Consider the following 72,089-nt stretch of genomic DNA (forward strand, 5'->3'; position numbering starts at 1 on the left):
GCACATCTGCTTCCTTTTGGCCCATAAAAAATCATCGTAAAGTTTCGTGCCATTTGGATTCCGTTTGATATTGATTTCCTACGGTGTAAAAAACATGGAAAAAATAGGAACTGGCACTGGGCACTATGTCAATAGGTTAGTACCAAAAAATGATATAAAATTACTATAAAATGATTATAAAACATCCAAGATTGATAATAAAACAACATGGAACAATCAAAAAATATAGATCCATTGGAGACGTATCAGCATCCCCAAGCTTAACTCCTACTCATCCTCGAGTAGGTAAGTGATAAAAACAAAATTTTTGATGTGGACTGCTGTTCATCAAGTCATATCATATTATTTTCTTTATAGCATGGACATTTGGACTTCTATGTGATTCAAAGCAACAATCTAGTTTTGACATAATAATTTAGATACTCAAGCATATCAACAAGCAACCATGTCTTTCAAAATATCAATGCTAAAACAAGTCATCCCTAGCCCATCATGCTCAAACATTGATCCATTCATGAAACACACTCGAATATTAACTACACCCAATACTTGAGCACGATCATATTGCCTCCTAGTTGGTGCTTTTTATAAGAGAAGATGGAGACTCAAATTTCAGAATAATAATTGCATAAACTAAAAGATAGTCCCTTCGCAGAGGGAAGTAGGGATTTGTAGAGGTGCCAGAGCTCAAAGCGAAAAATTTGAGATAAAAACATTTTGGGAGGTGTATCCATCCCACCAACAAAAACGACTTAGAGTTCATAATACTTTCCGTACATAGATATATCATAGGCGGTTCCCAAACAGAAAATAAAGTTTATTCCTTTTTCCACCATAACTTTCACTTTCCATGGCTAACCATATCCATGGGTGCCCTCCATACCAACATTTTCCAAGGAATTTATTATTTGACAACAAAAAATAAATTGATTTCTTTTTGCATTTCGGGACTGGGCATCCCTAATACCTTTGGCTTACTCTCGTGCAATGACAAGTGAATAAACACTCATCTTGAGAATAACACATGTAGCATGGAAAATATTAGCCACCCCTCACCGCTCCACGAGCAAAACAAACACACAAAAAGAAGTTTATTTTGAAAATTAGAGATGGCACATGAAAATTTGCTTAGAACGGCAAAAGAATACCGCATATAGGTAGATATAGTGGACTCATGTGGCAAAACTGGTTTTAAAGAATTTTAGATGCACAAGTAGAGGTCATACTTAGTACAAAATGAAGGCTAGCAAAAGATTGGGAATCGACCAACCAAGAAACGAATAATCTCATAAGCAAGCATTAAGCATAATTAACACCGAATAGTGCACCACAAATAGGATATAATTTTCATTGCATGACTATTGATTTTCGTACTTGCATAGGGAATCACAAACCTTAACACCCATATTCTTACTAGAGCACAATTACTCATCAACATAACTCACATATCACATCATCATATCTCAAAACTACTACTAAGAATCAAGTTTATTTTGTCCAATGATCTTCATGACATTTTTCTTTACTTTTTCCTTCTTGGATATTGTGATAGCCTGGCTTACTAGGGATGATAGACTACTCATATCAATAAGGAATTCCTTCTTTTCTGGAAGCCCATTCGGACAGAACTCCAAAGTTAAGCATGATCAGCTTGGAGTAATTTCAGGATGGGTGACCGAGCGGGAAGTTGCTCCCGGGTGCGCACGAGTGAGGACAAAGTGCACAAAAAGGACTAGTATTGATCTGTGGGGCTAGTTGTCGGTGTCAAAACCAGCGGATCTCGGGTAGGGGGTCCCGAACTGTGCATCAAGGATCAATGGTAACAGGAGACAAGGGACACGATGTTTACCCAGGTTCAGGCCCTCTCTATGGAGGTAATACCCTACGTCCTGCTTGATTGATATTGATGAGTATGAGTGTTACAAGAGTTGATCTACCACGAGATCGAGATGGCTAAACCCTAGAAGCCTAGCCTATATGACTATGGTAATGAGTCTCCCTTTTTCGGACTAACCCCTCCGGTTTATATAGACACCGGGAGGATCTAGTGTTTACATAGGGTCGGTTACCTAAGAAGGAATCTTCATAATCGGTTGCCAAGCTTGCCTTCCACGCCAAGGAGAGTCCAATCCGGACACAGGTACAGTCTTCGGCCTTCATATCTTCACAGCCCATCAGTCCGGCCCATGGATAACAGGCCGGACACCTGAGGACCCCTTAGTCCAGGACTCCCTCAGTAGCCCCTGAACCTGGCTTCAATGACGAGGAGTCCGGCGCACAGATTTTCTTCAGCATTGCAAGGCGGTTTCCCTTCTATCCAAACTTTAAGTTAGTCTTAGGATGCGACGATAGTATCCGGACCTGTCATACACACCATACATAACCGTAGAGAGAATATATATATTTTTACACGAGTCTAATCACTACAAAAAAAGACACATCCGTGACATTTTGGGCTGAACGAAATTTTTTTTCTGTCATACATATGACACTTCTATGACGATAATTGTGACAAAACCTGGTACCATCATAGATGTGGTGGGCTCCTACTTCTATGACAGAAAATGGGCTTTTCATCCTGGGCGGGCCGGAGACGCAACTGCATGACATTCTTTGGGCCGTCCATGACAGAAAAAACCGTGGTAGAAGCGAGGGGGAGGAAAATTTAGGGGAGTTCCCGGTTACGGTGGGAGGTTGGGGGCCGAGCGATGCGCGCTTCTCTCGTACACGTACGCGCGTGTGTGCGAGGCGTTGGCTCTAACTGAACCCGAGCGATTACACTGCAGGCTACGCATTACTGAACCCGAGCGATCGATCGATGGCTGTTAACTGAACCCGATCGAGCGATGCCTTCCCTACTACTGTTAACTGAAGCCGATCGATGTTGCCTCTGTATGAACAGTGAGCGTTGCGGGAGGGGGGGTTGGATGAACAGTTCCCGGTGGGGGTGGATGAACAGGACCCCGTGGTGTTGCCTCTGGATGAACAGGACCCCGATCGATCGAGCCGGTTGGGGCTGGATGAACAGGACCCCATGGAGGGCTGGATGAACAGGACCACCCCGTGGAGGGCAGGATGAACAGTAGATGGTGGAGGGCAGGATGAACAGTAGCCCGTGGAGGGGTGTTTGAACAGGAGCCCGTGGAGAGGGTTGGTTGAACAGTAGCCGGTGGAGTAGCGTGCGGTGGAGGCTGGATGAACAGGAGCTCGTGGATGAACAGTGCAGGTGGAGGCTGGAGGAGGTCGACGGTGGATGAACAGTAGCTCGTGGAGGCTGGAGGGGGTCAACGGTGGAGATGAACAGTATCCCGTGGAGTCCCGTTTTGTGGTACGCCACACCCCTCCCGATGAACAGGACCCCCGTTTCGACCGTAGCGCTCCAACACAAGTCCGTTTCGTCCGTTTTGCGGTATGCCACACCCCTCCTGATCAACAGGACCCCCGTTTCGACCGTAGGAGGTCCGTTTCCTCCGTTTTGCGGTATGCCAGACCCCTCCCGATGAACAGGATCCCGTTTCGAATGTGGCCGGTCGAACACAAGGCCGTTTCCTCCGTTATGCGGTATGCCAGGCCTCGTTTCCATCGCCTGTTCCGTCCAAGCCCTCCCGATGAACACGACCACGCATTCCATTCCGACCCAGTCGGTTGGCTCCCAGGCGTTCCGTTGCCTCCCCATGAAGATGACGCATTCCGTTGCCTCCCCATGAACACGACGCATTCTGTTGCCTCCCCATGAACACGACGACGATGTTGTTTCTCCGTTCCGACTCAGCCATGTACACGAGCCCTGGCTGTACATATACGCGAGTAGGCGTTCGAGACCCCGCCTTTATGTACACATACGTGGCCGTATTTTTTTTCTTGCACCCTGGCCGCTGTACGTACGTGTACATGCTACGTGCGTGCCTCTACTACGACACGTGCGCGCCTCTACATCGACCAGTATGTACGTACACGTTCGCGACCAGAATGACAACGCTACGTACGCTTCGACCAGGTGGGTCCCGACTGTCAGGCACTTCCTTGCTTGCGAAGATGTAGCTGGTGGGTCCCAGCAGTCAGGGGCAAACATTTTTTCGCGAAATACGGTGGTCCGTCCGGTGGGTCCCTGTTGTGAGGTGGAGGAATAATTATTTTGCACGTAATAAGGAGGCACTTCCTTGCTGCGGCCGTGGACCCAGCTGTCAGCCTCTCCACGTACAGTCCACGTCTGATGGAAGCCGTTCCTTGACCACGTTGACCACGCCGCGCCGAGAGCACCAGGGTGGTGGACGACGGCGAGGCCTAGGAGGGGGACAAAGCGGAGCCGGGGAAGACGCGGCAGTGGATGCCCACGCGTAGAGGAGTACGAGGGTTCACTGGTTCGCTGCGGTGTGAGGCTGCCGTCACCGCAGAATAACAAGGAGTGTGGGTGAGTAGAGGGATGGCCTGGCCAGCGGTGGGAGTAGTAGGGGGCGGTGAGGCCTCCGCCGCATCGCAGCCGGCCACGGGAGGTAGGAGCACGAGGCACGACCGGCGCTGGTTTGGGCGGCTGGAGCAAGAAGACTAGAGGTTGAAGAAGCACTACGGCCGTTGGAGGGACATCGTAAAGTCACTGGAGCTAGAATCGTGCATATTGACTAAGTTGACAAAGCCCTCAGTCCCCATCAACTTAGTAGGCCCACAAGTCAGCCTCCCGCCAAGGTGGGTCCCAACTAGCAGGAGGTATTCATTTTTTTGTGCGTAATAAGGAGGCACTTCCGGTGGGTCCGAGATGACAGCAGGGGAACGTTTTTTCGTGAAATATGGTGGCCCATCGGGTGGGTCCCAGCAGTCAAGGGCAAACGTTTTTTCGCGATATACTGGTGGGCGTCCGATGGGTCCTTGCTGTCAGGCGGAGGAATAATTATTTTCCGCGTAATAAGGAGGCACTTCCTTGCGGCTGCCGTGGACCCAGCTGTCAGCCTCTCCACGTATAGTATTCTTTTGATGGAATTCGGTCGTTGACCACATTGACCGCGTCGTGCCGACAGCACCACGGCGATGGACGACGGCGAGGCGTAGGAAGGGGACGACGTGGAGCCAGGGAAGACGCGGCAGTGGATGCCCACGCGGAGAGGAGTACGAGGGTTCACTAATTCGGCTGCGCTGTCGTCGCCGCAGAATAACAGGGGGTGTGGGTGAGTAGAGTGGAGGGATGGCCTGGCCAGCGGTGGGAGTAGTATGGGGGGTGAGGCCTCCGCGGCAGCACAGCCGGCCATGGGAGGCAGGAGGAGGCGGCACGACTGGCGCTGCTTTGGGCGGCTGGACCAAGAAGACCAGATGTTGAAGAAGCACTACAGCCGTTGGATGGACATCGTACGATCAGTCGAGCTAGAATCGTGCATATTGACTAAGTTGACAAAGCCCTTCGTCCCCGTCAACTTAGTAGGCCCACTATACTGGGTCCTAGCTAGCAGGGGGAGTATTCATTTTTTTCTACGCGTAATAAGGAGGCACTTCCTTCATGCAAAGATATAGCTGGTGGGTCCGAGCTGTCAGTGGCGGTAACATTTTTTTCGCGAAATACAGAGGCCGTTTCGGTGGGTCCCAAATGTCAGGTGGAGGAAATCATTATTTTGCGCATAATAAGGAGGCATTTCCTTGCGTGCGGCCATGGACCCAGCTGTCAGCCTCTCCACGTACAATCCAGTTCAGATGCATGTCGGTCGTTGACCATGCGGACCACACCACGCCGAGAGCACCAGGGCGGTGGACGATGACGAGGCTTAGGAAGGGGATGACACGGAGGCAGGGAAGACTCGGCTGTTGTTTTTGTTTCCCATGCGGAGGGGAGTATGACTGTGCGAGGGTTTACTGGTTCGTCTGCCGTCACCGGAGAATAACAGCAGGTGTGGGTGAGTAGAGGGATGGCTAGGCCAGTGATGGTAGTATGGTGGGTCGGTGAGGCCTGCGCGGCAGCACAGCCGGCCGCGGGGAGGAGGGAGCAGGCAGTCCCACCAGCGCTTGTTTGAGCGGCTGGAGCAGGAAGAGCAGAGATTGAAGAAGCACGTCGGCCATTGGATGGATATCCAACAGTATACAGGCCATCTGTGGAAAGCCTCAAATCTGTGGAAAACAGCATATAGCCCATCTGCCATTATTTCAAATAATTTACAACGCATTTGCTAATTCTTACGGGTTTTTTTGGAGCCCATATTCTTTATGTTAGCATTACAGCCCATATTGTGGCCACGGTTAAAAAATTATACGAAACTTTGCATATGTCGGTGCGGTCTGAACCGTTTTTAATCCCGAAATTTCGAGTCACATTCAGACTGATTTGAAAAATAAATGTATATCAATATAAAATCCAATAAATTGTCCACGCATAAAAATCAATGCAATTTAAAATCTCGAAATGAAAAAAAAGATATTTGAAAATAATTGCCGATTTGATGTGTTTTAAAAAATGTACATCCCATTTCTCATTACTGATAGGCCATTTTCTCGGCCAGCCGAATGAAGCTCTCCTCGTCTTGAAAGATTTGCAGCCCAACAGGCCTGATAAAGCGACTTACTTAACAAATCACAAAAGAACTGGGCTAGCCATTTTCAGAAAGAAAAAAAAACTACTGGGCTGGTCTGTGGTAAACATAAAAGAAAAGGCTGTCTAGACAGGCCAGAGTATCCCGCACAGCCCAGTTGACACCCTGCTTCCGTCTCAAAAACAAATTAGATAAATGCCACTCCAATTATGGAGATTCATAAAAATGCCACTACAATTTCCAAACTTTGAAAAATGCCACTGCAATTTTTGCAAACTTTGAAAAACGCCACTGCAGTTTGCAAACTTTGAAAAATGCCACTCCAGACTTCAAAAAATGCCACTAGAAATGGCATGAAATGGCATTTTTCAAAGTTTGGAAATTGCAGTGGAATTTCTCGGATACACCAGATTTGGAGTGGCATTTTTCAAATTAACCCAAAACAAAAATAACTAGGCGAGCTGTTGGGTCCCTGGTGTCAGCCGCTCGTTGTGCAATTCTCTCGTTTATTGACTATGTTGACAATGGCATGGGACCTAGATGTCAGAAATCCAGTAGGAGGAGCCATTTTTTTATTGGCTTGAAATAAGGAGGCACTTGCTTGCGTACTGCCATGACCTTGGCTGGTCCCTACTGTCATGCTCTCCATGTACAATGATCTCCTGATTGTGTATGCGTCAAGTTGCTAGGCCCACAAGTCAGCCTCTAAACCGTGGAGGACAAATACAACCCATTTAAAAAAATAACAGCCCATTCCATACGTTCAAACGGAAAGTTCAACATTCAGAGCAAAGTAACAGGTCTGATCCACATATAGAGTACTGAACTTCCACGTTGACAACCATCATAGCCAAGTTAACTATCTACTTCCACTAACACTCTAGTAGCGTACAAGTACTAACTTACTCTTAGCTAACTAGACGATGCCGGCCGCCATCTGTTGTCCATGCTAAACGCCGACACCGGCGTCCTCCGCCTCGCCTCGGACTTGCCAGAGGTGCGATAGGGCGCGTTGTTCGCGCGCGTTGGCCCTTTCCATGCCGGCATGGTCCACCGAAGCATCGACTTCCAAGCGGGAAACCCACTTGACAAGCTGGTAGTAAAAATTGGCGTCGCGAACGCGTGCGCGCCCGACAGCCTCCAGGGCTATTTGCCGGGCACCGGCCTCCACATAGTCGGCCCAGTTGCGGGCGCTCTGCTCGCGACTCAGAGCGTCGGTGCGCTGCTGCTCCATGTCCCGCTGGCGGCGCAAATCGGCGATACGCTGCTCCTCCGCCAGGCGGTCGTGCTCCAACAACTCCTGCTCCTCCGCCATGCGGTCGCGCTCCAACAACTCCTCGATCTCCGCATTGCCATCTAAAGACAGATAGAATGCCTCCTTCCTCCGTCTGCCTTCCGGTGAAAACCCGAACACTAGTTTCGGCGGTGACCGCCTCCGGCGTCGCCTACCGCGGACGGGCAGGGGCATGGCGGATGTGGCGAGCGACGTCGGGCCGGTGGGGGCTTATGAGGATATGGCGAGTTGGGTCACGGTGGCACCTGAGAAGGCCAGGAAATAGTACTTATAGGCGGAAGGTAGCGCGACGGTCATCAGAATTCAATGCATAATGGCTTAGTGCGCCAGCTTGCCGTGGAAAACTAGAGAAACTGAAATTATGACTGTGTCGTCCTGTCCCGTCTGGGTCGCACGCCGGCATGGCGGTCAAACGAGTGCACTCGAATCATCTCCCTCCTTGTCAATAATGATTCCATGGATTTAAAGCGTATCTTTTTTCGCATCAGTTAGCTGCCTTAATTACGGCCGGCTGCATGCAGGCACTCAGAATTGCTCGCAGGCAATACGCAAAGCAGCATGCAACGAGTCACAGCCGAGGGCACGCATGCAACCACTTAAATCGCTGGAATTAACTAGGCTTAAACTTCTGCATGCCGTTAATTATTGCCATGCCTTGGTCTTGCTGCATTGCTCACGGGACTAATAAATCCCGGACGGAGGGAGTACCTTGGTTGGTGAGAGGTTTGAATTAAGCCCTGCAAACCAGAAAGGAGGTACTAGTACGTGCATGATCCGCTATTTATTCGTGTAGGATCGAGTAGGTCGTTTCTTGAATTGAGCCCTACAAACCGGAAAGGAGGTAGTATGTGCGTGATCCGCTATTTATCCGTGTAGGATCGATAGTGTAGCTTGTCAGTTTCTTCAGAGGTAGGCATTTTTATTCAAAAAACTGCCACTTCGCATCTTGCGTCGCAAATAAAACTACCAGGAGCGCATTTGTAGGCTAGCTAGTGATCGATCAGTAACTTGTAAACACTGAGTGAACAAAAATAAGTAACTATTAATGCATCTCAATGATTCACAGATCATATACAAATATGTAGCTCCAAAAGCAGAGATCAGCCACTTTGGATCTTGTGTCGCAACTAAAACTAACTAGTACGATTCCCATACATAAGATCAACATGTTAATGCATCTCAATGATTCACAGATCATATACAAATATGTAGCTCCAAAGCAAAGATCTAGAAAAAACATTTGTTCTTCCTACTAACATGGATGCTTCTCTTGGCCAACATTCAGTACAGACTGAAAGACGAATTTGTTTGTGAAGTCTACAATTCCTCTTGCAAACGTAAGTGGTTTCACCAACAGCTGGAACCATGAGAATGAACCACACATGATGGAGGAACATCCACTGCAATATGATTTGGTCTACTCTCGATCACACGGCGAGACTATTTTCGGAATACAAACTTTAACTTAGGCAAAATGATGCCCATTGTATAATGAGACCAAAGCAATGAAGCACCTAGTGTTGGCTAATAAATAGTACAGTACTACTTTTCTGTAGTCCATGAAGTGACTATCCAATCTTTCTATGTCTATTTTCAAATGGCACTGCATGCAGTGACTATACTATTCTCTTGTGCAGTTCAACCAAAATTGCGAGCACTTTGTTTGTTTGCCAAATAGCAACGGGCAGACATCTCTGTCTGCACAAATATCAAGCAGCTAGTAAACATATACCACACCTTGTATTTTCGGTTTAAACATGTCTCTTCCGCTTAGCATCTGTCATGTTCTGCACTGGACAATTTGATACAGTTATGTTTTGCCCTGGACAATTTCATACTGAATTGATTTCCTGGTTCAGAGCAGAAATATAGCGTCTATTCTTCATCAGACCAAGGATATCCATGTTCGCAGTGATGGAAGAGGTGAAATTGATACAACCGAAATTGAGCATCCAATCATTGAATCCTGTCCTGCACCTCCAATGTAGGTCCACCTTGCCAATAAATTCACATGCAAACCACTAGTATTACTATCTAATGACAGTACAAAAAGAGTAGCAAGATAGTAGCAAACCATGTACCTTCGTAATGAATAGCTTATAGTGCCACCAATTGGATATAAAGGTTTGTAAAAAAACATGCTCCTAATGTTGAACCAGTTGGACTTTTTGTGCAGTTCCACTAAAATCGAGCATCCCTGTTTGCATAGATATTGAAAGTGTGATTACTCTAAAAGTGGCACTAGTTGAAGCATAGACTCACAAATATAAGCATTCCAATTTCTTAATGGGAAAAGGTAGCAAGACTGATTCTAACCACCTGTTTGAAGGAATAAATAAAGCAACAGCGGCTGATGTCAGGAAGGCATACATAGTTTTTTCCTGGAAAAATGAGCCATTCCTGACCTTTCCTCTTCTTTTAAGCAAATTTTGTGCAGTTCTACTAAAATAAAATGCCAGCACCGCCTTGACAATTCAGTGACACTGTACAAAAGGAAATGACTTAACATTACATCATGATGTCAGGTATGTAGTCGACAGGCATTAGAGACAAACATACAGACCTCCTCAAGAGAACAGCCAGAGGAGGTGCCCACTCTTGACCTTTCCTCTTGTCTTCATAATTGTCTGTGCAGTTTAACCAAAATAAAATGACATCAGCGCCTTGGCATTTTGGTGACACTGTACAAAAAATTTAACTTATCTCATGAAAGTGAGGTATGTAATCTATAAGCATTAACACTGCAAAAATCTGAAGGTAGTAACAAGTTTCATCGTTGGTATACTGGCTGTGCAACAGCATTAGAATGCCTTAGCTGAAAAATCTTTAATACATCCACAATCAACAGCTAACCCTGAAATAATCCAGTGACATTAAATGGCATTGCTTAAATTTATGGGTGGCATTAGACTGAGAGCGGCATTAGTTAAATGTGGCATCACTTTAGCGGTAGCATTGCTTGACTTGACTGCTGGCGTTATACTAACAGCAAAAAAGTGGCAATAAGAGCATGGGAGGCCCATTCGGACAGTGGGCGCACTAGTACGATGTACCTCCACGGATGTAGAGTGGTGAGGGAGGTATGGTTTCCCAGAGCAACAAATATCCAGGCAGCATATGTGGATTACGTCCCATTTTTGTTCTCTTTAGCCTCCTTTTTCCTATGCGAGGACAACAAACCGATCGACCTGGTCATTCTCTATTGCGTTGTCATGCCTTTCTACCCTTCTTCAACCAAGAGACACGAGACTCGTTCCTTAGCTACTGATTTTCCCCTTTTCAACCTAGATGCGGGTTCGATGCCTACTCTCTTGGACAGTACATTCTCCCTTCCTTTCCTTATTCAACACAGACATGGATTAGTCTGCATGAAGTAGGGTTTCCTTTGATAGTGCAAATTATGGTTTTCGTCTGCGTGGCCAGCAGAGCAGAGGATAGCAAATTGGGAAGATGGTGGAGTGGAAAAAGATCCACATGCAACGACGTGGCAGATGGGGCAATAGAACAACGTTATGGTTCGAAAAGAGGTAGCATACCCGAGGGTCGACGGGAAGTGGCTTCGGTCGTGGTCATCGTCCTCCGCACACACTACGACAACAAGCTTGGGGACGGAGGCCATCCCGCGCGGGCGCTAGGTCTGAGAGGACGGCCTTGTCGTCAGTGCGTGACCTCGCTCGCCGATGACGAGTGCGTCAACTCTGCACGTCCTTTTCTTCCCCGGCGGATCTGTGACCACCGGTGAGGAGGGAGAGAGGGGCCGTCTTTTTTAGATCTAGAGAGAGGGTGATAGTGTGAGAAGAAAGTGGGCAGCCCTTAGCAAGAAAGCGCTCAAGCTCCAGCCTATATATATTTTTTATACTACTAGTACTGGAGGTGGAGTAGTGGTAGAGTAGTTTATATTTTCTCTGCGTACAGTACCAGTTAGTCGTGCTTCAAAACTGATCGGCACACCATTAAAAAAATAAAGGTCGATAACTAATGCGGCACCTCGGGCCAACGCGGCCAGATCGCATTTTGCACGAGAAATTACACACCATGTTTCGTTGACATGTGGTCCCGTTCCAACATATCAGTGAGATGACGGCGAGTAGTAGGAGTATTTCCGAACGGATGTGTAGGCCGGGGCGCCTCTTCATGAACTGTGGCAAACTCGCAACTGTCCACCGACTCTTCGCCTTTCCCTCTCGATTTGGAACTGCTGTCGCACGCTCTTCCTCTCCCTCCTCCATTTTCCTTCAGCCCTTCACCCTTTCTTCTGCCATTGTTCGATCGTTTTCTCCATGGAGGGAACAGGCCAGAAACGATCCCGTTATTCTTGCCCCGATCTAAAAGATGACGTGGTGGAGGAACTCATTGATCGGTGCGACGTCATCACCTCGGCTAGCATGGCAGGTTCGTTCAAGCTCATTCTCGACTCAACTAATAAAATCATTACAAAGAACCCAAGAGTCAAGGAGCGGTTTGATCTCCCCTATCTTCTTCGTCGTGGACCTGATGACTGGCGCTGGCACGACGGAGGCCTCGCCCTGTGCCAGTTGATGCTGCTTGATAATGATACGTATGATGTTAAGATGCCATCGCTCGAGGGCAAGGCTTGGGCGGGCGCAAATGGAGATTGGGTTGTTTACATTGGGTCCAACTGCGAGTGGGAACTTGTGAATGTGTACACTCGTGACCGGGTTCCACTTCCAAAAATCTTAGCAGACTGCCCAGAGGTTGAGCACACCGGTATTGTATGCACGTTCAAATACGATCGTGGTGACTGTCTTCTACGGAAGATAGCAATTTGTCGAGTTCCCAACCGCTCTTGGAATTACAACAACTATCAAGTTGTTGCTATCTTCGACAAGCTTGTTGCCATCCTTCGTGGTTCGACTCGATGGATATTGCTCAAAAATCAGTTTCTGTACACGGATGAGTACTGTGATGCAATTCAATACGAGGGCCTTGTGTTTGCTGCCACCACTCGTGGCACTGTTTTTGCATGGGATGCTCGTAGTTTCGGTACGTTTGTCTTCCACCGTAATTATAATTGTTTCATCCACATGCATGCGGGTTAGCAAGTTTCCCTTTACTAATTAACCTTCTTCTTGTGTTTCAAAGGTCCTGTGAACATCCCACCACCTATACTTGAAAATTTTTATAACCAAGGGGGAGATGACGATGGTGATGATCACGAGCATGAGGACGAGCAGAACCCATATACTCAGTGGCGCCTGGCAACTAATTCCGATGGATCACCTCTTCTTGTGTGTATACAGCCCACTGATGATGTTACTACTAAGGAAGCAGGTGTAGTCTCCCATGGTCACACTCTTCGGACCTATTACAACACCCGTTGCATGGTATTCGGGATGGATATAGTGTGCTAGCGCCAACTCCTTCTCCCTGGTACAGAATTGATAGTCTTGGAGAAAACTCGCTCTTCCTTGGATAAAACTATCTGATGATGGTGAAAGGCGATCCAACTGTTGTAGACACAACATTAACAGTACCATTTATGAGAAGCAACTGTGTCTATACCTCGGACATTTGGGTGGTTCCCTACCCTGGTACTGATATAGTAGGCCGCTTCAGCCTGGATGATCAGTCCTGCGTTGGTTTCCAGATCGACAATCGATGGCCCGTCCCAGAGAATCACTTGTGGTTCAAAGCAAGCATTTCCAACGCCGAGGAATGGTTGAGTTGAAGTTCATTTCATTGCTTGTTATTTGTTGTGTGGTGAAAACTTTAGTATTTATAATGTATCCTCGCTGTTGATGTGGGTTGATGACCTGTTGTATGTAATAAAATGATATGCGTGTGATAAACTTACTAAATTTATGAATGGCTTTCGAATCGCTTCTATAAATTTGTACTAGCTTCACATTCTTCGCACGTTGGGTGGGTGTTTTTACTGTAGACATATGTTAATGTGTTCGCTGTACGTAACCAGCACCTCAAATCCTCGATACTAGTACTATATAGTAGGAGTAAGTAGCAGGAGCAGTCGGGTGGCATGGGCCAGAACAAGCATTCACGTCCAGGAGTACGGCACACGCCACCACCACGACATCCATCTGACACCATATTATTTCTTGGAGTTCGTGCTAGAGAAATCTCTTCAACCTCGTCGTTTCTCTAACTTCAGCCATCGCACGGCGGGCGAGGTGGGGGTTTGCCGATAGTCGGTTTCCTTAACTGCGGTCCCACTTGTAAGGCCAACTCCAACGCACGACCCCAAATGCACCTCCGTTTTGCATGAACTCCAATGGTAATTTTGACTAGAAAAGCAAGACCAAAGAAAACAAGAACCACAAGAATACATTTTACTACTCCTGTAAGTTGGATTAGTGCCTTCTCGATGCATTCATTGTTGATCTGTGGAGGCTCGATCTTGCGTCTGTGCTAGCTAAAAGTGATAGAACATCTACTAAATTGCGCTCTATCAATATATGGATGTACTCTTCTTCCCAATACAAAAACTTGCATCCATTCTACTCCCTCCGTTGCACAATACATGCCTTCTATTTGTCAAAATATATATGTATCTAGACACGTCTTAGTATATAGGTACATCCATTTTTGGACAAATGGAAGTCAAGTATTTTGGAACGGAGGGAGTACACAATAAATTTTTTAAGTTAGCACAACTAGTATAATCTGAGAGCAGAACCGAAGATTTGGTCGGGTTCTTCCTCCTTTTGCCGACACGTGGGACATCCAGCATCCAGGTCGTGTCATGAAAGAAACTAGAGTGGTAGTTGAAGCCACGAGATGTGCATCTTGGGTTAAACTGTAAATAGAATCTTACTACTCTTGAGTAACGCCAAAAGCGGCCACCGAAGATCCTTATTGGATTTGTTTTTCATCACCAGCACGTCGAGGTGAAAGATGTGCAGGTTCAGTGGGTCCTCTTGCGTTTTCACTGACATGTGGGGCCGCATGTGAGCAAATAGACGATGGGCTCCGTGCGTCCGCTGGCTGGCTGAGAAGAGAGATAGAGGAGGGCTGAGCACAGACTACAGGAAATTTGTTCTACGTACCTCGATATAGGCTCGATATAGTGGGGTGGCATGGGCCATAACTAGCATTCACGTCTAGCAGTACGGCACACGCCACCCAAACGAGTCCCATCCGACACCAATTTTCTTGGAGTCCGTGCTACAGCCATCTCTTCTCCCTCCTGTTTTCTCAGCCATCGCGCGGTGGGCGGGGTGGGGGGTTGTCAATGGTCGGTTTGCTCAACTGCGGTCCCACTTGTAAGTGAAAATGCAACACCGCACGCATTCCTGCTTGAGCGGCGTGCTGGACCAACCGTGTGGGCGTGCGACGTGAACACGACAGGCTTTTCCTTTTGAACTCATAACTTGTAAAATTTGGTTCTGCTCCATGGCGCGACCGATAGATAAAAAATAACGATTTTGCCTAGAGTAATGAGAAGTTTGGTTCTGGCGCCGTTCATGCATGGAGTACGTACGAAAATTCTGAAGTTGATGCAAAAGGTAAGATAATTACTGTAGTATCATATACTACTACATGGATTTGACAGAAAGATAAAAATACATACAGATCCATCAACGTTCAACGACATCCTCACGCCCTAGTGCGCCGGGTCACCAACCGACGTGTGAGGAGCAGCGGCGTTGGCGGCGAGCTCAACGTGCTTCTGAACAGTGCCGTCCAAGGTTGCCCTGCGCTCCAAGAAGGCCAGCGTCCTATCGTCCTCATCTTGCATGTAGTAGTCCTTGTGGACGATTTGCGCGTAGACCTGGGTGATTATGTCGATGGTGTCTTGCTGCGCCAGGCGCTGCGTGGCGAGCGCGACCTCGAGGTGGACATTCTCCGGCGCGAGGCGGGCAGTCGCAGGGCCACCAATGCATCGAAGAGGTTGTTACCATAGTGGCCATTGAGGGTGGCGGGCATCGCAGAGCCTGGGCGCGTCGGCTGGAGGCTTACGTCAAAGTCGTCCGCAAGCTTCTTGACGACGGTGAACTTGTCGAGGAAACCGACGAGGACCTCGTCGAACAAGGAGACGAAGCTGTCGTCCAAGTGGCCCCTCACCCTGGCGGCCTCAAGCAATACTACTTGGAGACGTTCCTCGATGCCGGGCCGCAGGCCGGCGTCGTGGACCATCTGGCACAGCCGGCTGATGCTCGCGCTCATTGCCTCCATGGGTCTAGCGTAGCTTCTAGTCAACTGATCTTGCGATTCGAGTGATCACTCAGCCCTTGGTTAGCGTGCGTAGGTGAGTAGGATTTCGTACTACTCCTCGGCCCTCTACTGGACCTGCCTTTGGCTGTATGATAGGTGGGCCAGCCACCCCCTGGGGCCACGTGTCATTCACCCAATGGCAGTTGTCGTAAGTCAATGAAGTTGCGTCCCCCTCCGTGCCGGTGCAGTATAGTCATCTCACTGAACCTCTAGTTGGGGCCAAACGAGAGAAGTTTGATGTTTACTGGTTTATTGGTCCCCTTTGCATTTTGCGCCAAGTTTTGACATTTGATTTAACTAATAAAATTTTAATGCATGTAAACAAAAATGTTGTGTAAGTCACCTTACGAAAACCAAATAATCCCAAAATACTTAGGCACGGTGCATTAACTCCCTCCTTGTTTATTATTTCGTGACATATCAACCAATGAGAGATGTGGGCCGTGCATGCTTTCAATGACTTGAGACTACCAAACATGACATGCAGTGTTTAGTTCATTGCATGTAATCCTATTAGTACTCTAGTTAGGAGTAGCAAAAAAAATTGAAGTTCTCTCGCCGATAGGAATAAAACACCATGTATTTATTTACAGAGGGAGTAGTACATTTTTGGTGACATGCATTACTAGATATTGCTAGTCAAATACTAAAATCCAGATGGACGTGGTAGTACTCCTAAATCCAGACGGTGGTGCTACTAGTACTAGTAGTAGTACTACCAATGTAGTAGTAGGAGTACTAGCACTGTACTACCCATTGGTCAAATTATTACGTGCTGCTCCTCACAATGAAGTGACAAGACCCTGCGCCAGAGATGACACCTGAGTATAGGCGCGTGTTCGGCATACCATAGTCAGCCTCACCGTCTGCAGTCACTATCATCATGCCTGTAGGGCTAGCCTGCTTACAACTAGCCCTGTTCGACATAATTTCCCTTGCGTAGATGCCTGTGCATTGCACAGAACACCAAGATTGGGGGTGGACGGCTCCGGCAGCGGCCATCGCGTCAGATTTTTCCACGGCCTTCTACTCCTAGATGTGGTGGGGAGGAGATGAGGCTGATTGTGAGAGACAATGAGTTGTTTGTAAATAGGGAACAAGTGCGGGCATCTTTTTGCAAAAATGGAGAAGCTTGGTTTGTATGCGTCAGATCTAGATCCGACGGCTATTGGTGAAAGATGGGAGGCACAACATCATCACCAACTCAGGACCTGTTTGATTCGCAGGATTTTGAAATCGCAGGATTTTGAAAAGGCAGGAATAGGACACGACAATATTACTAGTTTCAAACTGATATTACAAATGTTAGGAGTAATGTTGCACCTACGAAGAGGGAATTACTAGGAAGTTTACGTAAGAACTTTCGTTACTTTAGGTGGATGCAGCATTATCGTACAAACTAAAATCCACCGCCCTGGCAAGTCACTAATGGGCAAATAAGTTTTGGAGTCTCTGGCCACTTGATGTTTCAAAAACAAATTCAACTTCTGCGGAGACTTTGTCATTTAGGCTTAGACGCTTGCGGTGATCAGCACGCCATTCATTGTTGCGCCAGAGAACGCTAAACCTCATTACCTTGAGCACACTTGCCTCTAGAACAAAGAACCTGGCCAATTTAATCTCAGATGTGCTGCCTCGATAGTCGATCAAATCAATTTCTGTAAGATGGAGATCAAGGCATTCGATGAGATTGTTATAGTGCAGCACATTTTTCACTTTCGGGTCTTTTTTTATCTGCAAAAGAAGAGAACATATTAGAGCAGCTAGTTGCATAAGATTGCCGTGTCATCAAGAGGTACCAATATCATTCGCTCATACGATAGGGTTGGCTGGCTAGTGATATTTTTTCACTCTCTCTCTCTCTCATACGATAGACAACACACGATAAAAGTAGAGAAAAAGCGTGCGTGTCTTATGCAAACATAGCACACATGCATCTTCGACAACGGAGGCAAGGTGAGGAGATAGTGTGTGGTTGTTCGAAACCGAGAGAGCAAGACCCCTAGCACGTGGCCAAGAGGGGTCTGACAAACAAGGGAGAGAGGTCGAGAGAGACGTACGGAGAAAATGCACACATGGGGAGGAGAGAGTGTGTGTTTGTCATAGAGAGATCCCCTGGAGATCGTGATGGGACTACATGGGTGGGAGATCGAGTGACAAGGTGTGTGCGCAATAGAAGATGCCCCGAGAGATATCGATATAGACGTATGGATGGAAGGAGACAATACGTGTGTTCCTGATGGCTAGTAAGAGATAATCATACTTAGGAGGGGGGAGTGCTTGCGCCTATGATGGATTCATGGATTATGGTACTTAGGGGGGTGCGTGTCACATGGAGAGAGAACAAGGGCGGAGAGTGTTGGATGGGTCTATATGTATAGCGTGAGTGAGACATGTGTATGTGTGAACCGGGGAGATATAAGGCCAGTTTGGCTTGTGTCCTGAGCATCTTTTGCCTGGCCTGGGGTTGTGGCTGGATTTCATGCACGCTTGTTTGGTTGCTACCCTGTGAAAAAGAAAGCCCGCCCGGCCTGGGTTCCCTTGCACTTTAATTAGCCTGGCTGAACTCCAGACATTGCAAGTAGCCTGGCCCAGGCGACCGATTTCGAACGATTGGTAGTGCCTGGTCGTGTGGCCATGAGGCTAACATCAACATGGATGGATATTAGCATTAAATAATTGATGCATGGATTGATTGATGGGACGTTGATGCTTTGCCTGGCCCAGGCATGAACCAAATGCTTCAGCACCACACAAGCCTGGCCAGGCAGAAATATTTTACATCTCATGTCCACACCAGGAAGTACCGACCATCAAGGCATGAGGGTCAGGTCACGAACCAAACTGACCAATAAAGTTTGAGAGAGATTGAGGAGCCCCGATAAGGCTGAGTGGTGCGTCAGATAGCTGAGAGGGGGAAAGAGATACTCCATCCGCTCGATAATGCAGTGCATGTAAATTTTTTAGAAGTCAAACTTTGGAAAATTTGATCAGGTTTACGCAAATGTTATTTATATCTACAATACCAAAGATACATCATACAAAACTACATCTCATGGTGAATCTAATGGTATATGTTTGCCGTACTAGATGTAATTCTTTTTCTCCACGTACATGGTCAAACTTTGTGATGTTTGACTTTTCAATAAATCTATATGCTATGGACCGAGGAGAGTGCCTCAGTCGACACAGATCAAGTGCGTGTGAAGGAGAATGAGTAAGTGTGCAAAAAGAGTATGTGTGTGAAAGAGAAAGTGACAACAAACGATAAATTAGAGAGAGAGTGTGTTTTTTCGTTTCTTTTGCGAACATATCACGCATGCATCTCCGAGATGGAAAAGCGAGGCGAGGAGATACACGAAGATAGCTAGTGTGTGATTGTTTGCAATGGAGAGAGACACCCATGTAGCACATGTCCAATAGAGGTGTGGCCAACAAGGAACAAAGGTCGAGAGGGACACATGGATGGCATGGACGCATGGGGAGGGAGAGAGGGTGTGTTTGTGATAGAGAGATCCCGTCGAGATCGTGAGGGGACTATATGGGTGGGAGATCGAGGGAGTGCGTGCGCGATAGAAAGATGCCCCGAGAGAAATCGAGATAGACCATGCACATGTTTGTGACGGAGACTAAGATTAGCTAGTCATATACATATAGGGGGGACTGCGTGTGCCTACAATTGAGTGAGAGACCATCATACTTGGCTAGCTGGGCATGAGACTATGTGTGTGCACGTGTGAGATGGAGAGAGAACGAGGGGGAGAGATAGAGTTTTAGATGGGCCTATCGAGTGCGAGTGAGATATGCATGTGTATGTGTGACCCAGGTGGATGGAGAGTTTGAGAGAGGGGGGGAGAGCTCCAAGACGACATAGTGGTGCGTGAGAGAGTTACAGGCAAAGAGCCAAGGAATCTGTGTGCGTACGATGAGTGCACCCAAGATATCTAGCTTGGACTAGCTAGAGTATCATACATAGTGTGCGAGAGAGACCTATAGATGGTGTATATATGCATGCGAACTAGAAAGACACCCCCCACACACACACACACACAAAGAGAGACAGATGGAGAGAAAGGGAGAGGGACGAACAAGGTTTTTGTGTCGGATGCGTGCGACAGAATTGAAGATTGTCGGAGAGAGAGAGATAGAGAGAGAGAGAACAGGAGTCCGGGAGAGGGGGAGGTCGCGTTTTATGCATCAAAGACTGATATAAACCATGTTTCGATATAAACTTGCATTCAAATATTTAAATTGGAGAACATGTTGTCTGCAATCCACACATGAACGAATATATGCGTATATCAAACAAGTTCATTAATTTGACTTTCAACATGTTCATGGAGTACTACAATACTGTACAACATGCTACTCGATTGAGGTGTTCAATTTTGGATTTAGTTCACTATTTTGACCTACTGAACGAGCTATTTCATTGAATCGAGATATTTCATTTTGGGTTTGATTCGCGTTTTTGAGTGGGTTAACTATTTGTCATATAGTAAATCGCTAGCAACGAGCATGTAAAAACACATTACTCCCGAGCGTCATCTCTCCATCTAAAAAAGAAGTGGCAAGCTAATATTTCAAAATTTGATCCGAATCGACTTGGTAAGGTAGACATGGATGCTCGTTCTCCCAAAATTTGAACGAACTGTTAAACATCCTCTCTGCTCGGTGGAATTCGCCCGAGCAAATAAATGGGAGACGCGAAATTACCGTCCTATGTGGGACACGCATCAATTGGCCTGTTGTACATCGAGGGTAGGTTCATAACTTCATCCAAGCGTGCCTTCTCCTCGGCCGAAATGACATGTGCCGAATAATTCATAAACCATGGTCGGCAAAACACGCTCTCCTCGCCCGAAATAGCTCGCGCCCACTATTTCAAAACACGCTCTCCTCGCCCGAAATCGCTCGCGCCCACTATAGTTCAAAACACGCCCTCCTCGCCCAAAATCGCTCCCGCCCAGAGAACCAAAGTTACTCTACTATCCCCGACCCTCAGTACACAGACCCAAGCCGAGAAGCCTATAGGCAAGGGTAGAACTGTAACTCCCCCTCACATTTCAGACAAATGCGTCCGTAAGACATGGTTCCACTCCCCTCCCAATTTCCCCCGCCCGCCCCCATTCATACCTCATGGGCGCCAAATCACCTTCTCCCCGGGAAGCTCCCTTCTCCCGAGCCGCGAAACCTCAGCCCCACCTCCATGGCGCCCCCACCGCACCAATTTCACAGCCGCCCTCCTCCCTAATGCCGGAGACGCTATCCATTTGCCGTCCTGCACTGGGTCGTGTGCCTCTTACTCCGTGATGCTGGTGCTGCCTCGACGACGGCCGCGTGAACCGTACCGGAGCCGATTCACCCCCGCCATTGTTCACGAGCCGGAGCAGCTCCAACTTCGGATCCGTCCAGAGTCCTGGCGCTGCTTCGGCGTAGTCGTCGACCATCGCGACATCGCTCTTTCCCTGCCGCCGGTCGCCACCGCGACCGCGCCGGCCTCACCGACTGAGCAGGTGGACCTGCCTACTTCACCATGCCGCCAGATAGGTCGCACCCTCATCTCAAATCACTTTATTTAGGTGTCAGTTGTCTGAATTTTTATTCTGGGTAAATTGATTTGCAATGGGAAGTAGCACCCCTCGAGGCGGCGGAGCTCCTAGGCTGCCGTTTGGCTGGTGTCTAACGTAAGGGTGCGGGGCCGCAAGTTCGCCGCGGAAGCAGCGCTTAGATGGCTATCTTTTAGAGTTACGTGGGTTGAAGGTACTGCCGCCGCCGGATCTGGATGACAGGGAGTCTTTGTGGATTGGCCCGGGGGCGGCGCAACCACGACAGTGCGGTGGGGCGGGGAGCGGGGTTTTGGCCGGGGCCACGGACGGCGGAGGCAGGCTCCTCTGCCATTGGTCGCTGGCTCTTCAGGGAAGATTCCGAACAGTGTCAGCCGGGAGGCACAAGACGGCCAGCCATCCGGTGTAGATCGGACAGTACCAAAATAAAATAAAATCGTGTGACCCCAATTTAGTCTTCAGTCAACAGACGTGTGACCACTCTCGTACCTTGCTGTTGATCTCTTAGTGTATTTCTTCAGATCAAAGAGATATGTCGTTCTTAACATTATGCGTTATCTGCATCTTCAAACACATCGTCTTCCGACTCACCGCAGCTGCTCCAACAAGGGAAGCATACACCAGAAGGGAGCTATAGTCCCCACTCAATAGTTCCCTGCATCGAATGTGCGTGCCCGACATGCAGAGCCACAACAACTGCAGGGCCATCGACAAGTCAGCACATGATGCTCACTCCTATGGATGGCAGCCAGATAGGTTGTACCCTCATCTTACTTGTGTGCAACATTTATGGCTTTGTATTCATCTAAGCATGGAAAATAGATCATCACATTTCACTGTATATTCATGCTGATCTCTTACGGGTCTTGTTCAGGAGTTAACGTTGTTCCATAGTTCAGCTAAGATACTTGTTCTTTAGGTAACACCGTTCCATAGTTATCATCCATCAGCCAATGCTATCCCACAGGCTGGTGATTATAGTATTATACCACTTCTAGTATTTCCTATGTTGTTCTTTAATACTTTTGTGTGCCATCTAGTTAATCTTGAGTACAAACAATACATATTCTGTAGCTTTCATCTGTGTTCTCCCTTTAGTTTATGAGACCCGTTGCTGCTAGTTAACCCCAGTCCTACTATTTATGTTGTCTCCTACAGGCACTCATTACATAAATCTAACTACTAGTTGTCTTCCATGCATGTCAGATATAATTGCACACACTGATATATCCACAAGAACCTCACGGAGCAATGTAAAGGCCAATAAACTTGATGTCAATGATACCCCAATATGATGGAACATGTAAAGGCAGTTCTTCAGAAGACTTGCAGAAAGATGATGAATCCTCTTCACCCCACAAGGTCCTTGCTCTAACTTCGCCTGTGATATGGGTACAACATGCATATGATGTCCTGGAGTGTATCTACTCCGTTGCAATGCCATGTGCTTAGCATGCTGATCATGCATGTAAATATGTCATGCCTTCCTGTTTTTCAGTACCTATTCCATTCATGATAACATGTTTTCAAATTCAAGTACTGTCATTCTAATCTATCGCAATGCCATCTGCTTAATTTGGACATCATGCTTCTGAATATCTTATGCATTGTTATTCATCAGTATGTACTTCATCTGTCTACCATACCATGTTTTTTTACATTGAAGTGTTGTTCTAGTGCTCTGTTGCAATGCCATCTTATTTTCCCAATCATACACGTGTATGTTGCCTTAGTTATTTTGTACGTATTCCGCTAGCATAAAGTTCTACATTCAACTAGTGTTTTTCTTGTTGTGTTGTCCTATCGTATCCCTAGCTCTTACACCATACTCCCTCCGTCCGGATTACATGTTGCCGAAATGGATATAAAAGGATGTATCCAGAACTGAAATACGCCTAGACCCATCCATTTTTTTCCGGATGGAGGGAATACATGTCAATATGTCATGCCTTTCTATTCTTCAGTACCTATTCCATCTCTATGTTGCCGCATGTTTTATAATTAAAGCACCATTCTTCTATACAAGGCATGCAAGGGGAAGACGACTATGTTAGAGTCTGAAGGGTTACAAACAAGGCCTTTGCAAAAGATCCAAGTGCCAGGAGATAATAAACCAACTCCAGTTTTTATAGATACTGCTCCAGCACAGAGAAACCCAACTCCTACTGATAATAAGCAGATTCCAGTGGCCAAAGAACTAGTCCGCTCCAGTCCAGCAAAAATATGTCAACTCAATTCTAAGAAGCGTGTGTGTATCCTTGCATCATGAAATTTTATAGCATGCTGATCATATTTTCTACATGTTTCTTACCCATCTCTCTTTTAGAAAATAAGCTTAACAGATAGAAGATTTTCTGCAATGGTATCGTTTATGAGGAAAGATTCTTGCAGGAATTCTCTGTGCTCCAATGTAGATGTAAGTACCTGTTGTATATCACTATATTTTTACATCAGCATGTATTTTGTTAATCGACGTGAATCCAACCTTTATCTGATCTAAATTTAGTTGTAGCAAAATGTATGATTAAAGGCCACAATGTTGATTTTTGCAAGGAAAACTGCGTGGTAGTTTTGCATCCTGAGCTGCATGAGTGTATTATCTCATATTAGTGGGTTTGAATACTTTGGTTCTGCAGTGGGTTTTTCAGTGTTTTTTTACTGTGTTGTCCTGTCGTATCCCTAGCTCTTACATCATACTCCCTCCATCTGGATTAAATGTCGCAGAAATGGATAAAACTGGATGTATCTAGAACTGAAATATGCATAGACCCATCCATTTATTTCCGGATGGAGTGAATACATGTCAATATGTCATGCCTTTCTATTCTTTAGTACCTATTCCATCTCTGTTTTAGCATGTTTTATAACTGAATCACCATTCTTCTATATAAGGCATGCAAGGGGAAGACGGCTATGTTAGAATCTGAAGGGTTATAAACCAGGTCTTTGCAAAAGATCCAAACGCCAGGAGATAATAAACCAACTCCATTTTTCATAGATACTGCTCCAGCACAGAGAAACCCAACTCCCACTGATAATAAGCAGATTCCAGTGGCCAAAGAACTAGTCCGCTCCAGTCCAGCAAAAGAATGTCAACTCCATTCTAAGAAGCATGTGCGTATCCTCGCATCATGAAATTTTATAGCATTCTGATCATATTTTCTACATGTTTCTTACCCGTCTCTCTTTTAGAAAATAAGGTTAAACGATACAAGACTTCCTCCATTGGGATCGTATTCAAGGAAAATATCTTGCGGGAATTCTCTGTGCTCCAGTGCTGATGTAAGTACCTGTTGTATATCACTATATTTTTACATCAGCATGTATTTTGTTAATCGGCGTGAATCTAACCTTTATCTGATCTAAAATTAGTTGTAGCAAAATGTTAAAGGCGCCAATGTTGATTTTTTTAAGGAAAACTGCCTGGTAGTTTTGCGTACCGAGCTGCATGAATGTGCTATCTCATATCACGCACATTACTGAATTGTAGTGCTTCTCTGGTTGCCCATTCATTCATTGTGTCAATGTTGCTTTCGTATTACCTTACCTGGCTGATGATAGCTGTGCCATATAGTGTTAATTTGGTGTAGGCTAGTTGCCCAAACGTTCGTTGTGTCAATGTTGCTTTCCTATTATCTGACTTGGCCAATGATAGCAATGCTAGTGTGTTAATTTTGTGCAGGCTGCTGAAGATAAGAAGACAAACTCTGAAAACAGCAAGGCAACCCCATTGTTTCTTTCCAGTAAATCTAGGCCAGGTAATATGGCAATAACTCATGATTAATCTGTTTGGTTCCCGTCCTAATTTATGTTATGATGCAGTGGTCAAGACACTCTCCACTATCAATAATACAAGCTTGCCAAAATCGCCATCTGAATTTGTTCAGTATCCTCTGTCTCGAATGCAACGGAATAAATGTATGTTTGTGAACCAACTAATGGCTGAAGCAATGATGGAAATGGTGGATGAATCGGAGGTGCAGAGTCGTGCGACACAACAACTGATCAATGTTTTCAGAGACAATGTGGCAAAGCAGCAAGAACTTGCCCACATGCTTATGGGCGTCATCTGTGCTGAGGTTGCAGATTGTGACGTTGTAGATGGTTAGGTTCTGCTCATTTATTTGCATTGGCATCAATCTTTGATTGCCCAGTGGATGTAATTTCCTGTAATATATTCTGGATGTGCAACGTTATTCCCTGTATGCCGCATCTTTGCTTGTCGTAATGGGCTCAAATTATCTAATTTGGCCTAAAGACATGAACGAACTTTAGTGGGCCCATTAAGTTAATGGGCCGTTACTAGGCTGAAAGTTAATGGTCGGCCCTCTTACCTCCCGGGTCGTTAACAGGCCGACATCGAAGCAGGCAACAGGTGGCCCCAATTTATTTCACGGGTCGTTAACAGGCCGTTACTAAGTTTGGGCTACATATGGCCCAACTATACTGTAGGCCTTTAGCAGGCTGAAAGAGACAGCGGGCGTGTATTGGACCATGAAGAGCATGGGCCGCTAAGAGGCCGAAAGTCAGGTCGTATTGCAAACGGCCCAACTGTGTTGTGGGCCTTTAGCAGGCCGAAAGAGAAACCGGGCTGGTATTGGACCATGAAGGGCATGGGCCGTTAAGAGGCCAAAACTAAGGCCCGACTACAAATGGCCCAACTCATTTATGGTCCATTAACAGGCCGAAAGGCACACAGGGCCGGGAATTGGCCCAACACTTAAATGGGTCGCTAAAAGGCCAAAACTCAGGTCCGACTACAATTGGCCCAACTGATTTATGGGTCGTCAACAGGCTGAAAGTGACACCGGGCCAGAAATTGGCCCAACACTTAAATGGGCCGCTAAAAGGCCGAAACTCAGGTCCGACTACAAATGGCCCATCAGATTTATGGGCCGTCAACAGGCTGAAAGACACCAGGCCGGAAATTAGCCCAACATTTAAATGGGTCGCTAAAAGGCCGAAAGATGTACATCCTGAAAATTGGCCCATCCATTAAATGGGCCGTTAACAGACCGAAATCTCATCGGGCCGATATTGAGCCCAAATATATAGCAGGCAGTTAACGGGCTCGAACTGACGATGGGCTGCAATGGTGTCAAATCTTTAACAAGCCGAATTGGCACATCTCGTATGGGCCGTGGGCTTAAATGGACCTGACACAAGTAGGCCTTATATGGGCCGGCTTGCTAATTTTTACTGGGCCGACCTTTTTCACCGGAATGGGCCACTGTTGGGCCGTGCCACGTGTCGACCTATCATAGGCGCCTCCTGTCCAATGAGTGGATGACATCTGTCCCAATGATGAGCCGACACGTGTTTCCTCTAGCCAATGATGATTTTACACGTGGAAAATCCCCATTGGTCGGGGCTGTTAACGGGTTATCGGATCCAAAACCCGACCTGATAGCTTAACGATGTTCCGTTACGGTGGATGCCATGTGTCGGTCACCCTTGACGAAAGCACTTCTGTGACGTGCGATTTATCGTCATGGAAGTGGACACTTCCGTGATGATAATTTTGGTAATGTCATGGAACACTTCTACGACAGCACAGGTATGACTATCTTGATTCTGTCATAAATTTGTCATGGATGTACATGCATGACAAAAAAACGCGACCTACTGTGACAAACAGTATCATCATGGAAGTGTATTTTTTGTAGTGAATCCGCTGACAGCTTTTACAACATGACATCACGTCTGTCCGGTCATAATATCGAACCGTTTTTCGTCTGCCGATCCATTATTCGAGGCGCGGTTGCCCTTGGCACGTCCTGTTGAAGCAGAGATCGTGCCCCCCTATTACAGGATTCTCATCAATACGGGCGTGGGTGACCCAACCACGCCGTTTTGCACGGCCCTTGGGAATAGGCGAGTTCAAGGTGAGTGGGGAGACGCTTGATATTCATGGCCTTTATAAAGGGATAAAGACTCCTTACCTTCACCCACACCTCAGCCCCTCCCCAGTCCTTCCGTCCCCGAGCTCTGACAACCCACAAGTATAGGGGATCGCAACAGTTTTCGAGGGTAGAGTATTCAACCCAAATTTATTGATTCGACACAAGGGGAGCCAAAGAATATTCTCAGGTATTAGCAGCTGAGTTGTCAATTCAACCACACCTGGAAACTTAATATCTATAGCAAAGTGTTTAGTAGCAAAGTAATATGATAGTGATGGTAACAGTAACAAAAGAGTAACTAAAGCAAAGTAATGTTTTTGGTATTTTGTAGTGATTGTAACAATAACAACGGGAAAGTAAATAAGCGTAAACCAGTATATGGAAAGCTCGTAGGCATCGGATCAATGATGGATAATTATGCTGGATGTCGTTCATCATGTAACAGTCATAACATAGGGTGACACAGAACTAGCTCTAGTTTGTCAATGTAATGTAGGCATGTATTCCAAATATAGTCATACGTGCTTATGGAAAAGAACTTGCATGACATCTTTTGTCCTACCCTCCCGTGGCAGCGGGGTCCTAATGGAAACTAAGGGATATTAAGGCCTCCTTTTAATAGAGAACCGGAACAAAGCATTAACACATAGTGAATACATGAACTCCTCAAACTACGGTCATCACCGGTAAGTATCTCGATTATTGTCACTTCGGGGTTAACGGATCATGACACATAATAGGTGACTATAGACTTCCAAGATAGGATCTAGAACTCTCATATATTGATGAAAACATAATAGGTTCAGATTTAAAATCATGGCACTCGGGCCCTAGTGACAAGCATTAGGCATAGCAAAGTCATAGCAGCATCAATCTTAGAACATAGTGGATACTAGGGATCAAACCCTAACAAAACTAACTCGATTACATGGTGAATCTCATCCAACCCATCACCGTCCAGCAAGCCTATGATGGAATTACTCACGCACGGCGGTGAGCATCATGAAATTGGTGATGGAGGATGGTTGATGATGACGACGGCGATGGATCCCCCTCTCCGGAGCCCCGAACGGACTCTAGATCAGCCATCCCGAGAGGTTTTAGGGCTTGGCGGCGGCTCCGTATCGTAAAATGCGATGATTTCTTCTCTCTTATTTTTTTCTCCCCGAAAGCAGTTATATAGAGTTGGAGTTGGAGTTGGAGTCGGAAGGTCTCCAGGGGGCCCACGAGGTAGGGGGCGCGTCTTAGGGGGGGAGCCCCCCACCCTCATGAAAAGGGTGTGGGCCCCCTGGTCTTCATCTTTGGCGAGGATTTTTTATTATTTATTGTAAGATATTCCGTGGAGTTTCAGGTCATTCCGAGAACTTTTGTTTTCTGCACATAAAACAACATCATGGCAATTCTGTTGAAAACGGCGTGAGTCCGGGTTAGTTTCATTCAAATCATACAAGTTAGAGTCCAAAACAAGGGCAAAAGTGTTTGGAAAAGTAGATACGTTGGAGATGTATCAACTCCCCCAAGCTTAAACCCTTGCTTGTCCTCAAGCAATTCAGTTGACAAACTGAAAGAAATAAAGAAAAACTTTTACACACTTTGTTTGCTCTTGTTGTTCTAAATATGTCCAGCTAGCATTCAAGTTTTCAGCAACGATTATAACTAACCACATTTGCAATAATTCTCAGGTCTCATGTTTACTCATATCAATAGCATAATCAGCTAGCGAGCCATAATAATAAAACTCGGATGACAACACTTTCTCAAAACAATCATAATATGGTATAACAAGATGGTATCTCGCTAGCCTTTTCTGAGACCGCAAAACATAAATGCACAGCACCTTTAAAGATCAAGGACTGACTAGACATTGTAATTCATGGTAAAAGAGATCCAATCATAGTCACACCCAATATAAATTATCAATAACGAATGCAAATGACAGCTGCGCTCTCCAGCTAGTGCTTTTTAATAAGAGAGTGATGACTCAACATAAAAGTAAATAGACAGGCCCTTCGAAGAGGGAAGCAGGGATTTGTAGAGGTGCCAGAGCTCGGTTTTGAAATAGAGGTGAATAATATTTTGAGCGGTATACTTTCATTGTCAACATAACAACCAAGAGATGGCGATATCTTCCATGCTACACACATTATAGGCGGTTCCCAACAGAATGGTAAAGTTTATACTCCCCCTCCACCAACAAACATCAATCCATGGCTTGCTCGAAACAACGAGTGCCTCCAACATACATCAGGTCCCAGGTGGAGTTTTGTTTGCAATTATTTTGATTTAGTTTGCATAAAGCATGGGACTGGGCATCCCGGTGACCAGCCCTTTATCTCGTGAGTGAGGAGCGGAGTCCACTCCTCTTGAGAATAACCCGCCTAACATGGAAGATACAGACAGCCCTAGTTGATATATGAGCTATTCGAGCATATAAAACAGGATAATTATTTGAAGGTTTAGAGTTTGGCACATACAAATTTACTTGGAACGGCAGGTAGATACCGCATATAGGAAGGTATAGTGGACTCATGTGGAATAACTTTGGGGTTTAAGGAGTTTGGATGCACAAGCAGTATTCCCGCTTAGTACAGGTGAAGGCTAGCAAAAGGCTGGGAAGCGACCAACTAGAGAGCGACAACAGCCATGTACATGCATTAAAATTAATAAACATTGGATGCAAGCATGAGTAGGATATAATCCACCATGAACATAAATATCGTGAAGGCTATGTTGATTTGTTTCAACTACATGCGTGAACATGTGCCAAGTCAAGTCACTTAAATCATTCAGAGGAGGATACCACCCTATCATACCACATCATAACCATTTAATAGCATATTGGCACGCAAGGTAAACCTTTATAACTCATAGCTAATCAAGCATGGCATAAGCAACTATGATCTCTAATTGTCATTGCAAACATGTTTATTCATAACAAGCTGAATCAAGAACGATGAACTCATCATATTTACAAAAACAAAAGAGGTCGAGTTCGTACCAGCTTTTCTCATCTCAGCCAGTCCATCATATATCATCATACTTGCCTTTCACTTGCACGACCGAACGATGTGAATAATAATAAGAGTGCAAATGCATTGGACTAAGCTGGAATCTGCAGGCATTCAATAAACAGGAGAAGACAAGGCAATATGGACTCTTCTGTCAGATAAACAATAATGCATAAAAGATCCACTTCAACAATTTAATCATGATCTTCTCCTACTGGCCCCCAAAGAAAGAAAAGAAATAAAACTATTTACACGGGAAAGCTCCCAACAAGCAAAAGAAGAACAGGAAATATTTTTGGGTTTTTTTTTAATTACTACTACATGCATGGAAAGTAAATTAATTAAAAGCTACAATTAATTTTTTGGTTTTTCTTAAGGTTTATTAAACACACAAGAAGAAAGCATAAAAATTAAAATAAACTAGCATGGATGATACAATGAAAAAGTATGAGCACCGACATCTAGTAATGGGTGTGTGAACATAAATGTAATGTCGGGGAAATACATACTCCCCCAAGCTTAGGCTTTTGGCCTAAGTTGGTCTATGGCCACGGCTGGCCTGGCTGATGTCCATAATAATAGTTGTTGGGGTCGTACTGTGATGCAGCAGCTATCGCCTCCTGAGCTGCAGTGTGGCGACGAGCGGCCTCCGCTCTCCTCTCGTACTCATCTGCCTCCTCTCTGGTAATAGTATATCCTCCTGTTGCCTGATAATCAAAGAAAGCAGGAGCAGGGAGAGTAATATGGACAGCACGGCGTCTGTCAAAGATTAGTTTGTACTGGAGAGGTGATTCGTTCCTCTCGACAAAATGGTGGGAAACCATAGAATCAAAATCTAAATAAGCAGGAGGCAACTCCATGTCTCCTTCACGAACGTCTATCTCAAGAAATTTAGCTAAGCGGGTTGCATAAATTCATCCAAAGAAATCTCCATTATGTCTATTATGATGCAACCTACGAGCTACAATGGCTCCCATATGATAAGATTGGTCGCCTGACACAGCACTCCTGAGAATGCTAAGGTCGGGGACACACATGTGACATGCTTCATCCTTAGCATTTATGCACCTACCTATGAAGAGAGCAAAATAATGTATAGCAGGAAAGTGAATGCTCCCTATGGTAGCTTGCGTTATATCTCTAGATTCCCCTACAGTTATACTAGCAAGAAAGTTTCTAAATTCAGATTTAGGGGGATCCCTAACACTACCCCATTGTCGAAGTTTGCAAGCAAAAGTGAAATCCTCTAAGTCCATGGTATAAGATTTGTCATAAAGATCAAACATGACTGAAGGAGAATTACGCGAAGATGAATACTCAAACCTCCTCACAAAAGAGCTTTTGAGCTCATGATACTGGGGGCATTTGTCTGCCTCAAAGTCCTCAAGACCGGCATTACGCAAATATGCGTTAAATTCTTCTTTAATTCCTGCATGATCCATAAAATTTTCAGAATGCCACTCACAAGGACGCATTGGAGCGTCTCTTGGTGGCTCTTCGTCAGCGTCACGCATTGCAAGCCTGGGTCCTTGCTTCCTTGAAGGACCACCTTGGAACATTTTCCTAAACATATTTCTTCCTCTGAAAAATTCTAAAAATTTTTAGTAACTTCAAAATAAAAGTAAACCAAACTCAATAATATTGATACCAACTACTCCTACAAGTGCCTAGGGCCTATATCATGCATCAAAACTACTTTTGACCATATAAATTTGACATGCAAGCTCAAGAACAGGGTCACCTAAGCAACACAAATTTTCAATGAATAAAGCACTAGAACAAAAACTAATTGGACCAATGGAGGAGACACATACCAAGGAACAATCTCCCCAAGAAGTTTTGTGAGAGGTGCTTTGAGCAAGGAGATTGAAAATGGCAGCAAAACGAGCTTGGACTCGGGTTTGAGCTGGTTTTTCGTGTTTGGGGGAGGAAGATGAAGTGTGTGGCTGAAAGAATAAGTGGAGGAGGGCCACCGTGGGCCCACGAGGCAGGGGGCGCACTCTAAGGGGGTGGGCGCGCCCTCCACCCTCGTGGTAAGGTGGTTGGCCCCCCTGGTGTGTATTTTGTTCCATAAATCCTCAAATATTCTATAAAAAATCATATTTAATTTTCAGGGCATTTGGAGAACTTTTATTTTCGAGGTAGTTTTATATTGCACGGATAATCAGATAACAAACAGAAAATTATTTATTTTCACTTTATTTCAACTAAATAACAGAAAGTATAGAGAGGGTACAGAAGGTTGTGCTTCTAGTTTCATCCATCTCATGCTCGTCAAAAGGAATCCACTAACAAGGTTGATCAAGTCTTGTTAACAAACTCATTCCGATTAACATGAAAGCGGAGAAATTTCGAATAACACTAGGTTACCTCAACGGGGATATGCACATCCCCAATAATAAGTATATCATATTTCTTCTTGACAGTAGGAAGAGCAAATTCAAAACCTCCAAATATAGTCGATGGAATTTTTCCGATAGAATTGATGCTATGAACTTGAGGTTGTTTCCTCGGAAAGTGTACCGTATGCTCATTACCATTAACATGAAAAGTGACATTGCCTTTGTTGCAATCAATAACAGCCCCTGAAGTATTAAGAAAGGGTCTTCCAAGAATAATAGACATACTATCGTCCTCGGAAATATCAAGAATAACAAAGTCCGTTAAAATAGTAACGTTTGCAACCACAACAGGCAAATCCTCACAAATACCGACAGGTATAGGTATAGCAGTTGATTTATCAGCCATTTGCAAAGATATTTCAGTAGGTGTCAACTTATTCAATTAAAGTCTACGATATAAAGAGAGAGGCATAACACTAACACCGGCTCCAAGATCACATAAAGCAGTTTTAACATAATTTGTTTTAATGGAGCATGGTATAGTAGGTACTCCTGGATCTCCAAGTTTCTTTGGTATTCCACCCTTAAAAGTATAATTAGCAAGCATGGTGGAAATTTCAGCTTCCGGAATCTTTCTTTTATTCGTAATACTATCTTTCATGTACTTAGCATAAGGATTGGTTTTGAGTATATCAGTTAATTGCATACGCAAAAAGATAGGTCTAATCATTTCAGCAAAGCGCTCAAAATCCTAATCATCCTTTTTCTTGGATGGTTTGGGAGGAAAAGGCATGGGTTTCTGAACCCAAGGCTCTCTTTCTTTAGCATGTTTCCTAGCAACAAAGTTTTTCTTATCATAACGTTGATTCTTTGATTGTGGGTTATCAAGATCAATAGCAGGTTCAATTTCTACATCATTATCATTACTAGGTTGAGCATCATTATGAACATCATCATTAACATTTTCATTAGGTTCATGTTGATTGCCAGATTGTGTTTCAGCATCAGACATAGAGATATCATTTGGATTATCAGGTGGTTCAGCAATAGGTTCACTAGAAGTTTGCACAGTTCTATCATATTTCTTCTTGACAGTAGGAAGAGGAAATTCAAAACCTCCAAAAATAATCGATGGAATTTTTCCAATAGAATTGATATTGTGGACTTGAGGTTGTTTCCTCAGAAAGTGTACCGTGTGCTCATTACCACTAACATGAAAAGTGACATTTCCTTTGGTGCAATCAATAACAGCCCCTGTAGTATTCAAAAAGGGTCTTCCAAGAATAATAGACATACTATTGTCCTCGGGAATATCAAGAATAACAAAGTCCGTTAAAATAGTAACATCTGCAACCACAACAGGCACATCCTCACAAATACCGACATGTATAGTAGTTGATTTATCAGCCATTTGCAAAGATATTTCAGTAGGTGTCAACTTATCCAAATCAAGTCTACGATATAAATAGAGAGGCATAACACTAACACCGGCTCCAAGATCACATAAAGCCGTTTTAACATAGTTTCTTTTAATGGAGCATGGTATAGTGGGTACTCCTGGATCTCCAAGTTTCTTTGGTATTCCACCTTTAAAAGTATAATTAGCAAGCATGGTGGAAATTTCAGCTTCCGGTATCTTTCTTTTATTAGTAACAATTTCTTTCATATACTTAGCATAAGGATTCATTCTGAGCATATCAGTTAATCGCTTACGCAAAAAGATAGGTCTAATCATTTCAGCAAAAGCGCTCAAAATCCTCATCATTCTTTTTCTTGGATGGTTTGGGAGGAAAAGGCATGGGTTTTTGAACCCAAGGCTCTCTTTCCTTACCATGTTTCCTAGCAATAAAGTCTTTTTTATCATAACATTGATTCTTTGATTGTGGGTTATCAAGATCAACAACAGGTTCAATTTCTATATCATTATCATTGCTGGGTTGAGCATCAACATGAACATTATCATTAACATTATCACTAGTTTCAGGTTCATTACTAGATTGTGTTTCAGCATCGGAAATAGAAATATCTTTTGGATTCTCAGGTGTTTCAACAATAGGTTCACTAGAAGCATGCAAAGTCCTATCATTTTTCTTTTTCTTCCTTTTAGAAGGACTAGGTGCATCTATATTATTTCTCTGAGAATCTTGCTCAATTCTCTTAGGGTGGCCTTCAGGATACAAAGGTTCCTGAGTCATTCTACCAGTTCTAGTAGCCACTTTAACAACATAATCATTTTTCTTACTATTCATCTCATTGAGCAATTCCTTTTGAGCTTTAAGTACTTGTTCTACTTGAGTGGTAACCATAGAAGCATGTTTGCTAACAAGTTTAAGTTCACCTTTAATATTGGCCATATAATCACCCAAGTATTTAATCATATCAGCATTTTGTTTTAATTGTCTACCAAAATAAGCATTGAAGTCTTCTTGTTTAAACATAAAATTATCAAACTCATCCAAGAATTGACTAGCAATTGTAGCAGGAGGGATTTCAGCTTTATCATATCTATAGAGAGAATTTACCTTTACTACCTGTGTCGGGTTATCGGGGTCTGGAGGTTCTTCAATAAATAAAGGATTAAGATCATATGTTTCTTCAACAGGCGGTAAATTAAGACCATGTATTTCTTCAATAGGAGGTAAATTCTTAACATCTTCAGCTTTAATACCTTTTTCTTTCATAGATTTCTTTGCCTCTTGCATATCTTCAGGACTGAGAAATAGAATACCTCTCTTCTTCGGAGTTGGTTTAAGAATAGGATCATTAATTGGAGCAAGAGTTGGCTCCAGAGCTGGCTCCGGAGGTGTCCAATTATTTTCATTTGTCAACATATTATTCAATAAAATTTCAGCTTCATCCGGTGTTCTTTCCCTGAAAAGAGAACCGGCACAACTATCCAGGTAATCTCTGGAAGCATCAGTTAGTCCATTGTAAAAGATATGAAGTATTTTATTTTTCTTAAGAGGATGATCAGGCAAAGCATTAAGTAACTTGAGAAGCCTCCCCCAAGCTTGTGGGAGACTCTCTTCTTTAATTTGCACAAAGTTGTATATTTCCTTTAAAGCAGCTTGTTTCTTATGAGCAGGGAACTATTTAGCAGAGAAGTAATAGATCATATCCTGGGGACTACGCACACAACCAGGATCAAGAGAATTAAACCATATCTTAGCATCACCCTTTAATGAGAACGGAAATATTTTAAGGATATAAAAGTAGCGAGATCTCTCATCATTAGTGAACAGGGTGGCTATATCATTTAATTTAGTAAGATGTGCTACAACAGTTTCAGATTCATAGCCATGAAAAGGATCAGATTCAACCAAAGTAATTATATCAGGATCAACAGAGAATTCATAATCCTTATCGGCAACACAGATAGGTGAAGTAGCAAAAGCAGGGTCAGGTCTCATCCTAGCATTTAGAGATTGCTTATTCCATTTAGCTAATAACCTTTTGAGTTCATATCTATATTTGCAAGCCAAAGTAGCTAAAGAAGCATCTTGATCAAATAAATAACCCTCAGGAATAACAAGTGATTCTTCATCATCACTTTCGTCTTCATAATCAGATTCAATATTTTCAATCTCTCTAGCCCTAGCAATTCGTTCCTCGAGAAAATCACTAAGTGGCATAGTAGTATCAGGCATAGAGGTAGTTTCATCATAAGTATCATGTATAGCAGAAGTAGCATCATCAATAACATGCGACATATCAGAACGAATAGCAGAAGCAGGTTTAGGTGTCGCAAGCTTACTCATAACATAAGGTGAATCAAGTGCAGAGCTAGATGGCAGTTCCTTACCTCCCCTCGTAGTTGAGGGATAGATCTTGGTTTTTGGATCTCTCAAGTTCTTCATAGTGATAAACAGATATAAATCCTAAGTGACTCAAAGAATAGAGCTATGCTCCCAAGCAACGGCGCCAGAAATTAGTCTTGACAACCCACAAGTATAGCGGATCGCAACAGTTTTCGAGGGTAGAGTATTCAACCCAAATTTATTGATTCGACACAAGGGGAGCCAAAGAATATTCTCAGGTATTAGCAGCTAAGTTGTCAATTCAACCACACCTGGAAACTTAATATCTGTAGCAAAGTGTTTAGTAGCAAAGTAATATGATAGTGATGGTAACGGTAACAAAAGAGTAACTAAAGCAAAGTAATGTTTTTGGTATTTTGTAGTGATTGTAACAATAACAACGGGAAAGTAAATAAGCGTAAACCAGTATATGGAAAGCTCGTAGGCATCGGATCAATGATGGATAATTATGCTGGATGTCGTTCATCATGTAACAGTCATAACATAGGGTGACACAGAACTAGCTCTAGTTTGTCAATGTAATGTAGGCATGTATTCCAAATATAGTCATACGTGCTTATGGAAAAGAACTTGCATAACATCTTTTGTCCTACCCTCCCGTGGCAGCGGGGTCCTAATGGAAACTAAGGGATATTAAGGCCTCCTTTTAATAGAGAACCGGAACAAAGCATTAACACATAGTGAATACATGAACTCCTCAAACTACGGTCATCACCGGTAAGTATCTCGATTATTGTCACTTCGGGGTTAATGGATCATGACACATAATAGGTGACTATAGACTTCCAAGATAGGATCTAGAACTCTCATATATTGATGAAAACATAATAGGTTCAGATTTAAAATCATGGCACTCGGGCCCTAGTGACAAGCATTAGGCATAGCAAAGTCATAGCAGCATCAATCTTAGAACATAGTGGATACTAGGGATCAAACCCTAACAAAACTAACTCGATTACATGGTGAATCTCATCCAACCCATCACCGTCCAGCAAGCCTATGATGGAATTACTCACGCACGGCGGTGAGCATCATGAAATTGGTGATGGAGGATGGTTGATGATGACGACGGCGACGAATCCCCCTCTCCGGAGCCCCGAACGGACTCTAGATCAGCCCTCCCAAGAGGTTTTAGGGCTTGGCGGCGGCTCCGTATCGTAAAATGCGATGATTTCTTCTCTCTTATTTTTTTCTCCCCGAAAGCAGTTATATAGAGTTGGAGTTGGAGTTGGAGTCGGAAGGTCTCCAGGGGGCCCACGAGGTAGGGGGCGCGCCCTAGGGGGGCGGCGCCCCCCACCCTCGTGAGAAGGGTGTGGGCCCCCTGGTCTTCATCTTTGGCGAGGATTTTTTTATTATTTATTGTAAGATATTCCGTGGAGTTTCAGGTCATTCCGAGAACTTTTGTTTTCTGCACATAAAACAACATCATGGCAATTCTGCTGAAAACAGCGTCAGTCCGGGTTAGTTCCATTCAAATCATACAAGTTAGAGTCCAAAACAAGGGCGGAAGTGTTTGGAAAAGTAGATACGTTGGAGACGTATCAAGCTCCAGCGCCCAAGCTTCTAGCTTTTCCCTCAATCGAGAAAGCACTCCAATAATGTCCGGATCCGGAGCTAGGGGTAAGTGAACGGCCTCCTCCGTCAAGAAGAAGGATATTAAGGCACTCCGAGAGGCCGGATATTTGGCCAAGGAGATCACTCACCGACTCCCGGATAAGGGACAGATCGTCCCTACTCCAGAGCCCCACGAGAGGGTTGTTTTTCTCACACATTTTTTCCGCGGGCTGGGTTTCCCTCTCCGCCCCTCCGTCCGTGGACTGATGTTTTACTACGGGCTAGACTTCCATGACCTAGCCCCCAACTTTATCCTCAACATCACGGCATTCATTCTCGTGTGTGAGGCCTTCCTCCGCATCCCGCCTCATTTTGGCCTATGGTTGAAGACCTTCAACGTGAAGCCGAAGGTGGTGGGCGGCCAACAAGCAGAGTGCGAAGGCGCCATGGTGGGCAAGATGCCCAACATTACCTGTCTCGAAGGCTCATTTGTGGACATGATGAAAGGGTGGCAATCGGGGTGGTTTTATATCACTGAGCCGCGTGACGCCAACTGGGTGGCGGCCTCCGAATTCATATCTGGATTCCCAATGCGGCTCACCTCCTGGCAAGAGAGGGGCCTAACCTGGGGTCCCTCGGACGAGCTGACTGGGTTCCAGACGTGTGTCCAGAATATGATGGATAGGAAGATCAAGCTCGTCAACATGGTCCAAGTCATGTTCATTCGTCGGGTCCTTCCGTGCCAACGCCGGACTTGCTATCTGTGGGAGTACGACCCGGCCAATCATCAGACACTACAAGAGCTCTTCGGCACAACGCACGAAGAAATCTGGAAAGTGCTCTTCAAGGCCAGCGAGACGCCACCGCCCACGACCAAAGATCGCGGGCTTAGCTTAAAACGCCAGGCTAACCCGATAAGCTCTTTTAATGTTTTCGAGGCGTGCCCTTTACTAGCATATTTTGAGAAAAAGCCTAAGCCTTCCAACCCGTGTTTTCAGTCCTGGGTCAAGATAGCGGAGGGGATTAACAGTCCGGCTCCGCTGCCCGAAGACCAAGAATTCCCATTGTTGACGAAAATGCTTTTTCCAGCACCTTATGAGGTGCCAAAGAAGACGGCCAAGAAAGCGGCCAAAGGGGCCAAGAAGGGCCCTCGCCGAAAAGGCGCTCCGGACATGATGTCCGAAGACGATACTTCCTCTTCGTCCGCTGATGACAACGATGAAGAGGAAGAAGAAAGCGACTCCCCACCTGAAGTGGGGAGGAAGAAGAGAGTGGCCTCCACAAATCCGGAGACAAAAGCACCTAAGAGGGTTAGAGGATCCCACGCGGATAACTCCGTGTGAGATGTTGACAGTAGTCCGGAGAGACCTCGCCGGACCAAGCCTCGGGTCGCCTCGTAAGTACCAGGATCCGAAAACATCTAGCTTTCCGGGTTTGTGATATTGATATACCTTAAACCTGGTTATTGCAGTCCAACACGTGATGGCTCCCTGCGATCCTCGTCAGAGGGATCTCTAGACTCAAAGGAGATGGCTAGCATGTCTCCACCACGTGCTCATTCCGTCTCTCCCAAGGGTGACGACGAGGTGGTGTCGCAAAAGACCTTCCCTAATCGTGGGGGGCTTCCGGAGATCATCGGGGTGGTGCCCCTGGACGATTCCTCAATTGCCGGACACATGGGGGAAAATGCCCCTGCGGGGACTGGCGACGAGGGCCGGGTTCCCTTTGGACCTAAGCCGGATACCATTCCGGAGACTTATGCGGCTCCAGAGTCCAGCGAATGGGATGCCCCGAAAGGAGGGAATGTGCCTGTTTCGCCAATGGCCTATATCCAACTAGAGGCGCCGGATAACCTGCTGGAGGTGCTACGAGGCGCCTCTATTGTGGATGCGCACCGCGCCCTTATGGGTGCGGTAATAGAGAAGGTCCAATTCGTGAAAAGCGGACTGACCGAAGCCTGCACTAGCCTTCTATCAGGCTTTGGGGTAAGTAATGCGTTTGTAGGAAGAATATCACAATATAGGCAGTAGCCCCTGATGCTCTGTTTGGTGTTCAAAAAGAAAAGGCCGAACAGAGGATCGAAAAGAAATATTGCAGGAGTCTAACATAAGTTGTTTTTGTGAATAAGCAGGTGTCGCTGCAGGCTGCCACCGCTCATGCTGTAGAGGTCTCCGGACTGAAGCAGGAACTGGAGCGGGCCGAGGAAGAGCTCGACCTCATAAAGAAGTAGCTAGAGGATAGCCAAGGTATGTGCTTATCTGCTGGTACCTTTTGATAGAGAAAACGAATAGTCCATCCCGACTGAGTTGTCATGAACTTTATTAGGGGCCACGACCGAGGTGGCAGCCCTCAATAAGGCGTTGGCCAAGGCCGAGGACAAAGCGGCCAAGGAACGTGTCGCGCGCGAGAAGCATGAGGCCCAGGTCGGAGAGGCGCAGCAACAGCTCCAGGGCGCGATCAAGAGATTTGAGTCTTTGGAGCGCGATTATAAGGCGCAGGAGTCTGAACTGACGAAGGCCCGCCGAAGCGCACATGATGCATGAGTCGAAGCCCAGAACACCCTCCAGGAAATTCAGGCGGTCAAGGAGATTGCGACGGGTAATTCTTTCACCGTGTAAAGCAAGTATGTAGAAGAAACGTTCCTTGTACTTATCCGAGTTCGGGTTTTCCAGGGGCGTTTACAGATCTGCCGCGCAGTATATCGGATGCTGCCGAGCATTACAGGGCCTAAGAAGGGATGTCTACGGAGAAGCTATTCTGGTCCCAGTATCTTGGACCCGAACATCCGTTGCCCTTCATCGACCAGCTAAAACAGTTGGTCGAGCTGCACAAGTCGGCAAAGCTAGCCATGAAGGACCTGATAGTCCGGCTATGGCCTGCCGAGCCTGTACCTGGCAGCTATTTTGGACTTGTTAAGCGGCTTGTAAATGCCTGTCCGTGGCTCGAAACCGTGAAGCAATCGGTTTGCATTGAAGGTGCGCGTATGGCCTTTGCTCGCATCAAGACGCATTGGGCAAAGCTGGATGCCAAGAAGCTAATGGCCGAGGGGCCGCCGGAAGGCAAGGAGCATCGTCGACTCGAGCTCTATTTTGATGGCGTCCTGGAGGGGTCCCGCCTTGTGGCGGAACAATGTTCGAAGGATATTATATTCCCATGAGAATAATTGTATTATCCTGTCCTGTAATATGGAACAATGATGTTATGTATTATCCTGTCCTGCACCGTTAATCCATATTTACACACAGATTAATCTTTCTGCAGATTATACATTGACCGACCGTGATGTATGTGCTCATATAGCAATAGAAACATCTTTTGAAAAACAATTGCTAGTGAAGATAGATGAAATATCTGTGAAACAACATCAAATGATGTGCCTGCTAAATGAAAAAGAGTGGCTAAATGATGATGTAAGTATCCTTACATACAAGGAAAAAGTCCCTGATTATTGATATCCATTAGTAATGTTTTCAAAAAAATTATAGGTAATCAGCGCATATATATGTTGTATAAAGGACCAAGTACAGGTCCAGAATGATAGTAAAGTATATTTTGAGAATCCCTTTGTTACCGCACTGTTAAAACGGGATGGCAAGCTTGGAATACATGAAGATGGTACCTTTATGACAGAGGTTGTCAAAACCTATGTGAATCATGACATGGTAAAATTCATATCCATAATTTTCATGTTCTGCGTTTCATACATTTTTATTAGTTATTTTATACTAACTATCTTGATTATAGATTAAACTTCCAATAAATATGAACAATACACATTGGTATTTGGCTGTTGTGAATGCAAAAAAGTGTGAGATTCAAGTACTGGACTCACTGTGTTGTGAGTTTAACCGAGATGATCTCACTGCTACGGTTAGTTACTACATCATTTCAAATTATTTATGTCAATTTCATAAATTGATCTCTTGCTTATGTGTATTATTTTTTATGACTAATTATTTTTCAGCTACAAGGGCTACAATATCATTTGGACATTCTGAAAAGTCAAATTTTGATTAGTCCTAATTGGAAAGACTTTGATGTTAGTAAATGGAATATAGTAGAACAACTACAGAAGCCAATTCAAAAAGATAGGTATGGAGTGACAAATATGTTCTCTAACAATATAAGTAATATTGTCATCCATTCAGAATAATCAATTTGGTTTTAATTATACAGTTCATCTTGTGGTCTATTTATGCTTAAATTCATGGAATATTGGACTGGATATGCACTATCCTATCCAATTACACAGGTATATATCTATTTTGTTTCATACAAAAAATTTATTGATATTCTAATTTTTTATATATACTAATAATTGTTGTTGCTGCTCAGGATATTATTACTTCTTTTAGGTATAAGTTAGCCAGCATACTATTATGTTGGAAAACAAATACTGCTGGAATGACTACAACAGCCGAACAAAGTGATGACGACACTAAGGGAGATCGTAATGATGTGGAAATGTTGGAAAGTCTCGATAATAATAAAAATCAAAAAAATTGATCCGTCAACTGTTGAAAATAAATATGAATCATTATTATCTGTTCTTTCTAACATAAGCCCACAGGAGTTGATGGGTGGAATTTGTAGCTACATCCAATCAATCGATTCCACTGAGATTTTAGAGTAAGTAATTTTAAGTTAGTAGTGCAATTGCCAACACATATTATCCTATTATTATCTTATTATTTTCTTGATCATAATGATTACCAGGAAAGTATGGGTACAGAGCTCCAACCCATATACAATTAGGTTGACTCTCAAACAACTACAAACAATTCTAAAGGACGATTCTCCCTTGGATCTTCATTGTTTCAATATGGTCATGCGCAAATTTATGTTTGACGACATTCAAACGGCCAAAAAGAAAAAGGGATTGATATCAAAACATTATTTAGACATGCAATTTTGGGTATGTTCATTATATATTTTTGTATATAATCTATTTCTATGATAACCTTTTTAACCGATTGTTATATATACTACTAGATGATAACTGATTTTGGACGACATCCAAACTTCCGAAAAGAGTTAGATGTGGAACAACTAGCATATTCTGTTCGTAGTTGGCCTGGTTTCAACTATAATATTTCAGCATGCAAATCGGTAAGAGCATTTCTCAGTTACTTTCAACACGGCATTGTTTTACATCTAATATTTAGCATATTACAGATTCATATTCTAGTACATTCCATGGTGATTTCATTCTCTTCATATTGGACAAAGATACACATACTGTCCATATTTGGATCCTACCCCTATCGATCCTATCTACCAATATAATCCACATGCAAAATATTTGCACAGACTTATATGCATTGCAGGATATTTATCGAAAGCAATGTCAAAGGCATGCCCTGGGTCTAGATGGAATGAGAATATTCTCCTATGGCGGCATAAAATCGTAGATGATATTCCCGTTTACAACAGGTAACATTTTTCAAGATATAAAAACTATACACTAAGTATTTGGTTTACTGAATATGTATAATATATGTTCTCAACATCTACTAACGATATATGTATGTATTATATCAGGGAACTATCTGGTTATCTTATTACCCTCTACATGTCCACATGGGAAGATGGAAAACTGCATTTACCATTTCTAAAGGTGAATATCGTAAGCATTTAAATAATCGCTTTTGTTTTTACGCATGTGAAACTAAGCAATCATTGTTATTATTTTAAACATGTGAAAGTAATTTTAGTCGCCTACAATTTTTTTTGAATGTATAGGATGGATACGAACTCAGGAAACAAATTTTGGGACATCTTCTAACACTCGAGCACAATGAATCTGAAGATGGCATGCCTACCGGTGTCCTGGACTTCATCAATTGTATCAGGATGAAGAAGCTATCAACTATATGTCCAACTGCTGCTCCTAAATTGTCTCGACAATCCTAGATGTTGTAACGCACCAGCTTGGTCCTAAAGTTTAGTTTGTTCAGCTTAGGGAACCACATAGGTTTAGCCAATAGTACCAGCTCAATCATAAAGTTTACTTTGTTCAGCTTAGGGAACTACATAGGTTTAGACAATAGTAATGCTTTGCTTTCTATAAAAGATCTTAGTTAAAAGAATATATTGCTTTTGATGCTTACATGGCATAACCAAAAAACAGTTTAACGTTGGCAATTACCTTTCAGAGAGATATTGTGGCATACAACTTTCTTCGATACATGGTATTGTTGCTATGCCCAGATTTGATGAAAACTCTTATTCTTGGATGTTGAACCTGCCACCAGATCTGGCCTCCCTAAATCTGATGTGCCCATTGTTGTTGTGTGTTGGCTACAACTAGAGATAACCACGAAATCAGGTGACTATGTAAATCCCTGAAAGCAAGTGGAAATACTAATTACAGAACAGAAGCAGACTTTGGCGGTTGTGGATTTGGAAGAAACAGAAGTGAAAACAAGAGTTACCAGTACTTAGTTGTCATGTCTTTCAAGTGAATGATCAGCTTCTGATACAGCTGCGACTTCTCAAAGTCCTGCTTGTCATAGTGGGCTTGATAAAGTTCGCCTCCAGCACCCCAGCGACGCCTCTACCTTTACTGCTTGCAGAACTCAACACTCAATGGAAAGGCTGGACAGAGTTAATTTTAATGTAAAATTTTGTTACAAATATGGACTCTCTCGCACCGGCAAAGTGGTGCTTTAATTCGTCCGTGTACCGTGCATAACTCTAGATTTAGAAAATTGAACACAAATTGGGCAAGCCCCAGCCGTAGCAAGTAAAAAAAGACACTGCATATTTAGATCAGAACAACTGTAAGTAGTGGCCAGAACTTTACTGGTGTTTAAGCTTCGATCAGGAATAACTACTGGTACATGCTAAACTGTTCATGCTCGTAATTTTTTATTTAAAAAAACAAACCATGATTGTATAGAACTTCCTCTCAGCACATACTCACACTTGTCGAACATCTATCAAACACAGACCATCAGACAATTTCATAAAAGATTCCTATTTAGTAAAGGCAGTGCGTGCTCAAACTTTCATTTCTTAAAGATAAACCAAAATAAATATTACACATCTATATCTATTCTCAGTCTTATCAATCTCAGTATCAAAACCACAAAAGTGCACACGTTTGTTACAAAAATAGGAATAAGAAACATACTTAACAAAAGTGCACACGTTTGTTACAAGAATACTAGCAATCAGAATCCTAATTAGCTACGTACAAGAGTCCGACACAAACACACGGCTTCCCCTGGCTTTACTTAGCAAGAGTCCGAATTCCAATTAGCTACACACGTCGAGTCGGACACAAACACACGGACTCCTCTGGCTTTAGTCCGAATCTAATTAGCTACACACGTAGTGCTGCTACAAATACAAACACAGGGCTTCCGCTGGCTTGGCTAGCTTTGTACGTCGGCTCTGCACTAGAAATCACCTTTCTAGGTAGTCTTACAATCTCGCCGTACAGCACGACTCCACTTGAGGTACGTCCGATCTCATGCCAAGCTAAATACGGTTTTGTCGTTTTGAAAAAGACATGAACTTTCCTGTGTGCCCACAACCATAGCTTCCATCATCATTACCTTGCCTGTATACGGACAGTTTGCACTCTTTAGGACAGATAGATTTGAAATTATTATATCTTTTTGAATCAAATACAAGAACAACACAATGTAAGATATGCAAGTTTATCCAGAGGAATGCAACAAAAAAAAAACACATGTACGGGTATTTGGCATCACCAGCTTTTGTGTTTCCAGTGAACATCTTAGCCTATTTGAAGAAGACACGAACGAGTATGAATACATGTTCTCTGGCCAAGGTATGCTCAATACAATTAAAATATATTTGCATCATTATTTTAACCCTTTACTAAATTTTCATGTTACAAATCAATGCAGAGTGGGAAAGAGAAATGGAAATCAAAATCACAGAAGATGATGAAGTTCATAACCCTAACCCGTATGATTTCGTCTATAGCAACATACCAAAGAACACACACGTGCTCAAAATGGTACCAAATTGCAGCTTCTGCCATGCAACAAAATTCAAGTATGAAACTAAGCGGTTATGCTGCAGAAAAGGATGGATAAGACTAGCCAATCCAGATACACCACCGGAACTCAGGAGACTTTGGACAAGCAACGAATCATATGCAAGCCATTTTCGGAACAATATAAGATTTTTCAACGGACACTTCTCATTCACTACTCTATACTGCAACCTTGACAAAGAAACAACTGACATGCGAAAAGCTGGTATTTATACGTTTCGAGCACATGGTCAGATCTATCATAATATACACTCATTTGGTAACAGTCGCTCAGATCCAAAGCATCTGGAGTTATACTTCTACGATGATGATCCAAGCTTGGAGCATCGTTACCGCCGTTGCCTCGAGGAAATGTACGAGCAAGACAAGCAGGTGATTCGAATAATAACCGACATTCTACGCGATAATCCATACTCTCAACAGTTCAGGAGTTTGGGACAAGCCCAAAACCTTGAGGACTACAGACTCATATTGAACCTTGACCAAAGATTGGACCAAAGAACTTACAATGCACCAATCAATTCGGAGGTAGCTGCAGTGTGGATTGAAGGAAATGAAAGAAGAGATACTTATGACAAGAATAATACTACATGGGAACAACAACGAAATAGAGCACATTCGATCATATTACGGGTGCTATGATCCATTGTCGTATCCTCTGTTGTTTCCAAGAGCTGAATTGGGTTGGCATAGGAAAATCCCAAAGAGGGACACACGAGAGGAAGATGCCAATGCTGATGTCAGTGCTGATAATATCAATAATGAAGATGAACCAGGTAAAATTTCGTATATTATTCTATTCAAAATTATTTTCATATATGGTACACTCCTACATATGCAGCAAATTTTTCATGTTCTAATATTTTCACAGATTCAGTCAATGGCTTGTGGGTAACCATGAGAGAATACTACTGCTATAAATTCCATACACGACCAAACATATTCAACCCAATATTGCACGGCTGACGGCTTTTCCAGCAATTTGCTGTAGATACATATATCAGGATTGAAAGCTCCAGACTGGATTACATGTGGCATCATCAAAAGGAAATAAGAGCAGATCTATACCAAGACCTTCTGGACAGCATTCAAGCTGGAGAAAAAAAAGGGAAATGCAGTCAAAAAACGAAGAGTACTTGCATCATCATTTATTGGAGGGCCACGAGATAGACTTCGCCGATATCTAGATGCCATGGCTTTAGTTAGAAAATATGGAAAGCCAGACATATTCCTCACAATGACCTGCAACCCCAATTGGGAAAACATAACACGTGAACTACAGTTTGGACAAACACCACAAGATCGCCCAGATATTGTAGTTCGTGTTTTCAGGGCGAAGCTAGAAGAAATGAAGAAGCAACTATTTAAGAACATTCTTGGAAAGGTCCAGGCATATACATATGTCATAGAGTTCCAAAAGAGGGGACTACCCCATGCTCACTTTTTACTGATCATGACCGGAAAATATAAGTACACATGTCCAGAACAGTATGACAGAATCATCTCCGCTGAGCTCCCTAACAAGCACAAATACTCAGAGTTATACAAAATGGTAATCAAACATATGATGCATGGTCCTTGTGGTGCATTGAATAAATTATGTCCATGCACAAAGAATCTTCCGTCATGCAAGAACAATTATCCAAAGCCATTTAATGAAACTACAATTCAAGGCAAAGACTCCTACCCAATATATAGGAGACGCAGTGACGGTTGGACTGAAACAGTCATGAATTGCAAACTAGATAATAGGTGGGTGGTTCCTTACAACCCCTATCTGTTAAGGATGTTCAACTGCCACATAAATGTTGAGATATGCTCAAGCATTAAAGCTGTTAAGTGCCTATTCAAGTACATCTACAACGGTCATGACCGAGCATCTGTATCTGTAACTGACAACGTGGACGAAGCCAAAATCGACGAGATTCAACAATACAGAGACGCACGTTGGGTGACACCACCAGAAGCACTATGGAGAATATATGGCTTCAAACTAAGCAAAATGCACCCACCGGTCTTCCAACTGCAGCTACATCTCCCAAATATGCACATGGTTTCATACCATGGCAAAGAAAAAATAAAGAATGTTATCAACCGTGAAGGAACAGAAATATCAATGTTGACAGCATACTTTCAAGCAAACAACTTACATGAGAAAGCACGAGGTATACTATACAGAGACTTTCCAGAATATTATACTTGGCAAACACAAGGGAAGTTCTGGCAAGAGAGGGAACGAGCCGCTTTGTTCCAGGTTGGCAGGATCGTCTCAGCACATCCGGCTGAAGGAGAACGATACTATCTTCAAGTTCTCCTAAACCACGTGACAGGCGCCACCAGCTATGAAGACCTACGAACAGTCGATGGACAGCTAATGCCAACCTTCCGTGAAGCTGCAGAAAAACAGGGGCTCATTGAGGCAGACAACACATTGGATGACTGCATGACAGAAGCGGAGTTGTTTCGAATGCCATCGTCGTTACAAAGGCTATTCGCAACAATCCTAGTGTTTTGCGAGCCAAGCAACGTCCGTAGCCTCTGGAACAAACACCTAGAGTCAATGTCAGAAGACTACAGTAGAAACTGCAAATGCAAGCACATGGTTGAACAGATGGTGCTGAGAAATAACAGGGACATGTTGCACTCAATGGGAAAAGACATAAAATCATTTCCTCTTCCAGAGATTGACAAACAACATGAGACGACAGACGACATACCTAGGGAAATCATCGAGGAGACCTCGATTGAGGTGGACCCCGAGGACGCATCTTTACATAAAAACCTAAACAACGAGCAGAGGAAGGCCTACGATGAAATTATACACACAATTAACCGCCAAAGAGGAGGCATATTCTTTATCGATGGACCAGGAGGCACAGGAAAACTTTTCTTTACAGGGCACTCTTGGCCACAATACGCGGACAAGGAAAAATTGTTGTGGCGACAGCCACTTCTGGTGTTGCTGCTTCCATAATGCCCGGAGGGAGGATGGCACACTCGAGGTTCAAGATTCCACTAAAAATAGACGATGGAGCTATTTGTGGATTCACTAAACAAAGTGGGACAGCCAAGCTACTCCAAGCAGCATCACTAATAATCTGGGACGAAGCATCTATGACTAAGAGGCAGACGGTGGAGGCGCTAGACAAAAGCATGCGGGACATAATGGACAGACCAGATCTTCCATTTGGTGGAAAAAAAGTCGTATTTAGAGGAAATTTTAGGCAAGTGCTCCCTGTTGTCCGGGAGGGAACAAGAGCCCAAATAGTAGACGCATCACTACGCAGGTCCGAGCTCTGGAATTCCATGCGTCAATTGAAGCTTGTGCACAACATGAGGGCTCAGAACGACAAGTGGTTCGCAGAATACCTACTACGCATTGGTAACAGAACCGAGGAGACAAATGATGATGGTGAAATACTCCTACCTACAAGGATATGCGTGCCAAATAAGACGGATAATAATGGCCTGAATAGACTCATTGACAGTATCTACGAAACATGGAACGCTTCCCTAAAAGATCCAAAATACATCACGTCAAGAGCAATTTTGTCCACAAGGAATGACTCAGTAGACAGAATCAACTTAAAAATGATTGATCGCTTCAAAGGAGAGGAGATGGTGTACCACAGCTTCGATTCTGTAGAAGACGACCCACATAACTACTATCCACCAGAGTTCCTAAACACCCTCACCTCAAATGGACTACCTCCACATATGTTAAAGCTCAAAATAAATTGTCCAATCATACTACTCAGGAACATCGACCCCGCTAATGGACTCTGCAACGGCACAAGGTTGGTCGTACGTGGATTCCAAAACAATACAATTGATGCAGAGATAGTAGTAGGGCAACACTCTGGAATGCGAGTTTTCTTGCCTCGGATACCATTATGCCCATCTGACGATGACATGTTCCCGTTCAATTTCAAGAGGAAACAGTTTCCAGTGAGACTCGGTTTTGCAATGACAATAAACAAATCACAAGGTCAGACAATACCAAATGTCGGCGTCTACCTGCCTGAACCGGTTTTCTCACATGGTCAACTATATGTTGCCCTTTCTAGAGCGACCGCGACATCAAACATAAAGGTATTAACGGGAGCACATGATGAGGACAAAGGGAAGAATAAGAAGATCAGTACAGGAGACACAAACACAAAGGAGGACAAAAGGAAAAAGAATAAGAAGATTCGTACAGACGAGACATACACAAAGAATATTGTCTACTCAGAAGTCCTCACCAAATAGGTAATGTAGTTACGCATTTAAATTTCATATTACATTGCTAATTTTCTAACCATAAATTCATTACTTGGATTCTAAGAACAATTCAACTGTCAACTTCGGAGTTAGAATTCATAACTACTTGGTCGTCTTTAAGGAGCATGTCTTCATGTCCTCAACCACAAAGTCATTCATGAATATATTTTTATGATGTGTCCAATAACTCATTCAGGGTTATTTAAAACTTTGAACACTTTGGTGATCTCCATTATGTGTATACAAGCTACATATGCAATTTACAGAAAAATCTATAGCCAAGGGGAAACTGAAACTTAGCAGCCAAAATAGGAACATATTTCTCGCCTTGGAGTTGCTGCTGCTGCATTGAATTTTCTGAATATCTCTTTCTCTAACTCAATGAAGAAACCTGAAATATATCTGACCCATTTTGAAAAATACATATCAATTTATAAGCTATATAGATAAACAAAACAAGAAGACAAGCAGATGAACTGAATACGTGCTACCATGTGTGCCATACACATTGTTTACTAACTAATCAAAATATGTAAAAGAAATACTAACTACCAAAGCATATCTGAATCTGCTAACTACCACTACAGCAACAACTAACCACGGCTAGAGGGAGGAGAGGTTGATAGGTTGAACGCGAAGTCAAGGGCACCAGCCGGCGCCTGCTCGACCAGCGGCTGCTCGACCCGCGGCTGCTCACCCACCAACCACCAGGGTTCCTGCGGGGGGAGGGATGGGAGGGAACAGGAAGGAAGAGGGAGCCGCGCAAGGTCCCATTGATACGGCGGCGCGGGCGGACGACACCACGGTGCGGCCGTCGGAAGTGCTCTTCTTAATGACCTCGTCCTCCGACAACGACGAGGAGACGGGAGGTGGCGGCACTGGCCATCAGTACGGGCGGAGAATGGTGAACGGGAAGGGGATACGTTCATTTCTTATAGAAATATTTTTTTTCCTAACAGAGAGTTCGTGTTGTCTTTGTGTGTATCGGTCAATTCCTGCCTGGCCCAAGCCCGAACAATGCAAAAACAATAAATTTACAAATGAAATATAAATTTTCAAAAAATGTTTATCTCCAAAAAAATGATTTAATTTCTAAATAATCTATACCAATATAAAAAGGCCATTGAGGCAGATCCAATAAATCCGGGCCATCCATTTATGTTAATCCAACAGTCATTATTGTTCTAATGGTGAGTACTAAACATGTTTAGCGTTAAACGTTTTTCTCCTGATCCCCTTCCTTTCCTACGAAAGAAAAGGGGAACTGCCGCACGCACGACGCTGCCTCTCTCCGCCCCAACCGCCTCCGCCTGTCGCACCTTCCCGCTGTCGCCCCCATCACACCTTCAAGAACGCCCCCACCCATCGCCTCCTCCTGCACAGCCTGGCCGCCCGGCGGGACGCCGCCTCCTAATAGACCTACTGGCCGGCCATTGGGGACGCCCATCCATCACCTCGCCTCGGACGACGGCCGTCGGGGATGGCGCCTCCTGCATCGCCTGGCCGGCCGGCGAGACGCCGCCTCCTACTACACCTTCTGGACGGCCGTCGGGGACGCCGCCCCTACTACATCACCCGGCCGACCGTCGGGGAGGCCGCCTCCTCCAACGCTGCCTCCCCACCATCCAACGATGCCGCCGCCCTTCACCGCGTCGGCCGCTGCCCTCACTCCGACGCTGCGAGCTGCGGCGCCATCGCCCTTCACCGCGTCGGCCGCTGCCCTCACTCCGACATTGCAAGCCGCCTAACCGGCCTGATCCACTCGATCTGGATTGCCAACCCTCCAGACTTTCTTTGATATGTACATCTCCAATCAAATCTGATCTCAAAGTTCATTTTTTGTTTGTAATCTGGAATCTGGATGAAATTTGACAATTGTACTAAACTTGTTGCAGGGTTGGGAAGAATGCAGACGGTTGGATCACCGAAGAGGAGCTCAAAGAGTTGACAAATGAGCTCAAAGAATGCTTTCACGAGTAATGACAGTTGAAGCTACGTAGTGTGTTGTTTGTTCACAACCGATCATATCAATGCTTATGACTTTCTCTTGCGTTGTCAGGTCCTCACCCGGCACGGCCTCTACAAACAACTCACCAAGATCCTCGAGTGCGTCGAGGAGTACACGGTGTTGATCATGAAGGAGCTCGACCCCAACCAGAACGGCTACATCGAGGTCCGTCCTTTTTCACCCTTCATCTCTTTCCGTGGAATACTTTGCTTTATGCACAACTGCTCTATAAGCTTACTTGGATAGTATACTTATTTGATTGACTGGATGTGATCTGGAGGTGTGCTCAGGTTTTATTATAGCATGTTTAGATTTGATCTGAATCGTATCCTATGTAGCACTAGCCTAATTAGTTCGCCGTGGAAGGGGACGGTGGCTGTGGAATTAGTGGCATCTCCTGGATGATGCGCTATGAAACGACTACATTACACAGTGATATGGAACTTTTGGTAGTAGCTAGGTAGTTGATCAGTTGAGCTGATTTGAATAGATTGCGCTTTGATTTTTGGAATTTTCTTTTACCAGCTTGAGGACAAGGTATTTGCCCCCTCCCTTGGTTACTTGCCTGTATCATTAATTACGTCGGATTTAGTACAATTTTAACCCATTTGTAGGAACCAGCTGGTGGTGTTAGACACACAAATACTTTTGGGAGGAGGCGTTTTGGCTCTCGGGTGCACATGCACCCACATGAATAATAAAATCAAAAAATAGTTTCCCTAAAAAATCAAAAAAATAGTAATTTAAAAAAATCTAGAATTTTTCATAAATGTTCGTGTTAGTGTCGCAAACATGCTTGACAATTTTCATGCAAAACGGAGCAACATCGTTTCGTCGGTGAAAAAAAAATTTGGGTGTGACATTTTAGTATAACAATTGATGTTCAATTTGTTTTTTTTTTTGCACAGGCCAAAATGCTTTACCTTTCTGCCTATATTTTCAGGCAGATTTGGATTTTGCAAAGAACACATACAAATTTTGTTGAGATTTTTTTGACATTTCAAAATTCATTTTCCACAGGTAGGAGCATGTGCTCCCGGGAGCCGAATTGTATTTCCGATACTTTTGGTGCTACTTTTCTACAGAAAATTCACGTATATCTTCAAGCCGGATTAAAATTACACGTGCGTTGCACGTGCGCATTTACTAGTGTTGAAAATGATTCTTAAAAAATATTGTTTCTGAAATATCTACTCAAAAATAAAAAAACACGTTCTTAGAAAAAAAATATATATATTAAATATTGATGTTTTTTAGAAAAAAAAGATTGACAAACTATTTCATGGACCAATACTCTTTCATCGGATGAATCTACGGAGTTAAAGTAGGTCCTGACTAACGACGTTAGGTGGCTTCTTCACGTACGAATTTCATGGTCCAAAAAATTACACTCGATGTAACCTTATTTTCAAGGTTTGCCACAATTGGATATAAGAAGTGCGTAAAGCCATGTAAAGCATGTTTTCTTTGCCCGTTGCAATGCACGGGCATTTATACTAGTCAATCCCTAACTAAAGTCCTATTAGTACTTCACTAAAATGGGCCAGCCTCATCAGTCATAGCGCCAGCTGCGGCTCGCTGGTGCTTGGGCACACATGTACGCACAGGCGCTCGGCGCCATGGACACGACCAACTGCAGGCACAAGGGGAGCACACCAGGGGCGGCCGGGAACAGCGATGGGCATGGCGCGCAGGTCGCGGCCAGCAAGCACGGGCCACAGTGGGCAGCGGCGCGCACATGCAGCAGTGGTGACATCAGCAAGGAGCAACAGCATCAGGCAACAGTGGCGGGCGGCTACGACAGTGGGCGTCAGCAGCAGCGGTTAAGCCACGAAGCAGCAGCGCACCTAGCAAGCAGCAGGAGCGTGGCGGCGGACGGCTAAGGCGCGCGTGGCGCTGGGGGCGCGCACGTACATGGAAACTTGAGCATGGCCATGGACGAGGACGGCCGAGCTCGGGGATGACGGCAAACAGTGACAAACGGAAGGGGAAAGGGGGGGAGGGGTCGGCAGAGGAGCTCACCGCGAGCTCGATGGCGCGGTCGGCGAGGCCGAAGGTGGACCGGAGGCGACAAATCCGACGACGAACGACGGCGGCCATGGCGGGGAAGACGACCAGATGGCGAGGTTGTGGAGGGCTCCAGCTCGAACCGGAGGTTGTAGGCGATGCAGACGAGGCCGATGGAGCTCTAGAGAATATCCTCGCGGGTCAGGGACGGCTCCGGCCATGGGAACGGTGGTGGCGCGGCCATGGACGCGCTCGAGATAGCATGGGAAGAAGGGGATCGGCGTGAGGGAGTGAAAGAATGGGACGAGCAGGCACCTAGGGTTTCGAGAGGATGGCGGGGGTGGTCTTATCCACTGGGGGGAGTCGCGGGATGGCCGACACGCAACCCCGGGGCGGCCATGGTGGCTGGATGTGTGCCATGGCCATTCCCCCTGTTTACTACGTGAAGAAGAAGTAAACAAGAAGTGGACTGGGTTTCCTAATGGGCTTAAGTGCACAGGAGATTTTCTCCCTTTTCTTTTATTATTTTTAACATCTGACTCAGTTTTATATTCATTTGAAATAGCAAACGACTTTTTTTTTGAGTTGAAACTTGGCACATAAATACTAGGTAATATCCTAGGAGTGCACAAAAAAGTTTCAAGGCAATAGAAATTATTTAATAATTTTAGAAATTGAAGTGGTCAATTAATTTTCTGCTGGTACTATATTAAGTAGGTTATGGGCCTTTTAATAATTCAAAAGTTGTTGGTTGTTACATGACAATTACTTAATGAATATTTGCAACATCTTGAACATTTTAGTTTTAATGTTTGAAAACTTTTGTTGTTTGCCTTTAATTAAAATTTGAATTTGAATCGTTTTGAACTAACGCGAGTTTATCAACAGTAACAGAGGTGAGATGGCATCATTAGCAGAGGTTTATTGTAGCTTAATTATCCGGGCGTCACAATTCTCCTCCACTACAAGAAATTTCGTCCCGAGATTTTAAGAGGTGTAGTAAGGGGGAAGGGATTTGGTTATGAAATTCTAACGAATCTTCTCGGTCTTGGTTGCTCTCCTCAAAGAGGTCGATCCATAACGTTGATGTCTTTACACTTCAGCTTGAGGTCATCATGATGAAGTCGGCATCTTTTCTTCGGGAACTCCATCGTACTTACGAAAAGGATACGGGGTAGCTTCGGAATACGAACTCTACAAGGTTGCTATCCGGTTTATAACTCAGGGAATATGGTAGAAAGTAACTCTCGAGTTGAAACTTAAGAAAATATCGAGAACGAAGTAAGAAGGTACAATAAGAAGTTTCAAGCGGGTAGGCAATTGTTCGTTGCCTAATTAGAAGATGAAAGGGGTTCAGAGCTATGGGAATAATTATTGCGTCTGATACCAAAATAGATCAATAGGAAGGTGGCTCACAAACCAAATGCAAGGGATAACTTTGAAATAGGGTGGTACAGGAGAGTCAGGTTTCGTTCCTGTGGAACTGTGGGTTATGGGCCCACCATGTGGGTTAAAGTAGAAGGAGTGGTGCCATCTTGCACGATCATGATAGCAATGCATGTCAGAGGGTAGTCTATCAGTTATGTCGGCAACAACGTCGGTACCAAGGGCGAGGGACGAAGAGAACCATTTTCTTGCTCGTTGAATGAGGCGGACCATTAGGCAAAGTTCTCGTCCATCGGTGGCTACCGGAATGTCATCAACAATAGTAACACAGTCTTACTGACAGGGTTGTACACCAAGATGTTTACATAAGCAGCAGAATATTACTGCTTAGATCATATAGATCACAAGAAAGGTTAAACAAAACAATGGATAGGAAAATGTGATCATAAGATTAAACAGAACATTGGAAAGGAAAATGTGTTTAAACACATATTTCAGGGGTATATCCTTTCCAAGGACAAGCAGAGCATGATATCCATCACAAGATATAACGTAGAAAACCTTTTAGGTAAGGGAAGAAAATTTTTAGGGCATTACCCATACAACGGTGTTTGGATAATTGATAAAGAAATTTGGGCATTTTGCTTTAAATGTTCTTATCAAAGATCGAAGTACCACAGACATGCTTCGAGATAGCATTGACATGGTCTTCAAGCAAAGGTCAGACTTTGGATACATGAAGGAGCCATCAGGAACAACTTGTAGAATAAGTCTTATAATTTCCTCATGGAAGAATGGATAACCTTGCTGAAAAGGAAACTATAACAATAGGTCCTCCGGCCAGGTGTGCTAGGAATGACATCACCTTATCGGGTCAAATACTAATGTTATAACTCTTGGGAATATGTTACAACCATCATATCTGACCGAGATTCAGATCTGATTGGTGTCAGGATACCTCATACTCAGTATGCCTGAGAAGAAGAGGTGCAACACAAATAGACGAGATGACATTGTAGATTCTCGGAAAATGAACTATGGAAGTGAGTTCCTAAACAAGAGTTCATCATTAAACCAAGGAGAGGATGAGGAGGTGGCTGATGGACTCAGCGACAATTCATCGAGACTTCCCTAAAGATGGATTTCCACAGCTATGCGAACAAGGAGATAACATTAGTCAGATCAAATAATATAATGATGTAGTCTCGAGGGAAACATACACAATTGAACAATGATAGAAAGGTGCACCCGAAAATCTGGACTAGGTAGCACGATCAATGTTCGAATGATGATTCAATAAGCAATAGACTTAGAATGAAACTATCGACCAATAACTTCAAAGCAACAGGGTTGCTAGAAGTTTAGAATTTACACATCACAAACCATTTGTCGGTATTCCGGTTAGAAACAACATGGGGACCAAGGAATGAACAGATATAGCAAGAAGTATCACCTGTATCAAGAATTCTTAAGAGGTGGTGAAATTCTCATGACATTCTTGACATAAATGATGGTAATACTCCAAGGTAAAGAACAAATGCTGGATAGCAAGGATCTCAAGGTATAACACAAAACGCGAACAAGTTTGTGTTGAACGGAAGGCAATAAAGTGGTCAATGATAACACAAATCATCGAGGGCAAGGATGGTGTTTCTCATCTTGAATTCAATTGATATCCTGGAAGAGCTCAGAATGCTAATGATGATCATGACAAATTTTGTCGAGAGGCTCCATGAAGAAGCAATTGAACAACGGCTACATCAAGCAACAGGACTAATGCAGAGAAAGATTATTGGAACCACGGATACGACACCAACTCAGAATCAAGCTTGCTGTTCGAGGTGAAACGATGAGACAAGGAAGATCGACGTAAGCTTAGCTCATCGCCGAAAGTGGTGCTCCGGAAATGAGAACCAGGTAGCCCAATTAAAATCAGCACGATACTGATATAGCCAATCATGCTAGAAATGATATGAATGAGAACAAACTCATAAGTAAAGAAGACTACTAATAGTTGTTTAATCAAGATGCGGACTCGATTTAGTTATCAGTGTCCTTGAGTGTTTAATGACTCAGAGCCCGTGAAAAAATTGGAATCGCTGAGAATGTAGTACTTGATGGAGAACTCATAAGAAGTTATGCAGTTCCGTGATAATCTCGAAATACCAGGGTGTAATACTCGACGAAAGATCAAAGTAAAGGTAGGAATGGTGTATTGATCCATAGAAGAAAAGTGCTTAAACTTGCCCGAGAAATGGGGTCAAATAAGAACATATGGTCGGAACCACAATTGCAAAGGATCAATTCACCGATACCAATGGATATTATATCAAGGAAATAGTTATTATTACAAGAAGCTTCCATGATAGGATCTACATCATGTCCATGGGCATGAACACAAAGGTTCAAGGTCGACTCCCACTTCCTCAACGCATAACCTTCCATTCACCTCTCGCATTTCGAAAATGACATTAGTTGTTGAAAGTTTTACATGTTGCAATACCAGATAAGTATGACCCGTGAAATCTTTAGGGTTCACGCAGATTAGGGAATGCGTTGGTTCAACCCATCGGGGCATCTTAGGAACATATACCACAAACTTCAGAGTAAATAATACAAGCTCGAAAGTAGAGTATTGTTATCAAAGCAGAGGATACAAATTACCAAAGTCATTATATACCCATGGAAATGCTCACAAGGTTATTGAATATGAAGGACAATGTCAGGTAATAATCCAACAAGGGGTCTTGTGGTCTACAACGGAGCTGATGTGAGTATCGGTACTCTATCAGAGGAAGAAGGAATGAAAGGGCATCGGATTATAGAAACAACTGACTAATTCAAAGCTCAAATGCAAAGGAATTATCATTTACAAATCAAGGGATTAGAAGCCAACAGTCTGATTAAGAATGGATAAGTTGAATAGACATTAGGGGTACAATCGACGTCAATTTGATTGGTCGATAACCAGCTCATGTTCAAAATGGCATCTGAGCCGGAAAGATAATTTAGAAGGTTCAATTGATGATTGTGTGCATTCGCACACATGTTGAATCAATAGGATCAAAATGACGGTGTCGAAAGATACTAATGAATATTGCTAGTCATATGGGAGCATCCATAATGTAAGCATACAAGTACTTGCAGAGCAATAGTTTGAAGAGGATCCTCAGAAGGTCGGATAGTATTTCAGAGTATCTTATGAAGCATACAAACAACTAGGGATGAACGGATACTGATAAGTGCGAGGAATTATCCATTGGGGTATTCATGTGGTAAGAACTGCAAGGCAGTAAGCTCAAAGGATTTTCGGAACAACGGAGAGAATTTCAGGGTATCTTGTAATAACAAGATCAATTGGGAAACATTATATGAATGGCGAGTATATGTGTTTATCCATAGGGGCTTGTCAATGGGAGGGAATTACAAAAGCCACGACATAAAGTCTCGAGAGGACATCGGAGAGTATCTTCGGATTCTTCTGGTGCAGCAGGTGATCATCTGTAATAAGGGGCTCTCCGAATGAAAGTTGTTATGAGAACCTAATGTTAGAGTTTAGCAAATCCATTTAACCCGAATAAAAGAAAGATCAGAGTCCCAGAGTATAGACGAGGAATAAAAGATCCTAATACCACCCAATGGCGACGTGGGCCCGAAAGCCACACAACTATGTTAGTAAAATAATTTTCACAGACTAGACTCAACTTCGGCCAAGGAGTTTGAAAGGGGGATTCCTACAGGCAGTCGGCTCTGATGCCAACTTGTGACGATCATACACATAAATATGTACGATCAAGATCAAGGACTCACGGAAAGATATCACAACACAACTCTAGACACAAATAAAAATAATACAAGCTTTATATTACAAGTCAGGGGTCTCGAGGGCTCGAATACACAAGAGTCAGCAGAAGCGATAATATCTGAGTACAAACATAAGTTAAACAAGTTGGCCTTAAGAAGACTAGCACAAAAGTAGCAACGATCGAAAAGGCAAGGCCTCCTGCCTGGAACCTCCTAACTACTCCTCGAAGTCGAACTCCACATAGAATCATCCTCGGATCCACTGGCTCCTGGACTCCATCATATGATCGCAATAACCGGGAAAAGGGGAAAAAGAAGTAGCAAAGCAACCGTGAGTGCTCATCCAAAGTACTCACAAGCAAGGATCTATACTACATATGCATCGGTATCAATGAAATGGATAGTATCTGTGGACTGAACTGCAGGATGCTAGAATAAGAGGGGGATAGCAAGTCCTATCGAAGACTACGCTTCTGGTAGCCTCCATCTTGAAGCATGTAGAAGAGAGTAGATGGTAAGTTCACCATGTAACAACGTATAGCATAATCCAACCCGGCGATCCTCTCCTCGTCGCCCTGTGAGGGAGGGACCACCGGGTTGTATCTGGCACTTGAAAGGGTGTGTTTTATTAAGTATCTGGTTCTATTTGTCATAAGGTCAAGGTACAACAACGGGTCGTCCTTTTACTAAGGGACACGGCTATTCGAATAGATAAACTTCCCTGCAGGGGTGCACCACATTTCCCAGCACGCTCGATCCCTTTGGTCGGACACACTTTCCTGGGTCATGCCCGGCCTCGGAAGATCAACACGTCGTAGCCCCACCTAGGCACAACAGAGAGGTCAACATGCATGTCTAAATCCTAAGCGCGCAGGGGTGTGGGCCCGTCGCCCATTGCACACCTGCACGTTGCGTACGCGGCCAGTGAGCAGACCTAGCAACCTCCATTACAAAGGAAGTTGCGTTACGCGGTCCAACCCGGCGCGCGCCACTCAGTCGCTGACGTCAAGAAGGCTTCGGCTGATACCACGACGTCGAGTGCCCATAACTGTTCCTGCGTAGTTGGTCAGTGCATATAAGCCAGTGGCCAGACTCAGATCAAATACCAAGATCTCGTTAAGCGTGTTAATTGATGTAACCGCGGACGCCAACCAGGGCCAGGCCCACCTCTCACCTAGGTGGTCTCAACCTGCACTGTCACTCCGCCACAAAGTAAATAGTCGGGGGTCGTCGGGAACCCAGGCCCACCACTACCGGGATGGAACCACCCGTCCTGTTATCCCCCACATTGGAATCACTTGCGGGTACTCTACGAGCCGAACGCACTTTAGTCACCACATGTATCATATAATATGTATGTAATTATATACCCGTGATCATCTCCCGAGTGATCACGGCCCGGTAGTATAGCATGACAGACGGACAAGAATGTAGGGCCACTAATGGAATACTAGCATCCTATACTAAGCATTTCGAATTGCAGGTAAGGGTAACAACTGTAGCAACAATGACAGGCTATGCAGCAGAATAGGATTAACCGAAAGCAGTAACATGCTACACTACTCTAATGCAAGCAGTAAGAGAAGGAATAGGTGATATCGGGTTGATCGGGGGGGGGGGGGCTTGCCTGGTTGCTCTGCAGACGAAAACGGACCCTCAAAGGTGAAGTAGTCGATCACTGGTTCCACCGCGGTCTCTGGGTCTACCAGAAAGAAGTAATGGAGGGGAAGACAATAAATAACAGATCAATCAAAGTATCACAAAGCATAACATGGCAATACGCGGTGCTAGGGGTGACCTAACGCAGAACTAGGTGCTACCGGCGAAGGGGGAAAACATCCAGGAAAGTGTTCCCGGTGTTTGGCACTTTTGGACAGATGAAATGGAGGGGGTAGTTGCATATTCGCTATGCTAGGAACGTGTGGCAGACGAACATAGTGTGCATCCAGAATCGTCTCATCGTTCTGAGCAACTTATATATAAATTATTTTCATCCGAGTTACGGATTATTTTATATGATTTTTTAAAGTTTTAATCATTTTCTGAAATTACTGGAATTAATTTAATACGAAATTCATTTAAAGAATAAATGCTATGGGTACACAGAAGTGTATCCAAAGAGGTGCTAGTGAGGCTGACAAGTGGGGCTAGTTGACTAGGTCAACTGCCCAGTCAGCAGAGGCTGACAGTGCGGTCCAGGGGCTGAGTCAGCAGTCCAATTAGCGGTCAACATATTAACTGTTGACTGGTCAAACTACAGGTGGGGACCACTTATTAGTGACACAAGTCATTAGAATTTGTTCAATGGACTAATTAAGTGAATAGGGTCCACTAGTCATGGGGTCAAGACGCTAGCCTAACCACTAATCAATCCCTAACTAAACTCCTATTAGTACTTCACTAAAATGGGTCGGCCTCATCAGGCATAGCGCCAGCTGCGGCTCACTGGTGCATGGGCACACATGTACGCACAGGCGCTCGGCGCCATGGACACGACCAACTGCAGGCACAAGGGAGCGCACCAGGAGCAGCCAGTGACAATGATGGGCATGGCGCGCAGGTCGCAGCCAGCAAGCACGGGCCACAGTGGGCAGCGGCGCGCACAGGCAGCAGCGGCGACATCAGCAAGGAGCAGGAGCATCAGGCAACAACGGCGGGCGGCTATGACAGCGGGCGTCAGCAGCAGCGGTTAAGCCGTGAAGCAGCAGCGCACCTAGAAAGCAGCAGGAGCGTGGCGGCGGACGGCTAAGGCGCGCGCGGCGCTGGGGGCACGCACGTACATGGAAACTTGAGCATGGCCATGGACGAGGATGGCCGAGCTCAGCGACGACGACAAACAGTGACGAACGGAAGGGGAAAGGGGGGGGGGGGGGGGTCGGCAGAGGAGCTCAGCGCGAGCTCGATGGCGTGGTCGGGGAGGCCGGAGGTGGACCGGAGGCGACAAATCCGACGACAAACGGCGGCGGCCGTGGCGGGGAAGACGACCAGATGGCGAGGTTGTGGAGGGCTCCAGCTCGAAACGGAGGTTGTAGGCGATGCAGACGGGGCCGATGGAGCTCTAGAGCATATCCTCGCGGGTCGGGGACGGCTCCGGCCATAGGAACGGTGGTGGCGCGGCCATGGACGCGCTCGTGGCTGCGCGAGAGGAAGGGGAGCGGCGTGAGGGAGCGAAAGAATGGGACGAGCAGGCAGTAGGGTTTCGAGAGGATGGTGGGGGTGGTCTTATCTACTAGGGGGAGTCACGGGATGGCCGACAGGCAACCCCCGGGACGGCCATGGTGGCTGGATGTGTGCCATGGCCATTCCCCCTGTTTACTGTATGTGAAGAAGAAGTAAACATGAAGTGGGCTGGGTTTCCTAATGGGCTTAAGTGCACAGGAGATTTTCTCCCTTTTCTTTTATTATGTTCAACATCTGACTCAGTTTTATATTCATTTGAAATAGCAAACGATTTTTGTTTGAGTTGAAACTTGGCACATAAATACTAGTTAATATCCTAGGAGTGTACAAAAAAGTTTCAGGGCAATAGAAATTATTTAATAATTTTAGAAATTGAAGTGATCAATTAATTTGCTGCTGGTACTATATTAATTAGGTTCGGGGCCTTTTAATAATTCAAAAGTTGTTGGTTGTTACATGGCAATTACTTAATGAATATTGGTAACATCTTGAACATTTTAGTTTTAATGTTTGAAAACTTTTGTTGTTTACCTTTAATTAAAATTTGAATTTGAATAATTTTGAACTAACGCGAGTTTATCAACAGTAACCGAGGTGACATGGAATCATTAGCAAAGGATTATTGTAGCTTAATTATCCGGGCGTCACTGGGATGGATGTGATATTCTATGCCGCTATTATTTTTGGTCGTAAACTTGCAAAATACGTGTAACTCGTGCCGTTACTTGTCTAACCGTGCCAAGTGTTTGTTCAAAATAACCATCCTACACTGAAATATCGAAACAACACATGGGAGGCCCACTTGTCATTGATGAAATTTGGACCTAAAACCAACAAATCTGAAAGACGAGATTCGAACTAGCAACGTGGACTACAAAGCGTAAGTCGATAGCCTAAAACAACAACGGTTGTTGGCTTTGTCCCATAACTTGATTTTATACAGTATTACGTTGAGTAGAGTAGAGGGAGGGCCTCGTCAACACGTGCATGATTGTTGACTCACTTACTGGTGGGTCTCAGGTCTGCGATCTCTCTCTCCTCTCCATCGTCTAACCTTTAGACGCACGAGCACACATGAGGAGCGACGCTAGCTTGTCGTGGTGTTATTATAACTAAAAAAGCTTGAAAAATAGAAGAATCGCCTAGAACAAGAGACGTTGTGGCTGCTCGAGACGGAGCTAACCACACCTATTCTCCGTGCCATGTTAGCATGATGAAGCTGTGTGGCTAGTGGGGTGTTTTCGACCGACTGGCTGAGTCCCGAGGTCGAACCATAGGTACTACTCCCTCCATCCCATAATATAAGAACATTTTCGCACTAGTGTAGTGTCAAAAACGTTCTTATATTATAGGACGGAGGGAGTACGTCTGATACAATATATTTTTACACGCACATTTTTCCCTCCGTGCCGAGACGTGGCACACCCTACCGCGCGGTTTCGGGGTCCTCCCGGGTGGTGCACGCATATATTCTTCCTTGCCGAGACGTGGGCGCCCTACCGCATGTTTTCTGGGTCCTCCTCGGTCGTAGCGCCGAAGCAAGTAAATTAGTCGTCAAATCACGAAAGACCACCTTCCCCGCCGAGTACATTAGTGAAACACGGTGGCTAGCTAGTTGGGCTAGTGCAACCGATTAGCTAGGCCACCGCCACATTTGTTTTTTCACCCCTTATTTTATCTCCTTGCCGGCAGGTAAATTTAAATAGCCACCACGGCGTTGCTCTGGTGTTTGGGTGCAGCAGGATTTTTGTTTTTTTGATTGACGGGAGCAGGCGCGGCAGGATTTTTAATTTTTTGATTGATGGGAGCAGGCGCGGCAGCAATTAGTCACGATGACTCCGCCTGTAAAACCCATCGCTCCTTGATGTGAGAAGTCGTCGACTTGTGTTTTCCCATGGTGAAAACCAAAAGATTCCCCACTCCTCAGCTGGCTCCCTTTGCCTTCTCGTAGATTGCATTGCCTTTCAGTTGTTTCGCCCCTTTGCTTCCTCTCCCTATTGCTTATACCTAGTGCCATGGCGCAGCAGATCACGGAGTCTGAGGTGAGGCGCCTGACACAGGAGCTCCAGGCCAAGGATGCGGAGCTCAGGGCTAAGGACATGGAGCTCCGTGAGCTCAAGGAGGAGAGGAGTGCCATGCTCCTCCGTTATGTGCGGGATTTCACGGAGCTTCAAAAGCGGTAGGTGTTCACCACAAAGATGCTCGAGGCGTCGGCGGCGTTGCTGCAGAAAGCGGGAGATACGATAGGCCGTCAGGGGAGCTGGCTGGAGCGCCAGTGGGCCAATCATGATGAGGTACAGGATCGCCTCAGCCACTTGGTGGACCAAGTTGCCACGCATGTGTTGTGGCTGCACGATGCCTACTGTCGTGCCAGCACGACCATGCCGGCCGTCGGGCTAAACCCGTTCGACCACCCCGTCGACTTCAACAAGCTGCGACTGCCTGACCTGGTCTCCTTCTTCACCTATATCTCAGAGGAGCTGAGCCGTCTCCGCGTGATGGTGGGGGCGGAGCTGGACAAGGAGGGGTTGCAGGCTGCCGTCGCCGTTGCCAGGCGAATCCTCTCAGGGCTCCGTCACCAGAATCCATTCGTGCCATTGGACGCCGTTTTTGACGAGCTGGCTCCCGTCGACCGGGAGCGGGATCTGTGGGTGGTTGCACCCTGCATCACCAACGTCGTGTGCCTCGAGAAGCAGAGGGACTTCGGTGGCGTTTAGGCATCCTCTGCATGGGCATGTCCATGTCTCGGCGCAACATGACCATTGGATCAAACTCAGACAGTGCAAACCAGTCATTGTAGCACAAAGCGTGTGGGTGTGTTTGGTTGCATTCTCATCTCAATATAGTTGTTCCCTCTTCGTGTATTTGTGTTAACCTACTAGTGTGGACTCATGCACTCTGCCAAACACCCAAAAGTGGGTCGAGAAGGGAACTTTTCCTCCCATCCTATGCACCCTTCATACACCCTGCCAAACACTGATTCATGCTTCATATGGTTCATGTTTTGTGGAGTACTGTAGCACCGTACTCTCTGTGTACCGTAGACCTAGTTCTGTTAATATTGATCTCACCATTCATTCTCGACCGGATAGTCGAAAAAGCGGTACTACTATGTTACATTACTGTTCATATAGTTGACATGCGCACAACATCATTTGTTATCGTCATATCTTACTACACCAGCAACAAGATTATGTAGTACTGACGTATGAACCACTGCACATGCCTAGTAGTAGGAGCACTGTGTATGTTCAAGTGGCCGTCGTGTTTCGCACTCCTCCGTTGTAAGAGTGGAAACGCTTGCTGTAATCTTTTTTTCTTCAGAAAAATAGTAGACACGGTCTACCATGCGGATCCTCCTCGCCGATCGTCGGGAACCTTGCTACTCACTTTCGCTGACGTGTGGGACAACCATCATCGGGGTCCACCAGCCATGCACTAAATTACTCCGTAGTAGAGTGCCCAACTGCATGGTAGATTACCCCGATTGAAGTGCCATAGTAATGCCCAATGAGCCGATAAAAACACAAGACCCCCTCCTTTCCAGTAGTAAGTTGGACGGACGAAGCAACCATCATCTCACTCTTCTCTCTCAGCTTCCTCTCTTGAAGAAAACCCCCACTCGCTTCTCCCTCATCCTGTTCCTCATTTCTTCAAGAAAACCCCGACCTGCTTCTGCCATTATTCTTCTCTCCCAAAGAAGGAAAGGTGAGCGCATTGATGGTGTTGATTCTGGCCAAGTCCCGGTCTTGCAACCCCGAAACTGATCTTATAATTCCCTCTCTGTTCTTCTTTTGGGTTTGTGGTTATAGTTTCTTTTCTTTTATTTCTATTTGACAGTTTCTTGATGGACGCTGGAGCACTGGCCGAAATGCTGTCTCTGGCTCTGGCCAAAACCGTCGAGGTTCATGGTACGAAGAAGCGCAAGCACCCCGCCGAGACTACCGCAAACAAGCTCAAAGCCATCATCCTGTCCAAGCCCCCCCTCTCCGGGATCCCTCATTAAGCAAGTCCAGGTAATATCTCTTCTTGACGATCTTTTTCTCGATCTTGATCGTGTTTTTTCATCTAATACACAGTACTAGTACTAGTATTACAACTTTTTGGGTGATCTCGCATGTGATTTTTGTGTGCCAAATGACAGTTCTAAATTCCTCTTTTGACCAAAACATGCGAGAGGTTGACACTGATTTCTTATAGATTACTTTCAACCACTTTATGAACATCAATGCTACCTTTGAAGAGGGTATATTTGCCTCAGTAACTTGTGTTATGGATATTGCAAGTAATCCCTCTGCTCTCATGCCTTTGAAGACATGTTCTAGTGTCTTTTTAACTCATTTCTGTGCGTATATGTAGTCATATCTGGAGTAAAATATCGAAAATCATCTTATATTTCTGAACGGAGGTAGTAATAAAATATTTGGTTTCTGTTTGAATTAGAACCAGGTCTGTGGTGGAGATGAAGTTCTCAAAGTCATGCCATGTGAACTGGAAGACCTGAGGATGAGTTCTACTGCTAAACTATCCAGCTGCTGTGTCCTTGTCGCCATGTGTCCTGAACTAGTGTTTTCCAGTAGCATTATTGTCAGGCGTGTTCTCGAGGCTGTACTTGACCACAACAATTTCCTGGTTGTGCCTTCGATTATGAAGGGTCTGGTTCTTGTAAAGCTTCCCGACAAATATGATGCGGCCTGTATTCATCTTCATGTTTATGAGTGGAAAGACCACTCTGTTAGGTTCTCCAAGGTTGACGAGATGGTGATGGCGCCGGTAGACATCTCTCACGAAGTCCATGGCCTAGTCAGTTATGCGGGGTTCATCCCGTAGGTCGGTGGCAAGAAATAGTCTGCAGAGTTTAATTAGTGCAACTTTGCATGTTTGTAGTAAGTACTATTGTTCAGTACTTGATTTGTGTTTGTGAACCATGTATTGTTTACTACTACCGCTTTTGGTGTGTGGTGAGTCCTGAGAACAATCTATGTTAATGTCCCTCCACTCAATTTAGTTTGTATATTTTGAAATATCAAGATCATCTTTTTTGTGAGGACGGCTTATCAATTATGGTTACACTCCAATATATGTATGCATTGCAGAGATGATGTCAAAATCGAACTTTCTCGGCAAGAAGAGCTGGTCCAAATCAACTTTGAAATTCTTCAGTAGCAGCACGCAACTGCCGATCTGATCTATCCTCGAAGAGATTTTGATGTAATAATCTGGCATGGTGAAACAAGTGTCCTGTGTGTACAAGTAGTACGGCAATATTATTTATCACATGGTATATCATTGATAGAATTGCAACTCTGATTGCTGGTTAGGAACTGTCGTTTGATTTCATTCCAACAGCGGCCGTGCTTTATTCAATTTTGTGTATTCGCCTTGTGACAGCATCTAAAACTAGCGCCGTACCGATCGCTTGCAATATGTAAAGCGCTGAGGTAGAACACATGGGCCCCCAAACATGTAGGCCCACCGGACTATGGCCCAAAGTCCAGAACCGTGAGCCTATCTGAGTATTCTATTCTCAGCTGAACCCCCATAATGCCCATGCGTTGCACGTAACATCAAGATGCATTTGTATGAGTATTTTATCTTGTGAGAGAAAAGGATGAATGAGGGAATGCCTTATTTTCAAATGTGGAGAGGTGTATGGGTACCTTTTTGCAAAATTGCCATAGTTTCCTTCCTATCCATCAGATATAAATCGAATGGCCTATATTGCAGGATGGCAGGCACACCATCATCACCAACTCGTCTATACTGTGTTAAAAAACTCTGTTTTTTATAATTATATATGTTATATATATTCCCCTTGATTTTTCTTATGTATAAAGTTGTGATATAAAAGATTTTTATATTTCTTTACAGAGGGAGCATCTCTCTGTCAAAAAATATTTATGTGTAACTAGTTACTCTTGTCTTTCTACTTCCTTTTGCTAATATGTGGGGCATCCGGCAACGGGGTCCACATGGCATATGCACCAAATTAGAGTGCACAACTGCACGGTAGACACACCCCGATCGTAGCACCGCAGTAATGCCCAATGAGCCATCAAATCACAAAACCCCCCCACCTTTCCAGCTTTAGCAGTAAGCTGGACGGTCGAAGCGGCAATATTTCACTAGGCCTGAATCCCCTTCTCCCTCTTCTGCTTGTTTAAAGAAAACCCTCTCTCGACGATTTCATAGGGTTTTCTCATGGAGAACAAAGTACGAATTCTTCATCCATCCCCGATAAATCCAAGTCCCTTGGTCGCGGGTAGTCCTAGGATGGCAGCCGCCATCGTTGATGCAATTTTCTTCCTACTGAATCTAGTGTGTTTCATTTGCAGTGCCCAAAGTGCGAGGACCCTACAGATTTCTGTGCCCTCAGCGAGACGCCACACTTTTTCCTACTCATCCTAACACATGATTTTAAAACGCGCACAGTGTGTTCCTAGAATCCTCTTTTCTATCTGGGAGGGTGGGTTTTTTTGAACATGATGTCGACTAATTTGGAAATTTGGATTGCTATACTTGGATAAAAGGTACTAGTACCATGGTCAACACTGATGTGAAGGAGAAAATTATTTCTAGATTTGGATAGGGAATACATTGCGTTCTCATATTATTTTTCCTGCAGTGCATTCCTTGCTCTGCCAGAACACATGTACTCATGATGCTCGGCCTTGCCATAATTGAATACACTAGTTTAATGGTCACAGTGAATACAAGCCATGGATATAAGTTCTGAGTTGGCTTCATGAACTAAGAAGATCATTGCTTTTTTATGGATGAACTTGGATAAACTTTCTTAAGTGTTACAGACTGAAAGTTGGCTCACGAATGTCGATGGAAATAGCAAAACCTGGTCTCATCTTCACTGCGATCTTCCACCCCGACGTCATTCCAATTGTTCATCCATGTTAGTTTTGTATCTGGTTCTTGCTTGTTGCCTCGATTACTTCTTAATCCACCTATTCTGTCTAACTAATCACAATTTAACTTTAGAAGTAGCAACAAATCTCTCATGAAGATGCTACTTCTAACTAATATTTTCTTATAATTGGTGGCACATGTAGGTTTTTTCAGAGTTAAGCATGCTACTCGTTTGTTATTCTATAAGAACTCGGCTATTACTGATGGCACTGAAGTTGACTGGGATGACATCCACAAGTTCCTACACTTTATTGATCGTCTTGAGGTCCTTGTGGGGCGTTTCAATGGTGGAATGCCCCGTGGGATATGTGTGCCACTGCTGCACTTGTTGCACAGGTCCAACTGTGTTGAGAAACTTATGGTATGAGCTATTTTCTGTTATATAGGTTGTTCATAAACTATTTGCTTATACACAGTTTTACAGCTATGATCTTCTTGAAATAGAAACTGCCTAGTTCTATTGTTCCTATATAGATGCGTGACCATGGTCAGTTCAGACTTGTGCTTGGCCACAACATGATGTTTATGTCGAGCTACTCCATTCCACTTGGAGGTGAAAAGATACTTATTCATGGTGGTCTCAAATAATGAAGGCCTGTCCATCTTGGAGAATAGGACAAAAGATTATGTTCCTGCTTTTCCATGGCTCTAAAGCGAATATCCTGTTTATTAACCACCTTGCGAGATGAAGCCGCTTTTAGAAGGTTGTGGATCCACGGAGTGGCGCCTGGGCCAACTCCTGGGGCTTGGCGGCCTCACTCTTGGTTAACTGTAGGAAAAGTAGCACTATTCGAGGCGTGCTTTATACGGTTGAACCTGTATAAGTACTCATACTTCTTTCAGGTATGGTTGTTAAGTGCCCCAGCTGGTTTTAGTTAAGGTTGTTAAGTACTCCTGCTGCTTTTACAATCTGTCGTGTTTCTTCAGTCCTATTTTCCTCCAGCCGCCAAAACCAAACCAGCGCCGGCAGGGCCGTCTGCTTCAGCCTCCCACGGCTGGTTGTGCCTCAACGCACGCATCACCGTCCCACCGTCTCCTAAATCGTTAATGTCGACGTCCGAGGCCTCGCCGTCGTCCTCCGCGCACTTTGGTGCACTCGCGGCAGCGTCGCCCTCTTGCGTTGTCAACATGGTCAACAAACAACAGGAATCGGTAGAAGTATGTGGAGAGGATGACAGTAGGGACCCACCATGTCAGCATATGGAAAAATAAAATGCTTCCTCCTAGTGGTTTCCTGACATGTGGGACCAACGACATTGTCAGCGTATGTAGTCAATAGACAAGAGAACAACACAAGATCGGCTGACACCTGGGACATAGCTGCTCAAGCAGTATTTTCATTATTATTGTTGAGACAGAGTAGGGTTTCTACTGGGCTTTGGCCCGTCTAGCCCACGCTTATATTTTATGTCCACCATATGACTAGCCCAGCTATTTTTTCTTTGTGAAAATGAGCCCAATTTATTTTTTCTGAAGAATTCCCAATCCAGGCCTACTTATTTTTCTACACCCTGATGGGCTGTAACTCTTTCAAGACGCCTGCGAATCTTGAAAGTAATATGAAATGGGTTGTAAATATAAAAACATATGACAAATTGGCAATTACTTTATAATTTTTGAATTTTTTTTTTCATATTTTCAGATTCCTATTTCACTGGGCTTTAACCTAATTTATATATATCTTCAAAATACTGTAAATCTGGCTCGACATTTCGTTATTAAAAATAGTTTGGAACCCATAGAAATATCCAAAATTCCTTTAAATTTTTAACCCTGGCCTTGGCCAACAAAAAGAAATGGACTACAATAAATTGCATAAGAAGTTGCAATGAGCTATATATAAATTACTAAAATAATTGGGAATGGTCTAACTTGTGGGCCTATTAAGTTGACGCGTATGCAAGATCTTTTTACTTATTATATATGTCAACAAACGATTCTAGCAGACGTAACCGTTGGATGTCAATCCAACGGCCGTCATGTTTCTTTAATCTCTGATCTTCTTGCTCCTGCTACCAAATCCAGCGCCAGCGGGACCGCCTGCTCCCGCCTCCCGTGGCCGGCTGTGCTGCCGTGCAGGCCTCACCGCCCCTACTACTCCCACCACTGGCCAAGCCATCCCTCTACTCACCCACATCCCCCACTGCTGTGGCTTTGCCGCCTCCGGGTCATTCCCTCCTGGGTTTCACCGTCGTCGATCGCGCTGGTGTTCTCAGCACAGCGTGGTCAACGTAGTAAACAAACGACAACATCGGAAGAGGGCTTTACATGGAGAGGCTGGCAGTTGGGACCCACATGGTCCA

The 72,089-nt window shown here is 44.5% G+C and overlaps 2 protein-coding genes across 2 annotated transcripts; both read left to right on the plus strand.

Moving 5' to 3' along the window:
- Positions 1-41,168: 41,168 nt before the first annotated feature.
- On the plus strand, positions 41,169-44,098 carry LOC147985346 (putative ubiquitin-like-specific protease 1B). The gene is made up of 9 exons (XM_087541525.1): positions 41,169-41,316; positions 41,447-41,595; positions 41,671-41,847; positions 41,930-42,055; positions 42,150-42,277; positions 42,362-42,452; positions 43,284-43,294; positions 43,727-43,811; positions 43,928-44,098. Exons 1-9 carry the CDS (start codon positions 41,169-41,171, stop codon positions 44,096-44,098), a joined length of 1,086 nt encoding a protein of 361 aa, XP_087397651.1.
- A 5,107-nt stretch (positions 44,099-49,205) lies between these two features.
- LOC147985347 (uncharacterized) lies at positions 49,206-50,468 on the plus strand. Its single transcript, XM_087541527.1, has one exon. It carries the CDS (start codon positions 49,206-49,208, stop codon positions 50,466-50,468), a length of 1,263 nt encoding a protein of 420 aa, XP_087397653.1.
- Positions 50,469-72,089: the final 21,621 nt, after the last annotated feature.

This window comes from Triticum urartu, chromosome 2A (genome assembly GCF_056163025.1).
Source record: "Triticum urartu cultivar PI428250 chromosome 2A, HENAU_Tu73, whole genome shotgun sequence".
Taxonomy (NCBI): Eukaryota; Viridiplantae; Streptophyta; class Magnoliopsida; order Poales; family Poaceae; genus Triticum; species Triticum urartu.

Bases quoted from the DNA above. Each gene is read 5' to 3' on its own strand.
- LOC147985347 (XM_087541527.1), top strand. From the start codon at position 49,206: ATGGCACACTCGAGGTTCAAGATTCCACTAAAAATAGACGATGGAGCT.
- LOC147985346 (XM_087541525.1), top strand. From the start codon at position 41,169: ATGGCCTTTGCTCGCATCAAGACGCATTGGGCAAAGCTGGATGCCAAG. The intron at 41,848-41,929 runs GTAAAATTCATA...TCTTGATTATAG, and splicing joins CCTATGTGAATCATGACATG to ATTAAACTTCCAATAAATAT. The intron at 42,278-42,361 runs GTATGGAGTGAC...TTAATTATACAG, and splicing joins AAGCCAATTCAAAAAGATAG to TTCATCTTGTGGTCTATTTA.